General features: G+C 38.0%; 5 protein-coding genes, 1 long non-coding RNA gene and 1 pseudogene across 9 annotated transcripts; 3 read left to right on the top strand and 4 right to left on the bottom strand.

Moving 5' to 3' along the window:
* Positions 1-5,365: 5,365 nt before the first annotated feature.
* On the top strand, positions 5,366-6,217 carry LOC148696911 (uncharacterized). The gene is made up of 4 exons (XR_015962115.1): positions 5,366-5,534; positions 5,629-5,772; positions 5,873-6,034; positions 6,136-6,217. It is a non-coding gene; the product is annotated as an uncharacterized LOC148696911 (long non-coding RNA).
* Positions 6,218-23,021: 16,804 nt separating this feature from the next.
* On the top strand, positions 23,022-27,763 carry LOC137725714 (pyruvate kinase isozyme A, chloroplastic). Of its 3 annotated transcripts, none has more exons than XM_068464483.2 (8): positions 23,350-24,188; positions 24,274-24,361; positions 24,455-24,645; positions 24,770-24,888; positions 25,144-25,387; positions 25,496-25,730; positions 26,079-26,432; positions 27,363-27,763. In XM_068464483.2, exons 1-7 carry the CDS (start codon positions 23,664-23,666, stop codon positions 26,405-26,407), a joined length of 1,731 nt encoding a protein of 576 aa, XP_068320584.2. In that variant the 5' UTR covers positions 23,350-23,663; the 3' UTR covers positions 26,408-26,432; positions 27,363-27,763. The 3 variants fall into 3 exon arrangements, with proteins under 3 accessions (XP_068320583.2, XP_068320584.2, XP_088550784.1); XM_088694658.1 differs by lacking the exon at positions 27,363-27,763 and adding an exon at positions 26,888-27,213; XM_068464482.2 differs by lacking the exon at positions 27,363-27,763 and having other exon boundaries at positions 23,022-24,188; positions 26,079-27,213.
* A 4,767-nt stretch (positions 27,764-32,530) lies between these two features.
* LOC137724344 (uncharacterized) lies at positions 32,531-34,852 on the top strand. Of its 2 annotated transcripts, none has more exons than XM_068463084.2 (4): positions 32,531-32,967; positions 33,422-33,645; positions 33,924-34,031; positions 34,606-34,852. In XM_068463084.2, exons 1-4 carry the CDS (start codon positions 32,754-32,756, stop codon positions 34,726-34,728), a joined length of 669 nt encoding a protein of 222 aa, XP_068319185.2. In that variant the 5' UTR covers positions 32,531-32,753; the 3' UTR covers positions 34,729-34,852. The 2 variants fall into 2 exon arrangements, with proteins under 2 accessions (XP_068319185.2, XP_088550785.1); XM_088694659.1 differs by having other exon boundaries at positions 32,635-32,967; positions 33,879-34,031.
* Positions 34,853-35,098: 246 nt separating this feature from the next.
* On the bottom strand, positions 35,099-37,705 carry LOC137724343 (tubulin alpha chain). Its single transcript, XM_068463082.2, has 3 exons — positions 37,316-37,705; positions 36,023-36,628; positions 35,099-35,919 (listed from the first exon to the last, which is right to left on the bottom strand). Exons 1-3 carry the CDS (start codon positions 37,406-37,408, stop codon positions 35,266-35,268), a joined length of 1,353 nt encoding a protein of 450 aa, XP_068319183.1. The 5' UTR covers positions 37,409-37,705; the 3' UTR covers positions 35,099-35,265.
* Positions 37,706-41,337: 3,632 nt separating this feature from the next.
* Positions 41,338-43,727, bottom strand: LOC137726260 (uncharacterized). Its single transcript, XM_068465160.2, has 4 exons — positions 43,412-43,727; positions 43,070-43,312; positions 42,887-42,952; positions 41,338-41,699 (listed from the first exon to the last, which is right to left on the bottom strand). The coding sequence occupies exons 1-4, from the start codon at positions 43,583-43,585 to the stop codon at positions 41,544-41,546; spliced, it is 639 nt and encodes a 212-aa protein (XP_068321261.2). The 5' UTR covers positions 43,586-43,727; the 3' UTR covers positions 41,338-41,543.
* Positions 43,728-43,863: 136 nt separating this feature from the next.
* On the bottom strand, positions 43,864-45,348 carry LOC137727071 (UDP-glycosyltransferase 74F2 pseudogene; annotated as a pseudogene).
* Positions 45,349-49,282: 3,934 nt separating this feature from the next.
* On the bottom strand, positions 49,283-50,996 carry LOC137726339 (F-box protein SKIP22). Its single transcript, XM_088694660.1, has one exon. It carries the CDS (start codon positions 50,959-50,961, stop codon positions 49,504-49,506), a length of 1,458 nt encoding a protein of 485 aa, XP_088550786.1. The 5' UTR covers positions 50,962-50,996; the 3' UTR covers positions 49,283-49,503.
* Between the last annotated feature and the right edge of the window lie 19,519 nt (positions 50,997-70,515).

Consider the following 70,515-nt stretch of genomic DNA (forward strand, 5'->3'; position numbering starts at 1 on the left):
TTTGGATTTGGAAAAGAATTGTTTTGCTGACCCACTCAACTTTGTTTTGCGCCCCTCCAGGTTTAAGGAAATGTAAAGGTGTGGCGACTACGAGGAAGTTCAACGGTGTTCTGACAGAATGGACCAAAAATTAGGACTCACCTTTGGGTGTTTTATCTTAGAAATTGTATCTTTAAAGCTTCCGTACTGTGTAAATGGTTACGTCACTCTCACGTGACGGCCAGCATGCCCTCCTTCGGGACGGGGTGTGTCAAGTTGGTATCAGAGCCTAGTTTCAATCTTGGACATCTTGAGAAGTTCTAGTGAATTCTGTCAGAACTACACCGACTCGTAGCAAACCACGTAGTTAAAGGAACTTAGTCTCCCTGATTTTAGCTGTTAGGGGAAACTATTATTTTGGGTGATTCAGTATATCATCTAAGGGGACATTTTAAAAGGGGTTATGAGTTGAATTTGAATCACCTTATGAAATGATGAACCTGAGGGAGCAAAGTGATGGATTAACCAATTGGAAAAGATGTTTTGGATTATGCAAGTCAAAGGAATCTTCCTTTTGACAGAAGGGTTGAGACGACTACCTGGTTTGAGTTATGAACTTGTATCCTGGTGGAAACAGGAGTATAATTCGTTGTCACCGAAGGAAACAGCCGATTGAGAATTGTTTAAGGACTTGTTTAAAGAAAAGAATTATTTCCTTTGGCATCTTACGATGGTAGAAAGCAAGAGTTTGCAAATGTGAGACAAGGAAAGCTGACGATCAATGAGTATTATAGAAAGTTCTCAGACTTGCCTCGTCCCATTCGAATATTGCTGCTATTTTGATTGAAGTGTTATATTGTTTTAGGCTGGGTGGCATAAGGCAGTGGTACTTTGGGTGACCACTATCCATTGTAATTCTTACCAGGAGTATACAAGATGTTGTTGAGCCTTGAGGACGCTGAGAACATGTTCAGCGAGAGTAAAGAAGAATGATAAAAGAATGGGAATCAAAAGAGGACGATAAAGTTAATGATTCGTCATATCAAGAATATAGAAAGATTCAGAGCTTCAAGAGAAGTGAAGCTAGAGCTAATTCTTCCAACTGAGGTTTTAATGCCACTGGTCAAAGTCAAAGTGATAGATTTACTGGAAATTCCAGATTAAGAGTCAAGGTGACTCGAGTAAGAGAAATGTACCTTTGGGCTGTAGGTACAATAATGGACACCTTTAAGAATGTAGGCAAGAAAGCATTGGACGTTTTACAAGTGGATAGATGGGACATAGAACTGCAAATTTTGTCCAAAGCCAACAGAGGCCTTAGCAGTCTTCTTTGCCATAACTGGCGCCGATCCAGCAAGTTCCTGGATCTATTAATTATGGTCAGTTAGGCCGTGGTGTACATGAAAGAAGTATTTACACTAATAGAGGTTGTGGGAGACAACAACAAGCCCAAGGATGTGTTAACCACACATCACTGCAAGATACTCAGAATTATTCGGATTTGATTAGGGGTACGATAATTATTCTTAATGACTTAGCTAAAGTCTATTTGTTGTTAATGTAGAAATTTTACGTTATTATTGTTATTGCCTAGAAAGTAGTATTTAAACGCGGTTGAGACGTGTGTATGTATTTCCTAATGAGTGGCAAAATAGTAATATTACACCATCGAGAGTTGTTGCTTACTTATCGAGACAACGATGATTTATCAGTATTGCGGGCTGCAGACCGTAATATTAATAACTTATTCGTGGATTCGTTAAGCGAGTAAACCGGTAGGTTATCCTATGTTAGTATCGTACTTATTCAGAGTGCTCAGTATTAGTAGAGTATGTATTGTTGCTAGCTACTTTTGTTCTATTAGATTGTAGATTTCGATGTTATTCTAGAGCACATTATGTTATATACAGTGATGAGTTGCAGACCACGCGAAGTGGTACTGAATGTGTGCAAGATATATTACGTATATGAGTATATACTTTATTTCCGGGAAACCAATTATTTTCCATCGGTTTGGATGACTAGAGATTACTTTTGTAAGTATGCAAAGTGAAGAGAGGCAGACCGTTAATTATGCTGTGAGAGCAAAGAGATTATTATCAAAAGGCTGCCAAGGATATTTATATCATGTGGTGCTAAGTGATGTCACTTCTAGTAGCGTGGAAGAAGTGGGAGTAGTCAAACAATTACCTGACGTTTTCCCTGAGAATTTACCTGGATAGCCGCCAGTTAAAGATGTAGAGTTCACTATGGATTTGTCTCCAGGTACAAACCATATATTATAGAATGTTGCCTTTTGAACTAAGAGAATTGGAAATTGGTTGATAAAGGTTTTTATTCAACCTAGTACATTACGTTGGGGGAACCCCAATTTGTTGGTGAGAAAGAAAATGGACGTTAAGGCTGTGCTTTGATTATAAACAGTTGAATCGAGTAACAATTGGAAACCGTTATTCGTAACCTCACATTGATGGTTGTTTGATCAGCTTCTAGGTGGTTGTATATTTTCTAAGTTTGACTTGAGGTCTGGATATTATTAGTTGAAGATTATCGGTGAGGATGCCCTTATGATAACTTTCAGGACTCGTTAAGGTCATTTCAAGTTTTGGTGATGCCATTCGGAGTGACGAATGCATCTACTACTTTATGAATTTGATGAATAAAGTATTCCAATGATATCTAGACCGATTTGTTGTTGTTGCTATTGAAAAGATTGATAAGACTAGAGCAAAGTATGCTAAACATCTTAAATTGGTATTGCAAGGATCGAGGGAACGTCAATTATATGCTAAGTTTAGCAAATGTCAATGTTGGATGAATCAAGTAGCATTTTTGAGATATATTATATCTGTTTCAGGTATTCAAATGAATTCTTAAAAGGTAGCAGAAATTGAGAATTTAGAACAATCACGAATCGTGATTGGGATTCGGAGTTATCCTAGCTTAGCAAGCTATCATGGACGGTTCGTGAAAGATTTTTTGTCATTGCTTTGTCATTAACGAGATTGTTGAGAAAAGAGGTTAAGTTTTGAGTGGGATGATAATTATGAGTAAAGGTTTCAACAACTGAAGTATTTCCTCACTCATGCACGTATTTTAGTATTCCCAGAGAATAGTGGTAATCATAAATTTTAGTGATGTTTCTTGAATGGTATGGGATGCATGTTGATGCAAATGTTAGGGTGATTACATACGTTTCACGACAAAAGGAACCTCATGAAATGAATTACCCTACTGGTGATTTGGAAGTCATGATTACCATTCTTGCTGTGAAGTTATGAAGACATTATATTTGGTAAGAATGCAAGATTTTTACAAATCCAAAAAGTCTCCAATATCCATTACTTGGAAGGATTTTGATATAAGGCAGTGAAGGTGGATTGAATTGTTTAATGAACATGATTGTACGACCAGGGTGATCGTAAAATTGTTCTAGCTGATGCACTTGGTGAAAAGACGGTGGTAAGAGTTGATGTCTGGCACGCTTGCCAAGATTGTCTTCTTGTGGATTGGAAATCAACTGAAGTAAAGTTGAGAATGGAAGTTTGAGAAGAAGTTGTAATTGCTAATTTTCAAGTTAAGTCTTTTTAGTAAGGTCGTACTCAAGACTCAAATGGTTAACGAAGAAAATTAAGAATTAACCAAGGCAAAGAAAGAAGGGAAAAAGAAAGATTGTTGAGTTCGAGAATAGGATGGTTATGATTGAACTTGAAGTGATAGTTGATCAATGTACCAAGTTAGTACATTTACTCCAGTGTTGAGTAACAACCACAGTGCAACAATATTATATGTTTTATGGAGAAGAGATTTGGGTTACGGAACTGCTGAGTTTCTTAAGTATGTTGGTTGCACAGTTTCCAAAGTAACGCCATAAGGACCATGAAATGTGTCGATTTTTGTTGAATTGTGGAAGAAATACTTCTGGATAGAGAAGATTCGATCACGAAAGAGTTTTGGTAGGCCCTGAAACTATGGATGAGTCTTCTCAAAGTATTCAGGTGATTAAGTTTAACCTGAGAGTAGCCAGGAATGGCAAAAGAGATTAATAGTTGAACATGTCACTAATCGAGTGTTTAACGTAGATGATCTTATAATTTTGAAGTTTTCACTTTAGAAAAGTATGATACGGCTTGGAAAGGAAAGCAAAATAAGTCCTAAGTACCTCGGACTTTATGTGATCATCGAAGAGTAGGTGAAGTTGCTTGATTTACTTCCAGAGTTTGTAAGAGCATGATGTGTTTCATGATTCAACATTTTTAGAAATTTCATCACGAAAAGAAATAGTGAGATTTGGAAAGGAGACAAAATAAGTCTTAAACACATCAGACCGTTTTTGACCACTAAAGGAATCGATGAAGTTGCATACAAGTGGTGATGTCTTCAGAATTGGCTAAGGTGCATAATGTATTATATTTCGATGCGTTGTCACTAGGTGGCAGATTCGTCACATGGAGTTCTGGTGCAACTATTGAGAATTAATCCGGATTAGACTGGTTGAGGAACCGGTGACGATCATCGATTGGAAGGACAAGGTTCTGAGGAACAAAACGGTGAACTTAGTTAAAGTTTTGTGGAGGAATCTTTCAGTCGAGGAAGCTACATGGGAGACAGAAGATCGAATGAAGGATTTGTATCCTAGATTGTTCTTCGATCACTAGGGGTTATATGTGGTTGTTTTGAATTTCGGGACGAAATTCTATTAAGTAGGGTAGGTTGTGACATCCCGTCCCGAGATTATAAAAACGTATGTGTGAATTTACCTTTTTACCCCTAGTTCGTTACATTTACGTGTAGTGTTGTGTTGTGTAGTGTTGTAGGACCACACACACACTCACACACTCTCTTTCTCTTCTGTGTTTTCCTCTCCCTCTGTCTCTTTTCTGTCATTTCTCTCTCTCTCTCCCAAGCTCCGTTCTTCCTTCTTCTTTCTTCAAAAACGTACGGACGACACACAAATCACCCAAACCTTGATGGATCGAAGGAACCAAGGGTATTTTTGGACTCGTGAAGCTCGTACGAGTACAACCATACCATTTTCAGGTGAGAAATCCTTCGTTTTCGCGTCGATTCGAGGTAATCCGTTTTGTGGAGGAATCTTTCAGTCGAGGAAGCTACATGGGAGACAGAAGATCGAATGAAGGATTTGTATCCTAGATTGTTCTTCGATCACTAGGGGTTATATGTGGTTGTTTTGAATTTCGGGACGAAATTCTATTAAGGAAGGTAGGTTGTGACATCCCGTCCCGAGATTATAAAAACGTATGTGTGAATTTACCTTTTTACCCCTAGTTCGTTACATTTACGTGTAGTGTTGTGTTGTGTAGTGTTGTAGGACCACACACACACTCACACACTCTCTTTCTCTCCCGTGTTTTCCTCTCCCTCTGTCTCTTTTCTGTCATTTCTCTCTCTCTCTCCCAAGCTCCGTTCTTCCTTCTTCTTTCTTCAAAAACGTACGGACGACACACAAATCACCCAAACCTTGATGGATCGAAGGAACCAAGGGTATTTTTGGACTCGTGAAGCTCGTACGAGTACAACCATACCATTTTCAGGTGAGAAATCCTTCGTTTTCGCGTCGATTCGAGGTAATCCGTTTTGAACACTATTCATGCGAATTTAATCTAGCTTGTTTTTGGGATTTTGAAGCTTATAGATGTCTTAGTGAGGTCCCAAGGAGCCTCGGAGTACTTCGTTGGAGAAGTTTGGACGTCGGGATCATCGTGGTCAAAGTTGGCCGGAGCTTTCGAGGGGTTTTCCGGCGAAACCACGACGAGTTAGGGGTCAAGGCAGGTATGGATCTGTTCGTCTCGTCAATACCTTCATTTTGATATATAGTACGTCGAAAATGGTTAAGAAATGAAGAAGTTATGACACTTTGAAATTTACCCAGAAATTCCGGCAAAACACCACCGCCGGCGGAACCAGTCCGGCGACGCGAGGAAGAAGACGCGCGCGTGGGCAGCGCGTGAACAAGGCGCGTGGGGGCGCGTGAGAGCTCCAAATTGAGTTCTGAAAATTGTCACGCGTTCGTGACGTCGTGTAGATCACCGTGGTATATTCATACACCCAAATTGAGCAACGTATGAGAAAGTTATGGACGAATGTTTGGTGTATGTGCGTTAAATAACGTCAATTTGGTTACTTTTTGTATAGGTGAAAATTATACAGAGGAAGAATGTAACCAAGCTAGGGGAGGTTCAGGGACCTACGAGACGTCGATGTGATCAGTGAGTGGGCAGTTATTTTTCAGTATATATATATATATATGCGTATGCTTGACGTATTTTAAAAGAAATACGAATTGAATATCCTGTCATATATGCATCATATTTTAATATGTGCATTACCATAATTATGCATATTGTTGCATGGTGCTGAGGAGGCCCAGGTAAGCTACGATTGAAATACTATCATCACATGCATTAGTAGTGGCATACATTTATATATGTGTATTTGGTGCTGTGGGCGCACAGGTAAGTGCCAGGTAAGTGGTATTCATGTTTGTATGCAGTAGTAGTTTGAGAGGATTAGAGAGCTCATAATCTGCACCCCCGGTGTTAGTGCTCCCGCCCGAGGCCAGGGCCCAGCCTTCACGTGTATGTTCACCAGCACCGCATGCTCGCCTTGGATCCAAGTTAGGTGCAAGCCTGTCGTACAGACCACATTAGGTGGTTCCGACTTGTAGGTGACCCGCGATTTATCGCCCAGCTTCACGTGATCGTAGCACTAGAGCATATATATATTACACCCAGCCTGTCGTACAGACCACAATAGGTGGTTCCGACTCGTGTGCAGATTCAGATATTGAGTTGAGAGTGGAGCTCTAGGTGCAGCCGTACAGGTCACGTTAGGTGACTCCCGGCTGCCAGATTATATGTTATTGATGTGAATTACGCTTGAGCATTTATATTTGAGTATGAGATTCTGAATGGCATATTCTCAAGCATGAATGGCATATTCTCAAGCATGAATGACATATTCTCAAGCATGAATGACATATTCTCAAGCATGAATGGCATATTTGGAGCATGTTTGGCATATTTGTACATACGTATATATGTTTATTTTCTGAGAAATTATACTTGTTTTACGGCGAGGGGTTACAAAGTTTTGAGAAGTGTTTGGATTTGGAAAAGAATTGTTTTGCTGACCCACTCAACTTTGTTTTGCGCCCCTCCAGGTTTAAGGAAATGTAAAGGTGTGGCGACTACGAGGAAGTTCAACGGTGTTCTGACAGAATGGACCAAAAATTAGGACTCACCTTTGGGTGTTTTATCTTAGAAATTGTATCTTTAAAGCTTCCGTACTGTGTAAATGGTTACGTCATTCTCACGTGACGGCCAGCATGCCCTCCTTCGGGACGGGGTGTGTCAAAAATGATGAAAATGCCCCTACCTTATTTGATGCATTATTTTGGGATGCCTCTAAAGTTTTTTATTTTGGGGGCATTTTTGTCCAATTCTTTTTGTTGAAGCGTGGTGACACCAAAACACTATTCACTTTTTCTTCTCTCTTTATATATAATTAGCCTTCATGCACGCGCTCACGCTCATGCAAAATGCAATTTTTGAATTAAGGCATGCTACGCACGATTTACATGTTTTAAGAATCAATCTCTATAGAATTTACATTAAAAATAGAGAAAATAATATTTAATAAACAATTTATTGAATCACATTATTACTAGTTAATTGTGAAACTAAGCCCACCCCCTCCTCCTTAGTGTAGATAATATTGTTTGTTAAAAGAAAAAAAAACAATCATTTGACAACTAATTTAGTTACATTATTATTCGTGTGCGAAATATCTTTTTTATAATCGGCATTACACTTCTCTGAAGATGTTTTGAATATGTTTAAAAATAGCCTATTGTAAGGTACTAATTATTATATATAAAAAAATAAAAAAAAAAGACAAAAACTATACCAAAAATTTAATTATTAAAAAAACACTATCAAATGACGAAAATACCCATGCCTTATTTGATGCATTAGTTTGGAATGCATTTGAAGTTTTTTGTTTTAGGGGCATTTTTGTCCAATTCTTTTTGTTGAAGCATGATGACACCAAAGCACTATTCACCTTTTCCATTCTCTTCATTTATAACTAGCCTTCTTGCGCGCGCTCACGCGCGTGCAGAAGGTATTTTTTAAATCAAGGCGTGCTATTCGTGATTTATATGTTTTAAATGTATTTATATGCGTAAATTGACAAAAGGAAAGTCAAATATTTGAAGTAAATGAATAATTTTAGATCATGCTAGAAGAAATCTCTCATAAACCAATTAAAGCAGCTAAATTCACATGATAAAATTGGTCTCTATACAATTTACATTAAGAATAGAGAAAATAATATTTAATAAACAATTGATTGAATCATATTATTGTTAGTCTATTGTGAGGCTAAGCCCACCCCCTCCTCCTTAGTGTATATAATATTGTTTATTAAAAACAAATCATTTGACAATTAAATTAATCACATTATTATCCGTGTGCGAAAAATCTTTTTTATAACCGGCATTACACGCCTCTTTAAGATGTTTTAAACGTGTTTTACAAAATAGAGAAAATAATATTTAATAAATAACTTATTGAATCACATTATTGCTAGTTCATTGTGAGGTTAAGCTGTCACATCCCGGCCCAGGGCGGATCACTTCCCGGGCCCGCTCCACCACCGTAGCACGATATTGTCCGCTTTAGGCTTACCATTCCCTCATGGTTTTGTTTTTGGGAACTCACGAGCAACTTCCCAGTGGGTCACCCATCATGGGATTGCTCTAGCCCCCTTCTCGCTTAACTTCGGAGTTCCTACGGAACCCGAAGCCAGTGAGCTCCCAAAAGGCCTCTGCTAGGTAGGGATGGGAATATACATATAAGGATCACTTCCCTGGGTGATGTGGGATGTCACAATCCACCCCCCTTAGGGGCCCGACGTCCTCGTCGGCACACCACGGCCAGGGTTAGGCTCTGATACCAATTTATCACATCCCGGCCCAGGGCGAATCACTTCCCGGGCCCGCTCCACCACTGTGGCATGATATTGTCCGCTTTGGGCTTACCATTCCCTCACGGTTTTGTTTTTGGGAACTCAGGACTTCCTAGTGGGTCATCCATCATGGGATTGCTCTCGCGCGCTACTCGCTTAACTTCGAAGTTCCCACGGAACCTGAAGCCAGTGAGCTCCCAAAAGGCCTCGTGCTAGGTAGGGATGAGAATATACATTTAAGGATCACTTCCCTGGGCGATGTGGGATGTTACAGTGGTCGGGGCCCAAAACGGACAATATCGTGCTACGGTGGTGGAGCGGGCCCGGGAAGTGGTCCGTCCCGGGCCGGGATGTGACATTTGGTATCAGAGCCTAACCCTGGCCACGGATGTGCCGACGAGGACGTCGAGCCCCTAAGGGGGGTGGATTGTGACATCCCACATCGCCCAGGGAAGTGATCCTTAAATGTATATTCTCATCCCTACCTAGCACGAGGCCTTTTGGGAGCTCACTGGCTTCGGGTTCCATGGGAACTCCGAAGTTAAGCAAGTAGTGCGCGAGAGCACTCTCATGATGGGTGACCCATCGGGAAGTTCTCGTGTGAGTTCCCAGAAACAAAACCGTGAGGGCGTGGTCGGGGCCCAAAACGGATAATATCGTGCTACGGTGGTGAAGCAGGCCCGGGAAATGGTCCGTCCCGGATCGGGATGTGACATAATTATATAATTATTATAGATAGTTAATATGTTGGGGCTATAATTATTATAGTATATATAATTATTATAGACTTTATAGTTAATTTAATATATATATATATATATATTTATTTATTTATTATATTTTTTAGGGGTATAAAATTGTTAAATTAATGTATATAATTATTACAGTATTTTTTTAGGGTTATAAAATTATAAAAATAATATTCTGCTTATCGTGTATCGTGTTACCCACGTGTATACCCGAATCAACCCGTTATCTTAACAGGTGCTTATCGGGTTACCCGATAACAACCCGATTCGTTATCATGTCGACCCGAACACCTGTTAATTTCGTGTCGGGTTATTGGGTCGTGTCAGGAATTGCCAAGCCTACTTGATCTACAGATCTTTAGCTTGAGCATGTAGCTGGCGCTGGAGCTGTTGAGCCGAAGCTCGCGCTAAGCCAAACACAAGGGTCTCAAACAACTTGTCGTTCATGTCGTCTTCTCCGTCCACCTCATCACCTTTGTGCGATTTTCCGTTGAGATATTTGATCTCCGACAACATAGATGACATGCAGTCGCTTCCAGGTAAGACCCACGATTTTCTGATGACATGAAGTCCTCACAGTGGTGAAAATTGACAACTAGATTCGTCCAATCCGCTCCCTGAGATTAAGGCTTCAAGTTTTCCTTCGAAATTTCTACAAATTTCGAGATTTCTCACTCCTTGGATGTTTAGAACCCGTCCCCATTGAAACCCCGTTCGATTTTGCTTGGAACTCTCTACCGCCTACAGCGCCATGCCTGGTTTCATCAATGGCAGCACACCTAGGTTTTGCTAGGGTGTCCGTAATCCGACTTGAGGACTTAGGCCCTCTCGGTGCTCAGCCCAGTTGCCCAGCCCACTGTCTTGGGCTTAAATAGATTGACCTTTAGTTTTTGGGCCTCTATTTTATTTCAAAAAATAAAAAAAAATAAAAAACAACAACAACAACAAATGTCCTCAGCCCCAGTTTTGGGCTTAGGACTTCGCGTCCCTTTTTGATTTTTTTTAGACCTGCTGCATCAACAACCTGCCTAGCAGCTCATTCTAGGTTTGTGCTCATGGCAGCATAGAGAATGAAAGTTTACCAAATTCTCGAATGAGATTACTATCACACTTGTGAGAGAAAGGTATCCCAGCAATTTGGCTGAGAGGTACCAAACGGTATTGACCCAATTTCAACTGGAGTCTATCGAATGGTGGTGCCCTGCTTTGGCAAGGATGCACCAATATGCATGCTCTACTTCGACAGAGATGCACTAAAAGGCATGCTTTGCTTCAGCAGAAGTGCACCAAACGGTATTACTCTGCTTCGGCAAAGATGCACTGAAAGGCATGCTCTGCTTCGGCAAAGATGCACTGAATGGCATGCTATGATTTTCATCTTTAAATCGCTCAATTTTGTTGAGTATTGAAGAAGTTATGAACGTTTAAAGTTTACCCAGTTTCCGACTAGTTTTTCAGTTTTCCCACGGACCAGTCACCTTTCAGGCTATTTTCCGTCCAGCTCCAACAACCATTGGGCTTCCAAATAGGTATAATCTTGTTCTATACTTTCCTATCTTCATTTTGATATATTATGGGTCGAATTTGGTTTAGAAACGATTGAGTTACGAAGCTTTGAAAATTGCCTAAACTTCCTGCCAAGAGCTTCAGGACACTTAATGGAGTTTTTAACGGAAGAACCAAGATAATGGATGGTGAACAATATCAAGGACCATTTCTATTGATTTTCAATCTCATGGACCAAAGTGATGTGTTATGCAAATCTCAGAGATTATTTTGTCTAAAAAGCCAAGTTTAATCAGTAATATGTTCATCTTCCTTGATTGAAAAGAAGAAAAAAGTAGGATAATTGCATCAGTCAACTCAACATTAATTATAATAAATGATTAAACTAATTAAAAATTAATAAAATACATTTAATAATTAATAATAAAAAAAAAAACATTTGAAGTTGTTGTCAAATTTAATAGCAACCTATTTTGCTGCCAATTCATGTCATCGCCACATAGGATTTGACACTTCTGTTGGAGAATATTAGTGTGGTTTTTTTTTTTTTTTTACTGTTATAGCTGATGTGTACATTTTAGCATCTCCTTTGAAGATGCACTTAGGCTTCAATCAATGAAATAGAAAAATGAGAGATAAAAACTTAATTTCTTTTATATATTATGGTCTTTATATAAAACAAGTAAAGAAATTTTATATATATATATATATATATATATATATATATATATAATGGTCCTTGAGATTTGCATGATCGATAGAAATGATCTTTATATAGGGTTATTATACAAAATGGTCCCTGAGATTTGCATGATCAATAGAAATGGTCCCTGAGATTGAAAATCAATAGAAATGTTCCCTGAGATTGTGTACCATCCATGATTTTGGTCCTTCCGTTAAAAACGATTTTGGACAATTTTCGAAGCTTTGTAACTCAATTGTTTCTTAACCAAATTCGACCCATAATATATCAAAATGAAGATAGGAAAGTGTGGAATACTATTATACCTATTTAGAAGCCTAATGGTTGTTGGAGATGGCCAGAAAATAGCCTGAAACATGATTGGTCCACGGGAAAACCAGAAAACTCGCCGGAAACTGGGTAAATTTTAAACGTTCATAACTTCTTCAATTCTCAACGAAATCAAGTGATTCAAAAACAAAAATAATACTTCTTGACGAGACAAAGAGAATGGTACCATTTTTCGAAGGCTAACTCGCCATGGTTTGGTCGGACAACGGCTCGAAAGTAACTAATCATTTTCGAGTTAGCCACTTTCGAGCAGTTTTCCGGCCAAAACACGGCGAGCTAGCAGTAAATAAAGATACCACTCTCTTTTTATCATTGAGAAGTATGATTTTTGTTTTTGAATCACTTGATTTTGTTGAGTATTGAAGAAGTTATGAACGTTTAAAGTTCACCCAGTTTCCAGCGAGTTTTCCAGTTTTCCCGCGGACCAATCACTTTTCAGACTATTTTCCAACCATCTTCGGCAATCATTAGGCTTCCAAATGGTATAATCTTGTTCTACACTTTCTTATCTTCATTTTGATATATTATGGGTCGAATTTGGTTAAGAATCGATTGAGTTATGAAGTTTTGAAAATTGCCCAAAGAGTTTTTAATGGAATGACCAAAATCATGGATGGTGAACAATTTCAGGGACCATTTCTATTGATCATGCAAATCTTAGGGACCATTTTGTATAATAACCCATATATATTTATATATCTATCTATTATATATTATATATTATATATAAAGAAAATGGAAAGGGTGAATAGTGATTTGGTGTCACCATGCTTCAACAAAAATATTTGGACAAAAATACCTCCAAAACAAAAAACTTCAAAGGTATTCCAAAATAATACATCAAATAAGGTAGGGGCATATTTGTAATTTTAATAGTATTTCTTTAATAATTTACTTTTTGGTGCTTTTTTTTTAATTAGTAGCTCACAATAAGCTAGTAATAATGTGATTCATTTTTTTTTATTTTTAAACACGTTCAAAACATCTTAAGAGGTGTGTAATGCTGGTTATAAAAAAGGTTTTTCGCACACGGATAACAATGTGATTAAATAAGTTATCAAATGATTTTTTTTTATCATCTACACTAAAAGGGAGGAGTGGGCTTATATCACATCCCGGCCCGGGGCGAATCACTTCCCTAGCCCGCTCCACCACCGTGGCACGATATTGTCCGTTTTGGGCTTACCATTCCCTCACGGTTTTGTTTTTGGGAATTCAGGAGCAACTTCCCAGTGGGTCACCCATCATGGGATTGCTCTCGCGCGCTACTCGCTTAACTTCGAAGTTCCCACGGAACCTGAAGCCAGTGAGCTCCCAAAAGGCCTCGTGCTAGGTAGGGATGAGAATATACATTTAAGGATCACTTCCCTGGGCGATGTGGGATGTTACAACCACGCCCTCATGGTTTTGTTTCTGATAACTCACACGAGAACTTCCTGATGGGTCACCCATCCTGGGAGTGCTCTCGCTCATTACTCGCTTAACTTCGGAGTTCCCATGGAACCCGAAGCCAGTGAGCTCCCAAAAGGCCTCGTGCTAGGTAGGGATGGGAATATACATTTAAGGATCACTTCCCTGGGCGATGTGGGATGTCACAATTATATATATATATATATATATATATATATTAAATTTTGAATTAAATTTTATAAAAACTATAATAATTATTAATTAATATGCATGATGCATCCATTGATTTGATTCCATTCCATTCCTGCCGCCCTTTTTGAAGAAAAATGGAGAGAAAATGAAAATGATAAGAAAAGTTGAAAATGAAACAAAAAAGTGAGGGAATTAGGGAAAGATGCTGGAGGGAAAAGTGAAAATTATAAGAAAAGTTGAAAAGGAAACAAAAAAGAGAGGGAAAAATGAAAATTAATAGAAGTGGTGAGATTTATTTATTTTTTTTTATTTTTTTTTTTTTAAGTTATTAACTTTTTATCACACATATGACATATCTCACTATTTTTATAATGACACACGGGATGTACTACTCCGTGTACCAGTCAATTATACGTACAAAATAAATATATTTAAATCTACTTAATAAATAAATATATATATATATATATGTGTATGTGTATATATATACACCATTGGAACTTGATGGGATACGAATTCTTCGAAACTAATTTGAACGATCCTAACCGTCAAACTTGTTTGTATATGCCTTGAGATCACATCACCAAAAAATCGCAAAAAACAAATATTCAGAGATCAAGTAACGTGACAAAGCTTTTTGACAGTTATAAATGAAAAATCACGATTTAACGGTTATTTTAACTTCGATTTTGATGATTTTTTATAGCTACACTCCTTGACCCTATATGAATACAATGAATGAATTCGATCTTCAATTTAAAATATTTACACAAGTGGATACTACAAAATCTTATGTTATACTTGATGAAAGTATAAATAAACTCTAAGTGTTAGTTAATCTATTGTTTTTATGGGATACGAATTCTCTTAAACTAATTTCAACGATCCCAACCGTCAAACTTGTTTGTATATGCTTTGAGATCACATCAGCAAAAAATCACAAAAAACAAACATTCAGAGATCAAGTAACAGGACAAAGCTTTTCGACGGTTATAAACGAAAAATCACGATCTAACGGTTATTTTAACTCCGATTTTGATGATTTTTTACAGCTACACTCCTTGATCCTATATGAATACAATGAATGAATTCGATCTTCAATTTAAAATATTTACACAAGTGGATACCACAAAATCTTATGTTATACTTAATGAAAATATAAATAAACTCTAAGTGTTAGTCAATCTATCGTTTTGATGGGATACGAATTCTCCAAAACTAATTTCAACGATCCAAACCGTCAAACTTGTTTGTATATGCTTGGAGATCACATCAGCAAAAAATCACAAAAAACAAACATTTAGAGATCAAGTAACGGGACAAAGCTTTTCGATGGTTATAAACAAAAAAATCACGATTTAACGGTTATTTTAACTCTGATTTTGATGATTTTTTACAACTACACTCCTTGACCCTATATGAATACAATGAATGAATTCGATCTTAAATTTAAAATATTTACACAAGTGGATACCACAGAATCTTATGTTATACTTAATGAAAGTATAAATAAACTCCAAGTGTTAGTCAATCTATCGTTTTGTTGGGATACGAATTCTCCAAAACTAATTTCAACGATCCAAACCGTCAAACTTGTTTGTATATGCTTGGAGATCACATCAACAAAAAATCACAAAAAACAAATATTTAGAGATCAAGTAACGGGACAAAGCTTTTCGACGGTTATATACGAAAAATCACGATTTAACGGTTATTTTAATATATTTTTATATGGTATAGTATTATTATTTTATTTCTTTTCATAAATATTTTGGTAAACTTCTCATAATTTGAATGATTTTTAATGTTTGGTTTTTCTATACTGAGTTTATGCGGAAGAGAGTTCTGACGTGGAAAACCTTACTGAAAACATCTTCAACATAACTCTTCAAGGCAATAGATCAAGCCAAAGTTTCAATACAATTTCATGATGATCGATGTAAATTGAAGATTTTGTAGATAGAGGTGTAAACTTTTGAGAAAGGCTTACAATCTTGAAAACAAAAACTCTTTCATTTTGCATATCCTTGCACATTTAATATTTGTAATAGATTAGTAGTGTATGTATTATTTTTTTATTAGGCTCTTATTATCGAGTTTAATATTTGTAATAGATTAGTAGTGTATGTATTATTTTTTTATTAGGCTCTTATTTTCGAGTATAGATATAGTACTTAAATGACAAATGTTTTAATGTTTTGAAGTAATATTTATGTGGCAATGTGTGGTATGTGCAAATTTAAAAAAAAAATATTTTTTTCTTAATGGGTCATAACGGGTCGGGTCACTTTACCCGTTGGGTAAAGTGACCCAACCTGTTAAGGACCCGTTAAGATAACGGGTGTGACATGACACGACCCGTTAAGATAACAGTTGTTACACGAAAACGACACAAACACGACAGACACGATCTGTTTGCCAGGCCTAAGATCATGCACAGTCTAAAGCAGACACTAGGGCATCTAAGCCTATTACAAGTTCTAGGGTTTCAACATCCCTTTTTTTCTTCTTTTTCTTTTTTTCTTTATTCACACATATTTAATTCACATAATAGCAATATTATGATTATAAAGCATACACAATTTATGTAGAATCTAAAATTTGTAAAATGTAAAGTTAGGTCATGCATTATGATGAATGTTCATACAATCAAGGCTGAAAAAAATATCGAGATAAATATCGTTGTTTTAGAAGAACCTATGTTGCGTGATGAATATTGTGAACGGGTTTGTAGGAGTTATTTCTTTGGGTTTCAGCTTTCCATCTTCAAAACTTGTATCACGTTCAACACAAAAAATTTAAAATTGAAACAATAGAGTACATGAATTCAATTTAATCAATTAAGAATAATTGAAATGTAATACTTTCCTGATTGAAGAATAACCACATCATATTCCTTAGTGCAGCGAATGAAGGTATTGATAACGTGTTGTTGACTATATTTAACTGATGAGTGCAACAAAGGTAAGGAGAGAGATGGAGAATAGGCTTGAGGAATTGTGTATTAATTCTCCTATCTTTGTGCCTTTATTTATAATAATAAGAATGAGAAAAATTTGCTCTCTAAATAATATAAAGTCTATAAGAAAAGATCTTCTAGATCCCAAAAGATTCCTAATCTATCTCTACTTAAAATTTAAACAATCATAATATGTATTAAAACATATGTCACAACAAATAAAGTTATATTTCTAACAAATCTATAAAAAAAAAAAAAAAAAAAAATAGATATATATATATATAAAAAAAAATAATTCAAACCATAAACAAATAAACCCGATCAACAATTAAGAATGAAGTAGTCAAAACTTACTGATTGATGAGAGAAATCAGACAATTCATTTCATTTTCGGCCCTCTACTTTGGTGGGCTCTGAATCCGCGGCAACAAGGAAATGGATTTAGATTTCCAAAACCAAAATCCAAGAAGCCAGCTGGCAAAGTCACTTTGCCATCAAAATCTAACCCGCGTCACATGCTAAATACCTATTCGTAAGTTGGCAAAAAAATTTAATCCATTATAAGCATATGCTGAACTAGTAACGCTATTAAAATTAGAAGTTTTTTAAATGGGTTTAATTTTATATGTCTCTTTTGAATAAAATCTATTAGTATTACATCCTCATAGGTGGGGTTTAGTAAGTAAACGTCAACAACTAAAATGTCCATAATTTTAAAATAAATTACGTCAATTGCCAATGTAGGTTTTAACATAACTCATTCGAAAATTAAAGTGAATTAGATTTGGGAAAATTAATTTATTACTATGTACCATCGTTGGGGAGAAGGGTCTGGCGAATGGGTTTGTTAATTTGCTGCGGTCATCCCTTTTTATTTCTTTTTTGTATTTGGGCTTTGGGAGAGGAAATGGGGTTTATAATACCTCTCGGTCAGAAGCTTCCATCGTTATACGCGTGTGGTAATTGCATTTTTATATATTTTTTATTTAAATAATTAATTTACATATTTAAAAAAAAAAAATTAGAAAGAAATGAATTAAAGACGTGAAACCACCCACTAACATGAGAGGTTTTGTTTTTGTTTTGTTTTCTCTATAATTTTAAATATTAAATTCATTCAAAATAAAAATATGGTTAAATAATTTAGCTTCTTTTGGTTCAATTGTAATTTATGAAATTCTTAAAGGGCAATTTATGGTATTTTGAATGTTTCACCATTTTAGGGTGCTCACTTTATATATACTAGCCTCTCTGCACGCACTAACGTGTGTGCGAGAGGCATTTTTGCATCACAAGCGCTTTGCGCCCCAAAAATGTGTTGTTTTAGATATTCTTATATTTCTTAAGTGATTATTTTATAAATTGTGTTTGTGTCCATCACAACAATTTCTTATTATTTTCAATTTTTTATTATGTTCAATCATCTACCTTAGTCTTTTTGCACCTGCCCATAGTACCCAAAAAATGAAATTTAAGAATTGCACACTAACCATTCCACCTTTATTTTTTATTTTATTTTTTTTTTTGTTTGGCTGATAGAATTTGATTTCACGAAATGAGCTATGCTTGATCATTATTATGACTTTGGTAATTAAGTTACTCAGTGTAGTTAGAATTCTGTTATCTTCATCAGTACCATTTTACCCTTATATATTGTACAGAAGAAGATCAAGAGTTAGGTTCCTTAAACTCTCATATAAAAAATAAAAAAAAATGCTTAATTATTTAATGTTGTATAGAAAATATGAACTGATCAATATATTTTGTAACATGAGGATTAGTGGCTGTATTAAAAGGGTGCACAACAACATTTTTTTATTATGGTGGACAAAAAGGTATTATGGGCAATATTTGGTGTCATTCGAGCAGGTGGCAGATCATTTGTTCAATGGTTGTGTGAATGGGATAGTTGATACGGTTAGAGGAGTGAGTACATAATTATGGGTGTGCCATTTTGGGTTGGGACTGAGATGTTCAACATTAGAGCATGGGCCAGGCTATGTAGTTCCAATTGCTTGAGTTGAAGAAATGTTGATGAGATAATGGTGTTACCGTACAATCATCCCATCATTCCAAAGTGATAATGGTGTTATCGCATGCCATATTGCCATGTTTGTTGAAGAATTTAGGAGCATATATTCCATCCAATTTGCACATATGTGAGTAATCTCTCATACATTTTTTACTATTTTTCCTTTAAAACAACAACGAAGATAAAATGGGAAAACATATACTATTTATAAATAAAAAAATATGAAAATATGACATGTAATTTCATTTCTAAATACATATTGACAACACTTAATGTCCTTAAATCAAAATGTTTCAGATTCATAAGTTTTCTGTCACATCCCTGCCCGGGCGGGACCACTTCCCGAGCCCGACTCCACCGTAGCACGATATTGTCCGCTTTGGACCTCGACCACGCCCTCACGGTTTGTTTTTTGGGAACTCACACGAGAACTTCCTAATGGGTCACCCATCCTGGGAATGCTCTCGCGCGCTACTCGCTTAACTTTGGAGTTCCCATGGAACCCGAAGCTAGTGAGCTCCCAAAAAGCCTCGGGATGGGAATATACATATAAGGATCACTCCCTTGGGCGATGTGGGATGTCACAATCCACCCCCCTTAGGGGCCCGACGTCCTCGTTGGCACACCACGGCTAGGGTTAGGCTTTGATACCAAATTGTCACAACCCGGCCCTAGCGGGACTAATTCCTGGGCCCGACTCCACCATAGCACGATATTGTCCGTTTTGGGCCCCGACCACGCCCTCACGGTTTTGTTTTTAGGAACTCACATGAGAACTTCCCCAATGGGTCATCCATCCTGGGAATGCTCTCGCGCGCTACTCGCTTAACTTCGGAGTTTCCATGGAACCCGAAGCCAGTGAGCTCCCAAAAGGCCTCGTGCTAGGTAGGGATGGGAATATACATATAAGGATCACTCCCCTGGCCGATGTGGGATGTCACATTTTCAGTCAAAGTTATAGGCTAACTAGGGATGAACTCCTAATATATGAAGCAAAGCAAAATATGGACAACATGTACATATGTAAACATAGCATCAACGTGTGAAATCAAAGCCATGCTTGCCACTCATTTGCTTGCACTTGATGCTTTAGATTTTCATGGTTAATCTGCAAGCAATGATGATAAAATAAGAAGTCTAACTATAATGCACAATCCCAACTATAAAGATTGTAAGCAACTTAACCTAAATACCTTTAAGTTTGACACTTTTCTCATGGCAATACTTTTACTCCAGTTACTTGTAGAATACTGAAAGATAAATATATTTGTCAAGTTTGAGTTAACAAACTGTAACCATATTTACAAAATTAAATAATAAGAAATATTACCTTAATCTTGTACTTCAACCTTTGTACTTTGAGATGGGTGTGATGCTTGTAAAACTGACAAAAAAATACAATTTTATTTATATTTGAAAATTGAATGCAATTTGAATTTATAGTATTAGAAAAGTTGTTTGGCCACTGTTAATCTTTTTCCTGCACCCATAAATTGCTTTATTTTATTTTATTTTATTTTATAATTTGAGATAATTAATTTGTAAATGATATAGAGAATGCAATTAAAAATAAATAGGTAAGAAATGGTGTTGTACCTAATTTGTTGGACTTTATTCCAAATACGTATGATCTGAGGAGTTGTTGAAGGTTTTAATTCTTCTACAGCCTTTTTCATGCACCACCTATATATTGAAGGTATATATAATGTTAGATTTCTTGTAACAAATTTAGTATATAATTTAGGATACATACTACTCATGCTTCTTCTTTTTCCACTCTTTGATAATCAGTTGGCTTAGATCATTAGTTTTTACTCCGACAGATATCTCCCAACCAGGTGTAAAAATAGAGACACGTCTGTTTGGGATCTTATCAATAGGTAGTTCCTTCTTCATTTTTTATGGGTATTCTAGTAAATATCCTGAGAATGAAAATAAATAATTTTTAAAATTACCATAGCACACGTATAGCACATTAAGATGATTAAAATTGAAACTCATAATCTGACCGAAATTTTAAAAAACGCACAATGAAGATAACAAAGGAAGAAGTTAAAAGAACCCATATGAAGCTAAACCTGGGAATTCGTACAATTACATATTATGCTTACATGAAAATGTGTAAAATGAGTACAACCATGCAAGAAAAAGAAGTGAAAAAAAGAAGCTTACACCCAGATTAATTTCCTTTTTACGCCTGGGGAGAGGGAGTGGGAGAAGAATGGCAAAGCAAAAAAGCGAAAAAATTGAAATAAAGAAGAATGATGACTCGGGTGTTGCTTAATACCTGTTTTATCCCACGTTGGAGTGTGAGAGTCTGTAAAACCAAGCAACAACTGTTGATAGCAGTTGCATAACTGAGGGGAAAATTAACGTTTGAATTTGGATATGGGAAAATGAGTAGGAAAGGAAAAAATGGGATTATACGAACTGGGAAGTTAGCGCTTGTAGTGGGCGAGCTTCACGGTTCCACGTTGGTTTCGTTTTTTTATTTATTTATTTTTTTAATCTATATATCATTTTATAAGATATTAGTACCTCCTCCTAAAATGGATAGAAATTTGTTGGAGACATCCTAATCTGTCTAAATTAGTTGGACCATATGCATATGTTAGTATAATGTATTAGATACTTTTTTAATATAGATATTAATATTTTCTCCTAAAATGGAGGAGAAGTTATTCCGTTCTTGTTTTTTTTTTTTTTTCCAATATAACAAATTTTAATTTTTCTGTTTAATATCTCTCTCCTAAAATGGAGAGCAGTTATTCACCATGTGGCCTTTTTTTCACTTTATTTTTTAATATTTCTCTCCTAAAATGGTGTTCTCCACTTTATTTTTTAATTGATTTGTTTTTATTAAAGTGTTGATTTTTGTTTTTAATTAAAATGTTGTTATTTATTGTCTTAAAAGAAAATGAGAAACTAGACGTACTTTTTTCTTTGTTTTACTGTCTAAACTGCAATACTGCTAAATTTTAGAGGATAATTATAATGCTTTTTTTTTCTTTCTGAAATTTATTCTTTTCCAATACAGTTTTTTTGTTCGGTTATGGTTTTTTTTTTTACCAATTTGTCCTAGTTTTTTGAACTTTTAAAGATTTGATTGTGAAAGAAACAAATGGGCATTTTTAGCATTCTGGAAAGCTTCACCAAACTGGTCTTCTCCCTTTATATATATAGATATAGATATATATAGATAGATATAGATTATGCTAATTTGTTGGGTTTTAAACTTATCTTCTTGTTAAAGTTAATGTTTGTCTTCCTGAATTGGTGGAAATTCTAGTCTAAAATTTGCTTGAATTTTACCGTTCTTTCCGTGGAAATTATTATTGATTGAGCATCTATTATTTAGGTATTTCAAATAATGAACTTGTACGTAAAGAAGAGGAGGAAAACGATGAGGATTGAAGAAAGAGGAAGAAGATCAACGTGCATATGGTTTAATAAGATGAAATTGAAGAGAATAATCATTTATTTTTTCATGAAATTAAAGGATTATTATAAACTTATCATTTATAACTAATGATAAGATTAAGCGTAACTTCAAAATGATAAAAAATGATGTAAAAAAAAAAAAAAAAAAGGAATGACAATACAGATGTGGAATTACAATCATTGGATCTAAATAAAAAATAATATGCTTTAAATCCGCTTTTAATGATAATTGAACTTAAAACCTCTCACTTACTAGTAAAGTACATTATTTTTTCCCAAAAAAGATTAATATGTTGAGTAACTAACTATTTTAGGCGCATACAAAAAATTTTTTTTTCTCTAAAGACTGAACGTGAGATTCCTACTCTGGACATCTCTCGTGCTTTAGGACCACCTATGACCTAAACACAGCTGTTCTCTCATGTCTGCAAAATCCGTACACATTCAAAACTCACGTGCCCCCTGTTCCGCTGCCCCATCCGGAAAGGGAAGTCGACCGTTAAAATTCGGACCTAGTAGTGATTCGCTACCTCCTTTCCATTTGGTCCCCACTGTTCAAATATTCAATGCTTCAAAATTCAAACCTAAAATTATACAAATAAATTTAAATTGTAGACAAAAGAGAAAATTTATAAATTCGCATGCGTTAAATATAGTGTTAGGTTTTACCTTTGACCTGCATACTAAGTTAGAAGTTAATTGTTAGGAGAAAAGATAGTTGTTCGGATCGAACATGTATCAAGATGTAAAAATTTAAATGTTTTTCATCACTGTAGTAAAGAACTATATGCAAATATAATGTTAGGTTTTGAATTTAAGATTATTTATCCTTTGTCCAAAATTTAATTGTATTATTACACTTATGTATCAGACTGTTTTTGATATACTAAATTTTTTTTTCCACCACCACATACCGTGGTGGCGACGGCAGCACCAATAGTAGTGGGGCCACAACTACTAGAATATTTTCTTCCGACTATCGCCACTGCTACTACCACGACTGGCACATTTTCTAACGACTATCAGTTATTAAATTTTCTCATCCTTTTAACTCTTTATTGTTTACATGTTATGAGACTTAAAAAAAAAACTCTATTTTCTTTTCATTCTCCTCTTTGTCGACGTATATTCTTACACGCTGTGTGAAGCACTGAAGCCTAACTCCTCTGCCTCCTCCTATTCTTGTAATCTCCGAACAAAGTCCAATCCTCGACGGAGTTTTCGATCCAACAAACCCCAATATTCATCTACAAAACTTAATTCTCTGAATACCCTTTATTCCATTACTCACAAAAAATCAGTCTTTCTCCTTATCTTGTTCTTTCTTTCTGGTATTTGATCAAGAAAGTTCACTTCAAATTCGTCGAATCCATGGCGGTCGCGGACCATTCGATCCATACGTGTTTTGGTGTCAAAGCCAATAACCCAAGTGCCAATTTACAGAAAACTGTTTTTGGAGTGCCCGTTTTGCACCATGGGGTGTCCTGTGTTGGTAAAGAATTGAAAAGGAAAATTGGTGGTGGTGGAGTGCAGGCGGTGCAAGTGGGTTTGGCGGCGGCAGAGAGTTTGAAAAGTTTGAAGAGTTTGGATCTTGATGTGGTGTCGGAGAGGGAGTTGAGGGAGAAGGGGTTTTTGGGGTTGAGGAAGACCAAGCTTGTGTGCACAATTGGGCCGGCGTGTTCTTCTGTGGAGGATTTGGAGAAGTTGGTTTTGGGAGGGATGAATGTGGCAAGGCTGAATATGTGTCACAACACGCGGGAGTGGCACCGCGACGTCATTAGGAAGATCAAAAGGTTGAATGAGGAGAAGGGGTTTTCTGTTTCTGTTATGATCGATACCGAAGGTACTCAGATTCATGTTGTTGATCATGGAGCTCCATCCTCTCTTAAAGTTCAGGTTAGGAGAGTTGCCCATTCATAAATTTTATCCGAAGGAAAAAATATGTTAATTTGATTGAATTGTATTTTTGTTGGATTATCAGGAGGATTCAATCTGGCTATTTACCACTGAAAATTTTGAAGGTTCCCTTCCATTCACAGTACAAGCAAATTATGAAGGTTTTTCTGATGGTAAGTGACGAAATTGCAATGTATTTTTGGCAGTTTTATTGGAGTGGAAGGTGCATTTTGCATTGATGATTTCCATGTAATTTTTTTTGGCAGGTATCAAAGAGGGTGATGAACTTGTTATTGATGGAGGAATGGCACGCTTTGAAGTCATTGAAAAATTAGGAAGCGACCTGCGTTGTAAGTGCACAGACCCCGGTCTATTCCTGCCTCGAGCCAAATTCAGCTTTTGGAGAGATGGGAAGCTTGTGGAGAGGAACTATGACCTCCCAACTCTGTCTACTAGGGTCAATATCTGTACAATGTTCTTACATTTTCTTTTTCGAATTGTCTGGCTTGTCTTAGTGAAAGTAAATTTTGCTTTTAAGTTCGTCTATACATTTTGATGCTCATGTTCATTTTGTTTTGCAGGATTGGTCTGACATTGAATTCGGAATCTCTGAAGGTATCGATTTTATTGCAATGTCATTTGTAAACAACGCTGAATCTGTGAAGCATTTGAAGAATTACCTCATCACCAAATCAGCCAAGTAAGGCAGTAGACAGTTATGGTTCAACATTTTATATTTCATTGGAAATTTTATTCCTTGCATAATGTGACGGATTCTTTTAACAATATGATATTTGGCATCAGATTCTCAAGCATTTACGATTTGAGTCAAGCAGTCTTTCAATCAGATATAAATCCTTACCGTGTTTTTTAGAAGCCACTAATTATATCCGCACCTCTTGCGATTATCCTTTGGAACTCCAAATATGAAAACTACTGAGGTCTCCCCTTGCAGATCCACAAGAGTTTTGGCAAAGATTGAGAGTTTGGAAGCCCTTCAGAATTTGGAAGAAATTATAAAGGCTTCTGATGGAATCATGATTGCGCGAGTTGACCTTGGAGTTGAGATTCCACTTGAACAGATTCCAACAGTCCAAGAGGAAATAACCAATGTCTGCAGGCAGCTAAACAAGCCGGTAATTGTAGCTTCTCAGTTTCTTGAGTCAATGATCGAATACCCAACTCCAACGCGTGCTGAGGTACGATTAGGGTCTCCTAGAACTGTTGTAATTATGATGATTATTGCTGTTGCATGGGGAGCAGCAAGAGAGAAAATTAATCACATTATGATGGCTACTTCTCAAAAGGTTGCAGATGTTTCCGAAGCTGTTCGACAATATGCAGATGCATTGATGTTGGCCGGGGAATCAGCAATTGGATTATTTGGAGAGAAGGCTCTTTCTGTTCTTCAAACGACCAGCAGTAGAATGGAAACATGGAGTCGTGTGGAAAACCAGCAAGGTTCTCTCCTCCAGCGCCAACTAGGAGTCTCGTTGCCTGACCGCATTGCTGAGCAGATATGCAATTCAGCTGTTGAAATGGGTACTTTCACTTTTCCCACATCCTCTTTTTTTCTCAATTTAAGTCTCTTTTGAAAATCGGCTAATGAGTGACTTAAGTTTATGATAAATTAATAGTCCTGCTGAAGAACATTGGAAGATTTTATGCTATGCTGGTTTACCTTGTTAAAAACTTCATACGAACTTGTCAGAATTGTATCTGTAATTGATTGAGAGAAATAATAAGGGCAGGATCCCGGAAAAAAATACCAATGATGTTCGCTTCTGTGAATCTATGAAAGTAGAAACCAATCAAAGAAAATTTTCAGAGTCTAAATGGTATGTATTGTTCCCGTAAGTTACAACTAACCAACTTTTTCTGCATGTGCAGCTAACAACCTTGCTGTGGATGCAATCTTTGTTTACACCAAGCATGGGCACATGGCATCGCTCTTGTCACGAAACAGACCAAACCCTCCCATATTTGCTTTCACAAACGATGAAAGCACCCGTATGGCTCTGAATTTGCAGTGGGGAGTGATCCCTCTTCTTGTTGATCTATCGGATGATACGGAGTCTAACATCTCAAGCACCATCCATCTCATAAAATCAAAGGGATTGGTGAAACAAGGAGATTGGGTCTTGGTGGTCTCGGATGTCACTCCTTCCCGTGCTACTCCGATGGCGTTCCAATCAATCCAGGTGAAGACCATTGTTTAGGAGGAGAACTGTTTCTTTGTTTAAGGTAATGCACAATCATAGACAATGTCCATAAGTACTGAACAAAACATAGTATCGGAATCTTAGGGTCTGTGGAAGTAGTATAAGGGAACGTTTGATGCATGGAATTGAAGCGATTGGCTTGGGTTCGGTTGGTTCTATTTAGGCCCCTCATTTTGTATGGCCTAAAACAAGCCCGCATAGGAAAGTTGTAATCCTAGCTTATCCCCTTCTTAATGAACTCCATGTTTGGTTCATACCGAGGTTGGTGTTAAATAGCCCAATCCAGTCCTAGTTTATCAATCAAGCGCCCCTAGATGTATCCGTGTTTCACTAACAGCTTAGGTTTTGTTTCGAGTATCTGAATTCCGTATCAAGTTAGGGAAAGAAAAATTCCACCTTCACTTTCATTCCCCTCTCCTCCCTTTCCCGCCACGCCTCCTCCCGCCTAATGAAAAATGCTCGGCTCCTTACACGCAGTTATTCCTTCCCACACCCTGGTCAGGTCTTCACAAAGGTGGTTGGTAGCTCTGTGTCCGTTAAGAAGCTTGACAAGGAGCCTAACCTCTCGAAGGAGGATCGCTGGATCCCTGGACTGCTGAAATGTTTGCCGAATTTTTAGTGTGGTTTTGTTTCCAAGGTATTTGGGCCATCGCATCCCATTTGCTTCAAGGATAGTGCGGAGGAAGCAATGTGTTATGAAATGTACTCGTTTATTTCGTCTTTTGTTGCTGTACAGCAGGCTTTAAGTCTGTATTTTTCGTCACTCAGTATAACGGTCTAATAGTATTCTTCTTTACTCGAAAGTGAAAGGTCTTAGGTTCGAATCTTGTAGATGGCGAATTCGATACCAAATTAGGTTGTCCATTGTGCACGTCTTAGTGCAGAATATCCATGTTAATGTTCCCTGTATCGTTCTGTGTATTTCATTTTCCTTTTATTACATCGATCTCAGGTTACCAACATGAACCAACTTGGCCAGATCAAAAATAAAAAGGCCCCGTTTCGTGACCGCCAAGCCTCCCGCCTTGCTGCTAAGCGTGTCGAGCTCTTCAAGAAGATCATTTACGTACTGCCTGGTGGGAAGAAGCTTGAGAAAAAGCTGAAAATCTTCGAGAATGGCGGTTCAAGCGAATTTATTTTGATGGGTTTTGTGTATATTTGTGGGTCACTTTTGAATGTTATCCTAGCCCGGGGTTAGCATTCGGTTCCAAGGATAGTGAAGGAACTGCGCAGACAAAAGTCATCTGAAAGTTTATACAAAGCCTATCATTTTGCAGATTTCCCACATGGTGATAATAAATTATCTGTTGTTGTCCAACGGTCTGATAATATAAGATATTTATGTTATTGAGATACCAACGAAACCGTCGGAATGAAGAAAAACTTGCCTACACCAAGTTAGAGAGAATAGAAGAATGGGGTATACATCCCGTTTCATGGAAGTCGCTCTTCTCTGAATGATTACAACGTAAGTTAGCTTAATTTGGCTACAGGAAAGAAGTGGCACCATTTTGTTTTTGTAAGAGACTCCTAACGTATACGCAAGGACTTATGTTTCCTCCCACTGACAATATATTATACTTGTTTCTAACTGCAGACAGCTCTCGAGGGTCATGTGCTATAAAATAAGCACATCGATTGATGGAGAAATACTTACTTACACTTGTTTTAGGTCTTTCGCGTAAACTTAGGTGCTATAATAATTTTGAGGCTTGTTTAGTATGCGGGGATTGGATTGAAAATGATAACTCTCAATTACAAGGTCTTTTGAGGTGTGAGAAATGAAAAAATTATGACTAACTAGAGGGTAGATGATGAATTACACTCGAAGAAAACTCCTCCATTCCGATCCTCTCCAAAAGGTAAAAGTTTTCTTTCATGTTTAATCCTCTTCCAATCCCCCTCAAATGAAAAGTCATTCCTTTTGTATTCAATATACATTAAGGGCGCGTTTACGTAACCGTAATGAAAATAATAGAATTGAATTGAGGAGGAGTTGGAATGAGGAGAAGTCAAAATTGGATTCCTATTGAAACTGTTTACTTAAATGTTCTAGAATCAGAATAGAATTCCATAAAGCTGTTTACTAATTTAGCAGAATCGGAATATAAACAAGTATGATTACTAAAATGCCCTTATCCCAAATCAAATATGTATTAATGCTAGCCAAGATAGCATAAACCACCATGATTTGCATATATTGTTTATAACCTGCTCTTTGTGCTCGATGTTACTTGAGCTATGCTTAGGCGTGATCATTTTGTTCTTAGGATTGTGTATGTCATGAACAGTTTGAAATTCCATATGGTGGAATGATACAGTTTTATAAATGTGTTAGACAACATAACAACTATTTAGCTTGTGTTTTCAAGAGTGAATTGATGAAAATTTTCCACGGAAGGTGGAAAAGAACGAGAAAAGAAGTTCCTTCACATGGAAGGTGGAGAACTTCTCTTTTAAGCAAATAATGGAGACTCGAAAAATCTTTAGCCAATTCTTCCAAGCTGGTGGATGTGCTCTTTGAATTGGTAAGCAGCAATCACACATGAAAGGCATGCGGCTAAGAGAAGAGAGAAAGGAGTTGCGTGAAAAGGAAAATGCAGTTTAGGGTTAAAAGGATAATCTTGAAAATAATGAAAGTAAGTGAGGGCATAAAAGGAAAAAAATTAGCATTCTAATTGCCCATGCAATTCGGAATCCAAATACCTTTTCTATGTTGGGAATCCAAATCAGCCAAATATTGGAATTGGATTCCAAAATTTGTGTAGGACCCACTAAATTTTGATTCCTCCAGATTTGGTAAACACCGGAGTATATCGTAATCGGAATTCAATTTCGTTTCTTAATTCAGATTACCCTTACGTAAACGCGCCCTAAAATTATGGAGTTATCCATCCCAACCCAATTCTGCATGTCAAACGATAATGCGTGCGGTCATATACCTTGGAATTTGATTGCTGGAGCTGAGATTAAAATATTAAATCACATCTATCTACTCTTCAATCATAATATCCAATTCAAAGTAAATGTGAAAGATTCGTGTCATGAAACGGGAAAGAAAGGATACTCTCTGCATGATATAGCAAATATGAAAGATTTGAAGCACCAATTTACAATTGTGACATTGACAAATGACAATACATTAGGGTTATATATATATATATAGCACCTGAATGATTGAGTGGCTTCAAAGCAGAATTTAGATTCGGACCCGATTTGTCATTTCATAGAAAATAAAAGAATTGTTGGACCACGAAATGTTTAACAAAAACCATGGCATATATGGCGTGTAAGGTCATATCACGTGACTATATAAACTTCCAAAAGAAATGATACCATTAATTCTCACCTGTTGGCTTTTATTCCATCTAGTTTTTTAAATTATTATTATTAATCAGAGAGGGAGAATTCGAAACTAGTAATGTAATTTAGGAGAGATGTGAGTTTTAAATCTATGACGTATGGATGGAAATCCAATACATCACGTCGTAGCAATTTTGTCTTTCACCATTGTTATATTTGAATTTCCAACTTCCGGTGCATCTCCATATTCAACGCTACATTTATATCAAATTTCTGGCATTAGATTTCATCCTTCACCATTGTTAGATCTGGATTTCTTCTATCTTTATCATTTGTCGAATCTATAGTAATGTCCAAGTATTAATTAGTAAGATGTTACTTTGTTAATCATGTTAAAAGATAATGTGACATATAAGGAAGATGTAGATATTGTGTTGATACATGAGTGATGCGTTGTGTATATAGTTTGTTAACGGTGTTAATACAGCATCGAAGCATTGATGTTTCTTTGGATATTGTGATATAATGTTGATATTGCATAAATAATGTAGTTGTTATATATAGTTTTCCAATATGAGTTAGATATTGTATCTAGATATCTAGATAATTGTGATACCATGTCATTACAATGTGATCCACTGACGTGGACATGTTTGATTGAAGATGATTATTCCCATTTTTTTATAAAGACAAAATTGCGAACCATCTTAAGCAACATAATCCAATCAAAATCAAACGAGCAATATGAACGAAAATATAATCAACTAGCTCTTAGTGTAATTGTACATGTTAAAGAAAGGTCCTAAAACCTTTCTACTAATGTATGTCCCTCTTTAGTTATAGCTTTGATACAAGATACTTCCCCTCATGTCTCCCGTATTAGACGTGATACGATTCGTTTTTCCATGCAAAGATCATTTTTCTTTTATCAACGAGCAAAGAGGATTCAAATGGTAGTCATCCTCCAAATTCGAGAAGAGAAAAACCGCTAGCACAAGAACTGATGATCATATCAAAATCATATACCTCTAGTATTCTCTATCTAAGAAAACGAGGTGATAGGACTAGTGCCAAATTGCCTAATAGTTTTGTGAGAGTTATTGTGCGTAATAAGACTCCTGCAAACATAGAAATCATCAAATCAGGGATTAAACTAAACAAACTAAATTGTCATTAACACAACAATTTAGTAATACTTTTTCTTCAATGATTAGTATGTGGTTTAAATATATAGTTGTATTTCAAAACCAAACAAGAAATAAACAAATTAAATTAAGATTTTATACGAAAAAGAAAATTAGAATCACACTTAAAACGTCATTGCTTTTGTTTTTACTAGGAAGTAACAAATATATTAAGACAAATTAACAGAGAAAATATCATTATATTTTTTCCAATTACGTGAATAAATAAATACTCCAATTCTCAAAAAAAAAAAAACAAAGAAAAATGGTGATGAAATTTGTACTTTGCTATCCTTAATTTTATAGGAAAATTAATGAAAAATACTTGAAAACTTCGAATTTTAATCAAAAGGACAAAAATGTGTTGTAAGTGAATAGTACCATGAGTGACTTTTTAGAGTAAAAATGTCATTTTCGTTAAAAGTAAACAGTACCGAGAGTGTTTCGTTAAAACTCCCTAATTTTTTTCGTCTCAATTTATATCTAAATTTTGATTTTTGTGATACTTTAATACTTCATTAAGGCTTTCCGTCAAGTTCTTTATTAAGTAACTAGCATTTGCCTACACACTTTGTTTGTATGAACATATTTTTTTAGAAAATGAGAAGGAGAGAGGGAGAGACCGAGAGAGAGAGAGAACATGGGGGAGTGGGAGGTTTTTGTTTTTGGTTTTTTATTTTTTATTTTAATATTGGAGGTCTTTTAACATCACATGCAGGTGAGGTTTCAATAAAAAATAGTAAAATTTGGACCTGTGAAATTACATTATTGCCCATCATTTTTTTTGGGTTATAGAAGATTAATTTGTCTTTTCATCATCTTTTGATTGACAAAGAAGGTTTCATTAATTAGTAAATAGGACATGTCATAACTTTTTTTTATTTGAACAACGATATTATCTACATTAAAGGGGAGGGGGTGGGCTTAGCCTCACAATAGACTAGAAATAATGTGGTTCAAATTCACCTTTGGCGAGAATCGAACCTAAGACCTCTCACTTACAAGTGAAAATGAATATCACTAGATCATAGTAATAAGTGACATAACTTTGACCCACTATATTCGTTATGTATATGAGAGATTCACTTGTAAATCTAAGCCACTGTGTCTAGTGCTAATTCTTGACACATGTGGTGGCCAAAGTTATGCATGTCATTACTTAACAGAGAACTTAACGAAAAGTCCTATGAAAATTTTAAAGTAGCAGACAAATCAAAATTTATGTTGAAATTGAGACAAAAAAACTGAGTTTGCAAAGTGTGTATTTCATAATACTTAAAAAGTAGTAAAGGGGCAAAAAAATGTGAAAATAATAACGTCCTCTCTAAGTAAGATTCTTTCCCTTTCAAATTCTCATCATTCCCTTCCGCCTCTCTTTCATTTTACTTTTTTTCTCTCTGTAAAAGAAAGTCACACAAGATGTGTACATAGCTTAATCGTAATCATTTTAATAAGAATGGATTGGAGGGGAGGAGAGATACACAGATTGATACATCACATGTCATTATATAAATAATAAAGTACTTGTGTTAAAAAATTAACAACTTAAAAATATTGATCAACTTATATAATGACATATGATGAACTCGTGTTCTAGACATAAAAAAATTCCAGAATCTTACTCCGCCTCTCTGACCGCAACTTTCAGCCACACGAAGCAGACCACGCCATCTCCCGCGCAAGATAGCCGCCAACACCTCTCTGCCGCTAAAATACACCCATACACCTTGTCGCCACTTGCTTCTTCACCTCTGATTCTCTGAACAAAGCCTTCGCTCTCAGAAAAAAAAAAAATCTCTTATTTTCCTCTTTCTTTTAGCTATCGGCAGCGAAATGAGATTATTTTTCCATTGAGAATGGCGTCTGTTCAAATGTTGAAGTGCTCCCTCTCTCCAATCCCGGTTTCCCAGTCGAATTTTCCCGGAAAATCCAGCTGGGTTTTCCCGGAATTTCAGTCCAGGAAAAGTTTAATCAGGTTGTCAGGATACAGAGGGTACGGATATCACTTGAGAAATAGGAGGCGGTTTGGGGTCTGCTGCAAAGCTCAAGAATCTGACAGCAAAAGCAATGGTGAGCTCTTCAAAATTCTCTCTCTCTCTCTCTCTCTTGCTTTTCGTAATTATTTTCTGGTTCTAAAATAGCAAGTAAAAGTTGGGGTTAATCAGTTGTTTTGTTGAGATTTTGGGAAGTTGTTTTGATACGAGCGATATTCTACTTTAAATTAATCTAAACTCCAAGGAGGGGGATTCGAAATCGGTTGCATGCAAAGAGTTGTTTTGAAATATCGGTTTGTGTGATGAAATTTATATTGTCTATATATTTGGTCAGTTTAATTTTACTTAGAAAAAAGGTTTGTTAATTACTGGGTGGTTAAATCTGAAAGAATAATTCTTTTTGTAAATTGAGCACAAAGATTGAATTTTAATAGTATTTGTGGGATTTAGTGGGTCACTTGATCTAAATTAAAGGATGTCAAGGGAATGGTAGAATCTGTATGTTCCTGAGTTGAAAGTTTATGTTTCAGGTGAAGAACCTCCGGAGTCGTTGTTTATGAAGGAATTAAGGAGGAGGGGTATGAATCCCACTTCTTTGCTTGAGGGAAAAGAGAGGACCGAGTATGGAATGAATGACGAGATGAGAAACGAAGATAGAGGTTTCTCGGCTAGAAATGCTGTCTCAACCGAAATTGAGAAAAGCCTAGCAAATCAAAGGGAGCGGTCCATGCAGTTGAACAGCGAAGGCCTTGAGGTTGAATCACGTTTATTTCGTTATTGGTTTTGTTGTGCTAGATGATTGTAAAATCAATCTAATATGAGCTTTTGGCGCACCATATCCTACGTTTGCAGTAACCGTTAGTTAATAGTTTTCATGAAATTAGTAGTACGAGTAACGTTTTATTCTTTCAAAACTATATATTTAGCTTCAGCACAATTCACTGCCCTATTTACTTGAATGGTGTTGCTTTGTACATGTGGCAATAGACTTGCAGAAGCTCAAGGAATGTTCATAACTTCATTTGTTTACAGGGGTTAATCCCTCGGGCCAGACTCTTGCTGACAATCGGAGGGACATTCTTCTTGGGGTTTTGGCCATTGATCCTCATAACTGTAGCACTCTTCTCTGCTCTCTACTTGGTAAACTCTCATCCTTGGCCTTAAGTTTGTTCATGATTTTAATCTTGCTTGCCGTCCAGACACGTTGGTCTGTGTATTATGACAAGTGTCAATTCCTTCAGCTGTTGTTTGCAGTTTGCTTCGTTATTATTAAGTTTTTGTTAGTGTATTATCCCCTAAAACTTAAGTTGTTAGGATGTGAGGGAGCCTGTCCTTATCACTGAGCTCAACTCCGTTTTGATATTACGTTAAAGTTTTCATAATTTACCACTATTCTCAAAAGTTTAACCTGTAAAGATGTAGGACAACAATTATTGTTATTCACCCGTCGTTTGTTACTGGTTGGGATATAGTCAGGAACTGCTCTTATAATGATGGTAAGGTTTCTTCAAGGTAGATGCACGTTCGGTGAAATCATTACTATTTTGTAAATAGGAGAGCGTATTTCAATGATGTATATAAATTGATTGGATTAGGAGAGTTAATGAGAGAAATTTTGTGATTGTTTGACCTTTAGGCAGTAGAGAGAGAGAGGTTAGTGACTGTTTTCATTGTATTAAGTATAAGACACTGATCCTTCAATCTTGTTGGGCAGTACTTTGGATCGACTTTTGTCCATGACGGAAGCAGTTTGCCGATGTCACCACCCCAATACATTGATCCGTATGAACTTCTGGAAGACGAAAGGATTTCTCAAATAGCACCACGTGTAAAGTGAAGCGCAAGTCCTTGTCATAACTTAGAATCCAAATACAGGTTCCGGCCAACTATTGTCTAGGCTCTTTTTTATTCCTTCAAACTGTATAAATCTCAAACTTATCAATAACTTTGTTTTCTTTTTATTTCTGTCTCCAATCTTATGCTCAAATGCAATGCGACGCTGTTCAGGCTAGTGCCCTTGAACAATGTCGAGTTAAATTTTTACGATTTATAATAAAAACCAACTTGATGGATGAAGTTCCATTATGCACGTTTCGTGGACAAATTCAGTGCTGTTGTGCTATTGAGAGCTCCATTCAAGACTAAGAAAACAAGCGGGGAAAGGCCCCAAAACAGGTACCAAACAGGTTCAGTTTCGGTCTCTTTCATTGTCAAATGGAAATGCGGAATATCATATATAACATTGCAATCGCAACAACTCCACAAGTTCACAAACACACAACCACCAGATGACACACTAGGCATCATCATACGCATATCATATTATTACTCAAATAGCAAAACAACACGCGATAGAAACTTCAGTTCAAGGCTCTTAGTACTCGTCCTCTCCATCATCCTCGCCCTCAGCAGACTCTGCGCCCACTTCTTCATAATCTTTCTCAAGGGCAGCAAGATCCTCACGGGCTTCGGAGAACTCTCCTTCCTCCATACCCTCACCCACATACCAGTGCACAAAGGCACGCTTGGCATACATGAGATCAAACTTGTGGTCAATTCTGGAGAACACCTCAGCAACACTGGTCGAGTTAGAGATCATGCACACAGCCCTCTGGACCTTGGCAAGGTCTCCTCCTGGAACGACAGTGGGTGGCTGGTAGTTGATACCGCACTTGAATCCGGTGGGGCACCAGTCCACAAACTGAATGGTGCGCTTGGTTTTGATGGTGGCAACAGCAGCATTTACATCCTTGGGCACAACATCACCACGGTACATCAGACAGCAGGCCATGTATTTGCCATGACGGGGGTCACACTTTGCCATCATGGATGAGGGCTCGAAGGCACTGTTGGTGATTTCAGCCACTGAGAGTTGCTCATGGTACGCCTTCTCCGCAGAGATGACAGGTGCATATGAGGAAAGCATAAAGTGGATTCTGGGGTATGGAACCAAGTTGGTCTGGAATTCAGTCACATCCACATTAAGGGCACCATCGAACCTCAGAGAAGCAGTCAAGGAGGAAATGACCTGAAAACCAAATAGAAACAAAATTTAGTAACAATCACTTCGTAAAAAAGCAATGTGATCTAAATTCTGTACTCGAAATTATAAACCAGATAGTTTTCTGTACCTGAGACACAAGACGGTTGAGGTTGGTGTAGGTGGGTCGCTCAATGTCGAGAGAGCGCCTGCAGATATCATAGATAGCCTCATTGTCAAGGAGCACTGCAACATCGGTGTGTTCCAGGAGGGAGTGGGTTGAGAGGACACTGTTGTAGGGCTCAACCACAGATGTAGAGACCTGTGGAGATGGATACACAGTGAACCCAAGCTTTGACTTCTTTCCATAGTCAACAGACAGACGTTCCAAAAGAAGCGAACCAAGACCAGAGCCAGTTCCTCCACCAACAGCATTGAAAACAAGGAAACCTTGAAGCCCAGTGCAGTTGTCAGCAAGTTTCCGAATGCGGTCCAAGCAGAGATCAACAATCTCCTTGCCAATGGTGTAGTGACCACGGGCAAAGTTGTTGGCAGCATCTTCCTTGCCGCTAATGAGTTGCTCGGGGTGGAAGAGCTGGCGGTAGGTACCAGTCCTCACTTCATCAATCACAGTGGGCTCAAGATCAACAAACACAGCACGAGGCACATGCTTGCCAGCTCCAGTTTCACTGAAGAATGTGTTGAAGGCATCATCACCTCCGCCAACAGTCTTGTCACCGGGCATTTGGCCATCAGGCTGTAAAATAACACAGAGAATTAGCAACTAATCCACCAATCCAATTAAAAAAAAATAAATAAATAAAATGGAAAACACTACAAATTTACGTATATACAAACGCCAATGAATTACAAGGTTTCAAACTATAATCATATACATAAGGGTGGAGGAAGGATAAAAGCAGCACAAGCCCTCAAGCCCGGCAAAAGGCGAAAGTCGCAAATGTTCTTGAGAAACAAGCCTTTAATCTATTGTCATTGACGATTTCATCATCACATTCCATAGGAAAACAAAATGTACCGAATAACATCACAAATAATCGAAGAACAAAATCCGTTGAATTAACGAATAATTACAATCCAAATTTGAAATTTACTGAGAATATAATTTGACTGTCAATAACAATAACATCATAGATCCAAGGAAAATCGAATGATTTGAAAACAATAGTAATGTTAATTTTGATTAATTTTAGAATACAAATCAAAATTAACATTCTATGTGTATCTGATTCTCAAAAAACACGGATCTGATTGATAACCGAGCCAAATGCAGATAAAATCACAGATCCATACAAATCACGACGAATCGGTGCGCAAAAGCCACAGATCTAAAAGAAACCGAACAAAATCACGGATACAAAACGCAAATGTGCATACGAACAAAATCAATAGAGAAATGTAGGTAGTGAGATTGAGAGGATACCTGAAGGCCATGCTCAAGGCAGTAAAGCTCCCAGCAGGCATTGCCGACCTGGATACCGGCCTGACCGATGTGGACCGAAATACACTCCCTCATCTTTCCCGGTTGAAAACGCAAAACGAAACGAAAGAGATGGAAGAACGAGAGGCTCGGACGAACAGGGAGACGAAGAGTCGAAGGCGTTTATTAAGACGCCCTCTGTGAAATCCTCTTTGTTTTCTGATGAGATCGGATTCGGGGGTGGTATGGGGAGGTATTTATAGGTGGAAATGCGGGAGAGGGTTTAACCAGAGGTGGGGTTAGGGTTTGGTTAAAGATTGGGAGGGAACGGACGGCAAGGATTGAGTGGTGGGCTGTCTCTGATGCGATGTTGGCCTGGCGTAACCACCCTCTTTTAACCGCGGTTGTCCTTTCTCTCTCTTATATTTTAATTTTTGAAAATTAAATTTTGCCGCCCGAAGGGAGTTTGTCGTTGAAATATGACTCCCAAGGCCCAAGGCCCATTAATTTTCAAAGGGTAAAATCCTCTCTATTCTTTCCTCTTCTATTTAATTTATTGTTTTAATTTTAAATGGGAATTATTATTGGCATTTTAAAATCTCATTTGGCACTCTAAATTTTTTATAATTAGTAAGAAAAATACATTTATGAGAAGTGTCACATCCCAGCCTGGGACGGATCACTTCCCGGGCCTGCTCCACCACCGTAGCACGATATTATTCGCTTTGGGCTTACCATTCCTTCATGGTTTTGTTTTTTGGAACTCACGAGCAACTTCCCAGTGGGTCACCCATCATGGGATTGCTCTGGCTTCTTTCTCGCTTAACTTCGGAGTTCCTACGGAACCCGAAGCAAGTGAGCTCCCAAAAGGCCTCGTACTAGGTAGGGATGAGAATATACATTTAAGGATTACTCCCATGCGCGACGTGGGATGTTACAATCCACCCCCTTAGGGGCCCGACGTCCTCGTCGGCACACCACGACCAGGGTTAGGCTCTTATACCAAATTATCACATCCCCGCCGGGGGCGGATCACTTCCCATGCCTACTCCACCATTGTAGCACGATATTGTCCGCTTTAGGCTTACCATTCCCTCACAGTTTTGTTTTTGGGAACTCACGAGCAACTTCCCAGTGGGTCACCCATCATGGGATTGCTCTAGACCCCTTCTCACTTAACTTCGGAGTTCCTACGGAACCCGAAGCTAGTGAGCTCTCAAAAGGCCTCGTGCTAGGTAGAGATGGGAATATACATATAAGGCTCACTCCTCTGGGTGATGTGGGATGTCACAATCCACCCCCCTTTGGAGCCTGACGTCCTCGTCAGCACACCACGGCCAGGGTTAGGCTCTGATACCAATTGTCGCATCCCGGCCCGGGACGAATCACTTCCCCAACCCGCTCCACCACCGTAACACGATATTGTCCGCTTTGGGCTTACCATTCCCTCACGATTTTGTTTTTGGGAACTCACGAGCAACTTCCCAGCGGGTCACCCATCATGGGATTGCTCAAGCCCCCTTTTATGCTTAACTTCGGAGTTCCTACGGAACCCGAAGCCAGTGAGCTCCCAAAAGGCCTTGTGCTCAGTAAGGATGAGAATATACATATAAGGCTCACTCCCCTGTGTGATGTGGGATGTCACAAGGAGTGTAATGATAAGATTTTTGGAATGCTAATATCAATTTTCCCTTTTGAATTCATAAATGGATTTAACAGTGAGAACTCACATGGTTAAAAGTATTTACCTCTACATTTGAGGCCTTATATTGGATTTGCCATCGTCCAATGGTTGCTTGTGTAAAAGAAATGAGTAATGATACACTTTGACATATTTTTAAAATCTCTAATAGAAATAGGGCCCACCAACATATGTGAGTCTCATCCCTACAATACAAATATGTGGTAAAAGTAGATTTTATTTTATTTTATTTTTCCGAAAAGAAATACTAGGGTAAAACATTGATGGGTTCAACCAAACTTCGCTTGTACATAACTTAATTTTCAATCTTTTCATGGATGGGACTAGAAAACATTATGATTTGAGCTCGATTCAATCAATTTAGGCAATCTCATCAACCATCGTGAAAAAAGATTGAGTTTTGATTAGCCTCTTAATTTGCCTAACTGCTACACTTAGACTATCTCCAACCCTTGGCGTAAAACCTAAAATTTTTAGCCCAAAAAATTTAGGTTTTAGCTTATAAACAGCTTTTCTACTCCAATCCTTATGGCCTAAAATTTTAGCCATAGATTATTAAAAAATGAATTTAGGCTATTTTTTTTCTTAAATTAACTTTTGTAAAAATTAAAAAAAAAAATTATGTAGACTATCGTGAATTAATTTTATGAACATTTTAATCTAAAAATATTTAAATTTTAATAATTGAAAAATCACTAAACCAATACATGAAACACTATGGAAGAATACGAAATTAAAATAAAGGACAATTAATAATTTTTTTAAATTATTTTAGTTGTTGGATTTAAATTTGGGCCGTTAGATTTTTTTTCTTTTTACCGTTAGATTTGATTATATTCGATCTAAGCTGTTGGATTAAATGTATTTTAAAATATATTATTTATAAATAAAAAATAAAATTTGAATTTGGACTGTTGCTACCTGACGGTGGGCCCCCCCATGTCGAGCGCTGAAGGCCTCAACCTGCGCATGGAAAGCGGGGCGAGTGGGTGGGCTGCAACGGGCTGAAGATCAGGCGAGTCCACGCGTATTGGTGGGCTCCATCAGTGCTTTTGGGCTATTTTCTGGTTGGTATTTGGCTTCCATTTGAGTTTTAGGTTTTGGGCCATATTTTAGCATTGGATTGGGTTAGGTTTGGGAGGGAATAGAAGTGGAAATTAAGTTTTAACCCAGGATTAGAGAAGGTCCTAGAACCCTAACTATTAAGATTAAATTAAATATCAAATACGCGTAATCATTCATAAATCAATTTTTTCAAACAAATTGAGTTTTTATACTTTCATCAAAGTAAAATTGTTTGAATTACAAATTAGTTTTTACATAACTTAGTTTTTATATTTTCACCAAAGTGATTAAAAATGTATCTGAAATTGGAAAATTGAGATGGCCTTGGCCCTATACATTGGATGTGACACAAAAACAAGGACGGTGAATGATGATTAGAAAAGTGCGGGAAGGACAAATGGCGTTGCCATATTTCATGTGCATACTAAAGCAATCCCGGGACCCGATCCAACCACCCAGATACAAGTCTCCCTCACTGACAACTAGTGAACACCTTTTCCCTTGGGATTGATAAATAATTTTCCCACGTCATTTTCCTTTCTTTTTACATATCACTGTTATATTTTTCCTTCCTGCCACTACTGAAAATTATGGGTGTGCAATGAAAGAAAATGAGATTTTTGCTACCAATCAGTGTAAACTAGTCAAATGTAAATGCATAAAAATCAACATATAATTATTTGGTCCAACAACACCCAATCTCCAATTTGTTAGAGGAAATCCCAACTAGGGGTGGGCATAAAGTTTCGAGAATCGAAACCGAACCCGGACCGAACTGGAAAAATTCGGTCGGTTCGGTTTTTTCGACCTATTGGGTATAGTACAAGATAGGCTTGGTTTTGTGATTGTTTTGTTTCGGTTCCAAAGTTGGTATCGAAACGAACTGAATCGATTTTTTTTATTTTATTAAAATCGTCACCATGTAACCTGGTTCATTGGTGTTTATCCGAGTTCACATGGACTCGGTCAACTTGATGTAGTCCCCCCTCAGGCCTCGACTCTCCCCACTCGATCTCTGTCTCTCAAACTCACTCATCTTTCTCACTTCAACGAACCCTCTCCCTCTCCCTCTCCAATCTCTTTCACCACCGTTCCCTCCCAATCTCCACCACCATCGTTCTCTTTTCCAGTCTTCTCACTTCTCAGTCTCAAAGCCGAAGTTGATCGGAAGTTCTCCCAACTCCTAAGTTCAAATCTCATTGACGAAAATGAAAGAAGGCTCCCAATGAAAATTTTGAATTTTGACAGAATACCTGTGTACAATAACAAACCTTTGTTTATCTATTAAGGCAGGAAGTTACAAAATATTTAAAACTCCTTGAAGGCCAGAAAAAAGATTATGGTCAAACACATTTTAATGCTATCTTCCCGTCATCCTTGATTTCTCAAGTGTTCCTCCTTTATTGTATACTCCTATCTGGTGTGAAATTATAATTCAGCAGATCTCTCCTCTGAATGGTAGTATCAGGTTGCGGGCTGTGCGCCCGCCCATGGACGGTTGTCGTCTTCAAAATTGCGGGGTTTCTGATTGCGGTTATATTGATAATAGGCTACTCCAGTCCATATCCCACGAATGAGTAAGATGCTTACGAACACTAGACTTCCAAGGGTGCAAACAACCTGGATTTAACACGAGCACAAAGAAAGTTCAAGATTTTATTAGGAAATCCTTCAGGTAGCGCATAAAAATCATCACTAAACACAAATATACTCATCGCCAATGCAAACACTAATATAAGAATTTGATTGCTGTTTTTTTTTTATGTAATTTTAAGTATGACATCTCAAGTGAGAGCCCTCAATAAGAACACCATCTATAACAACAGGATGATTCGAAAAGCATATACTTAAACAACTATCGAAATCCTAAATTTTCTCTCTATCTTGACAGTTTAATAACTGTATAGTTTTCAATCTGTTGAAGGCCTTCTAAACATAGAAAATTCAGTGCCTCACCAAAAGATCAAGCTTTTGAATAAGGCATTGTTCTAGAGCTTATTATCAGAAAACGCTGCATAAGAAACTGCAGTCTGCAGCTCGAGCCACTTTGAGTAAGTGTGAATGTTGGTATGCCCATGAATTGTGGGCCACTTTCCCTATGACACCTTACCTACTGAGTTTTCCTTTCAGATGAATCAGTATTGATAAAGAGTCAATCTTCGCATCTGAAACTGAGCTTTCTACAACGGTCCTACATCACCTATGCTGTTCGATCAGTATCATGTGTGTTGCAAAAGTACCATCCAATGAACTGTATCCTGAAGACGACGACTTATTTATATCCTTTTTTCTTTTGTCCCTTACTAGTATGAATTTGATTTGATTTATTTGAGATTTATTCGTAGTTGGAAAGAAACATGACCTGTGCATGTCAAGTAACTCCACAAACTTGTGCTCATTCATACTAAGAAACAAGGCCACTTTTTCTGAAACCGGTGTTGAGGAAACACCACACAGGCAACATATGATTCTGAGGTTTTCCAGTTTTGATACTTCATTTCCTTAAACTAACAGACCGCACGTTTGATAAACTTTTTGACAAAAACAAAAAAAAGACCACATTTTTACGTACTGCCCCCAACCCTTAATGTAGAATGATGATTAAATTTACTCACTTCATACTCTGGACTTGCAAACCTAAACGTCCTGTGAAACCGCTAAAACAACCCGTAACACTACTCTAGAGCGTGCAATTGATCTTCAACAACTCAAAAAAGGAAATTAAGACCAACAAGAACATATTGATAAGCAAATAGACGGAAGTCTGTGATACATGAATGTAAAATTACAATATGTATACATATTACCTCAAGAAATGCCTTCAAGACCCACAAGAATGCTAGCATTAGCACCCCATTAACAGAAAATCCGACCTATATATATGAAAGCCAAACCAACAACGAAAAGCAATTTAACAATTCAACATTAAAAATCCAATCTTTCTTAACGAATATAAGGTAATGGAGCCAAATTTATGATCAAATGATTACCAACTTGGTGGGAATTGAGACGGGGAGAACTGATCGGACGGCCCTCCTCGCACGCCTGGACACCTTTTTGAACACATTCTGAACAAACCTCACCAACAAATCCAAACTCCGGTCTTCTTCGTCGTCCTCGTCATCTTCATCGTCTTCGTCGTCGTCCTCAAAATCGTAGCGCCGATCGACCTCGGAATTGATCGAACGGCCCCAACTGCGGGGCTCGTCGGCGAGATTATCGGCACCGCCGCCCTGTGAAATGAAGTCCGAAGGGTTAATTGATTAGAATTGCACAGAGAGAGAGAGAGAGAGAGAGAGAGAGAGAGAGGGAGGGAGGGAGGGAGGTAGGACCTGAGGGAAATTAGGGGATCGTCTTGAGGCTCGGGGGGATTGAAATTGAAGGGTGAGTGTTTTGGGTTTGAGATGGGGATGGAGAGCGTGAAGGAGATGGTGTTGTGGTTGGTGGTGTTGTGTTTGGGGGAAGTAATAGAGAGAGGGAGGAGAGAGAGTGGCCGACAACGGCATGGCGTAGAGAGGAGGAGGAGGAGGAGGAGATGCAGTGACTTGTTAGTTAGAGATTGGGTTTGCTGAAGGGGGGACACTACTCTTACCCAGCTTAAAGCTCGTTACACGTCTCACATTGTTGCATACTCTGAAGTCCAATTACCCTCCAATAGTAGGTGAGACCGAGAGTCTTTAGATTCGACTTTTTTTTGGACGACGACTTCGATATTACAGTATTATGGTTGATTGATTTATTGTGTGGTTTGTATGTCAAAAAAAAAAAAAAAAAAAAAAAAGAATGTTTGAAATATTATCTTTTTATATTATATTTGTAAATTATGTGATTTATCACTTGTAAGAAATAAGATAATTTGCTAAGCATTCCCCTTAATAAAATATCCTAAACCTCACTACCGCTTTCATTTGTTACTTGCTAGTCTCCCATTTTACAACCAACCTAAACCTCTAGCTTAGTCGCAGTTCCTTCTTCTTTGCTACTCATTCCCAAACTCCTCGGCATACTTTTTCTTCAACACCGCATCATTATTAGCAAGATTTAGCAGCTCCTTACAAACACAAATATTCGATTCAGTTCGATTTTGTTGGACTTGAGCACTAGCTTTGGACCTCCAGTTTTGCAATGAACTCGTCAATGTTTTTGTTAGAGCTTCCGCCTTCAGCCACCGCCTTTCTGGCCAATTCTCTCCATTTTGCAGCGCTCTTCTGTATTTCTTCCCCTCTCTTTCCCTCCATTACTTCATTTATGCAATGTTCTATTACTTCTTGTCTCACAACCCCTTTCTCTTCAGTTGGAGCTGTAACCCCTATTTTCCAAACATCCACAATCTACTTGGCATTCGTACGTTGTGTAGGAGTTTTGAGACTCCTACGGTCCTACGGTCCTCAATCTCCAAAGCTTAGCCATCCAATCCACCACCTGAGCAGAAAATTAGTATGCAATTAGTTTAATATACTGAGAGAGAGAGAGAGAGAGAGAGGGACTCGTTCTTCCAACTCATAAAATGTGTTTCATAGGACCCAATCAGCTTTGTCAACATTGCACAACTGTCCCACAACCAGTTCATAGAAAGCCGGGTAAGACCCCAAGTCGTAAACAAACGATGGGAAGTCCAAAGGATCAAGTGGTGGCAACCCAGGAAGAGAAATTTGAGACTGATCATCTGCAAGAGGAAGCTTCAAAAGCCCTTCGTGGACATGGTAGTAGATGCTGCCAACGGCACAATACTGAGTGAAGAAAACCGCCCCAGCTATTCCGAACTTCTTGGCGACATCAAAAGACCAAGGAATGAATGAAACATAAATAACACAATCAGCCGGGGACGCTGAGCTCAAAAGCTTCTCAAGAAGCTCACCAAAAGTTCTCGACCCCACTATCCAGAAGCTTTCCACATAGGCATCTACGGTTCGTGCTTCGCGCATCCCACCTTCATTGAAGCCATCGGAGATGGTCGTGTAGATGTAGCGAGTCGTCACCAGTGTGACTTCCACTCCGTGGTCTAAAAGCTTGGCAAATTGGAGCACGGGATTAATGTGGCCTTGGATTGGATAGGGTAAAATCAAGCAGTGAGCTCTGTAGGTTCTCTGTCCTTTCACCATTTCGCTCTCTGCACTAAACTTAGAAGCTTGCTCTCAATTGTATAAAATATTTTGTATAATTAGGAGAAAATGTCAGAGCCAATTTTATAGAAGAATGAGTGCGATTTTCTTGTATGCCCTGGTAACTATACTCTGGAATTTTTGGCCGTTAAATCGTTGGTCAAAGATCAATGACAAGATATAACGATTAAAAAGGACGGAATATAAGATACATCGGAATATAATAGAATTTTGAGAATGCAGATGAAATGCAAGTCATCTTTACACGTTGGGATCACGTGGAGTATACCATTTTAGAACAAAGTAACTTCGATACGTCTCATTATTGCATGCTCTGAAAAGAGAAATGGTTCTTGGAAACTTATACAAATCTAGGAAATTAAAAATTTTGTACTTCTTACTCTAAATAATTAAATTAAAAAACCCTCTGTTTTAACGTGGACTTGGGTTTGGGTATGCTGCTATATAGTCTCTGTTTTACTTGATCTGTTTGGGGGGTGCGTATCTTTGTGAAGATTTTTAGTTATCTTATGTTGGTTTCGGGCGCTAGCATTCATGAAATTCTTGGGTCCGCTCAGAGAAAAACGTCATCCGTACGCCCATGAAATACAATTAAACAAGAACCGGAATGATGTAGTCCTCCGGGACATAAGAATTTCTCCTAGCACCCAATTCGCCCAAAGAATGTCTTGTTGAAGAAGAATAGATACCAAACAAGTTGGTAGTTCACGAGAACCGCAAAGTCGATCCTATGAAATTAGGATTGTCCCTGACGAAATGCGTCGGGGAGACCGATACAATTGAGATTTCAATAGGAAGTCCGAATAAAATTGAAGATGAGTTCATCTCCATGTAAAGGAGTTGGTTCTTGCATTGCATGAACCACATGGATTGTCTTGTACATTGAATGAAATATGCAAGCGATGATCGGTTTTTGCAGTCTTTAATCTTTTTACTAAGGTTTCGAGATACTACAACAACAACAACAACAAAGTCATTTCCCATTAAGTGGGATCGGCTATGTGAATCCTAAAACGCCATTGCACTCGGTTTTGTGTCACGTCTTCCGTTAAATCCAAGTACTCTTAAGTTTTTTCTTAGAATATCTTCCAAAGCCTTCTTAGGTCTTCCTTTACGCCTTCGACCCTGAACCTTTCTCCCGTAATCGTATCTTCTAACTGAAGCGTTAGTAGGCCTTCATTTCACATGTCCAAATCACCGTAACTGATTTTCTCTCATTTTTCCTTCAATTTCGGATACTCCTACTTTACCTCGGATATCCTCATTCCAAATCTTATCATTTCTCGTGTGCCCACACATCCAACGAAACATTCTATATCTCCTACACTCATTTTATGTACGTGTTGATGCTTCACCGTCCAACATTCTGTGCCATAATGACACGCCCGACCCTAATATTCTCCAAACACCAGGGTAGGCATGTGCTAGGCGACACTCAAATGTGACGAAGCCATATTAGGATGCATGAGAACTAGAAACAATTAACTGACATAACTAAAACTTGTAAATTTAATTATAATGAATATGCATTTATGGAACGTATTCACAGCATACAACTAATCTGAGACAAAAAAAAAAAAAAAAATAATAATATAAAATTGAATGAACAAAGAGATGGGTCCTACACCGAAAGGACTCGAAGATGTCGATGCAGGAGTGCCTCGACGCAAGGATTGTACGCCTCAAATCTAAGTCTTGAGGGGCCGCAAAACAAAACATGAGTGGACCAAGTTTATATATAAGTAATACTAAAACAATTATTCATCAACGTACTAACCCCCAAAGTTTAGGAAAACTCAATAGTATAATATGTAATAGGTTTCCGAAAAACTCTAGCATGCCATAAAACCTTTGCGTAAAACATATATCGTATATAATATGCTTAGTAGTGTTATCATAATCAGAGCTCAGTAACTAAAACGTCATAACGTAAAACCACGTTCATAAGTAGGTATATAGTCATCAATCATATATACCACAAAGAACGTAAAGTCGATAAAACATGATAATATAACATAAAGTGTAAATCCAATTTACTCATCAACGTTTCATAAAACGTAACCATTAAATCATGTTTTTCATGTATGCATTTCTAATAGTAAAATATGCATTTTAGAAGGGGTCCACTCATAGATACTTTGCCGTCGAAGAGCCATGTAAACAAGAAAGGATGAAAACGCCATACACAATTGCACCTAAGCACATAAAGGTACCAATTAATAAAATTATACTAAAACAGTTGAATTTCAGGAAACGAACGTCATAAACGGATTTAGGACGTCAAAAAACATAAGGGGGGACCTTGGGTACCCCTATGCGCCAATTTGGGTCGCCGGAAAGTTGGCCGGAAAAGTCGCCGGCGCCATCGTGAACGGTGGCGGAGCACAATACCTCTGGTGGAGGCGTGTGTGCTCCACGTGCCGGCCAAGACAAACGCCCACGTGCGCCACGTGCAAGCCCATGCACAGACTGGGTTCTGGGTTTAGGTTGGTTCAGTTATGGGTTTTTAGCTTGGGTTATTTAGGTTTGGGCTGGGTTCCATGGCATAAATGCTTGGTTTGAGTTTTAGGGTTAATGGGTTTGGGCTTTGGGTTACCAGGTCGAGTCAACCCGGTTTCCAGACTGATTCTCACAGAGACGAAAGCCGGAGCTTCCCAAGCTTCTGTCAACCTCGATTCTCTACCATAACCTATGATCTACGCACGAAATTGAAGACAAACAAGAATAGATTAGGATTATACCCTTGGTTTCCTAAGTAGTGGCCGGAGTTGGCTAGAGAAGGATCTGGAATTCATGGCATTCTCGCCGGAAATTTGGGGAAGTCTCCCCAAGTAGTTTTCTATCACAAACGTCCCCAAAAAAACTCAAAATCGTCCCAAACTCGCATAAAAACACTATCCAAGAGATTCTAGTGGCAACACCACGGTGCCATGAGACACGGGAAGGTTTCAGTGTTCTTCCCTTGCTCCAGGGTTCGTGGAGCTCACAGGGCTAAAGGGTAAAGGTGGTGAGTGGTGCACGAGGGAAGGAAATGATGTAGCGATGGAGAGAGAGAGGTCCGAGAGGGAGAGAGACATAAATGGAACATAGAGAGAGAGAGAGGAGATATATTTTTTTTTGGGGGGTGGGGGGGGGGGGGGAAGGGTTGTGCCATGAGTGGGCCCCACCTGGCTCACCATTTAAGACCTAAAAGCAAACCCATTTCAAAATAAATATCCCAATCTTAGTGAAGTTACAAAAATGCCCTTTCATTCCGTAAATTCCGCAACAAGTTGTTACACATAAAGCATTGCTGGCCTTATAGCCGTCCTATAAAATTTTCCCTAGAGTTTCAGTGGCATCGATCACACAACATGCCGGATGCACTCTTTCACTTCATCCATCCAACTTGTATTCTATGGTTGAGATCTCTTTTGCAGGATAGATCCTAGGTAGCAAAAGCAGTCGATTTTTGGTACTTCCTGATCTCCAATCCTCACCCCTAACTCATTTGAGCCTCTGTTTGCACTGAACTTGCACTCCATATACTGTCTTTGACCGACTTAGGCGAAGACATTGAGATACTAAGGAGAGAATTTTTGATTTTCAGTTTCTTGTGTGTTTCTTCACTCTCTTTGTCAAATATAAAGCTCCTTTGGTGTTTAAGGGTTCCTAGCAAGAAATAAATAGTTAGAGCTCTTTCCTCCTTACACAGCTCAAGTTCGCGGTTTGAAGTTAGGGTAGAGGAGATGAGGAATTTTTTCAATCTTAAAGGGTACCGAGACTCGAATTTATGCATTTGTTAAGAGCTTATTCCTTGAGAACAACAGACTATAGCACTTAAGACTAAAGCAACACTAGGGGAATGTTCAACTTGTCCCTTGAATTTGATTTGTGGATGTCCTTATAACGATTATTCAAAACTGTGGTTCAATTCAGTCTAAACAGAATGTAACCTAGAAGTTTATAACCAAGCAAATTTAACTAAACAAGAAGCTGCCCGTGTGCACTCAGCACCGGCAGAAATAAATAAAAATTCGGAAAATAATGCCGCAGAGCAGCTTATATGCACATCAAAAGCAGAGAGACCAACACCAAAACTACAAAACTTAACTTCAAATTATATCCAAAATCCAACTGTAATCAACATAAGAAACAACGATGTACACATCAACAAGAAGAAAAAAAATAAAACAGCCAAAATTTACGATAACTTGGTCTTAATACTAGCTGGAGATTAAACAAGATGCTTATTATATATATACTACACATACGAAACATGAACCTGCAGCTTCAGTTCCAGCAACTTCCAAGCGACCAGATCAGATATTGAACCCTCCCAGATCGCAATTGGGTGAAAAATTACGCCGCATACCAGATCTTCGGGGTTGTTGTAGAAGAGGGTGTGCTTGTCCAGTAGGATCAATTGCACCAAAGAGTGGAAAGCGGTCATAATCTCCACCAACCATTCCACCAATCCTTGGAGGTACAAATGGGTTAGGGTCCCTCCTGATACGGTTGAAATAAGGCCTCTCAAATGATCTCCACCTCACTACTGCTTTCATTTGTTGCTTCCTAGTCTCCCAATTTCCAACAAATCTAAACTTCCAGTTAGTCACTGTTCCTTCACCTCCAGTTCCTTCTCCTCCGCTACCATTACCGAACTCCTCAGCGTACTTCTGCTTCCACAACTCATCATTATTACCAAGATTTTGCAGCTCCTTACAAACACAACCCACCTTGGCAATGTCAACACCAGCCAGTGGCTCTAGAATCTTCATTTTGAGCTCCGGTGGAAGGCACATAAGGCTCGGTGGTGCAGGCAAACCAGCCTTTGCGCAAAGATCAATCAGCAATGGGAATGTGATCCCATCTTTCACAATCTTCCATAACTCTAAAACGAACCCATCTCTGTCATTGACATTTTGGGTTTCATAAACAAATTTAATCGTTGGGGCAAATCTGTTTTTGTCCAAACATACCTGATAGGGCGAAGAACCGTCATTTGCCAAAGACCCATAAACATTCACAAAATGCCCCAAATTCTGAAACTTCAACACAACCCTTTCAACCTCTCTACCAGTATTGCCCCAATTTCGCAATATCTCAGGCAGAGTATACGAAAGCGAAATCGTTGAACCCGTCCTTTGATTGGCCATCATACCCGAAAACGAATCGAAGCCAACGAAACCAGACTCTAAGAGCACAGCTTGTACAGCAATCACCAATAGCCTGCGATTGCTACGGTCGTCTCCCAACTCCTCCCTCAGTACCCTCTTCAAGAAAAATGAAACAGGGTACTTCTTCAACCCTAGCCCATCAGACGGGTCATCAATATCCATATATTCGGCACCAGAAACCACTACGGTTTCCGAATTCGAACCTCCAGACCTCTGTTTTTCAGTAATTAAATCGGCCATAACAGCCCCTTCGTCAATTAGGGTTTCGGAGTTTAGGAAATTCGAACACTGGGGCTCAGTTCGATTTGGGGATTCTGCGGACGAATGCCAAATTGGATGGAAAGGCGAAGCTAGGGCTTGGGAGGAGGGGTCGAGAGTGTAGAAGACAAGGTCGCCGGAGGTGATGCCGTGGGAGTGGAGGGGGTCGTGAGGGGATGGCGCGTGTAGCGCGTCGCGGCGGTTGAGGGAGAGGAGGAGGGAGGAAGGGGCGGCAGAGATTAGTTGGGAGACGGTTTGTCTGAGGTGGTGGAAAGAGCAGAGATCGGGGACGTCCACTCGGATGGTCTCTTTGGTTTCTATCAATCGCAATCTCAGTTTCATTCTTTCTTTCTCGTTTTTGATTTTTTTTTTTTTTTGGGTTTTGAACTTTAATCCTTCAAGAATATTAAAATTTCATAAAAATTTGATGTTAGATTGAATATTAATTTTAGTTTTTAATGTGTACTTAATTTAAATTCATATTATATTTTTGTTTTTATATTTAATAGATAACTTGTTTAATGTTATTATATTAAATTTTAAATTTATCATTATACATATTATAATTCATTAATTTTATTTAATTTTCTCTAACTAGTGTACCTAAACATCTGTATCATAATATATTTGACTAAATTAGTATATCGAAATGCCTGTACCTAAATATATTGTAGTGAATTAATGACACATAAGAAAATATCTAAAAACATAAGTGTATTGAAAATTCTGTACCTAACTATATCATACTAAACTAGTGTTCCAAAATGTCGGTACCTATATATATTATACTAAACTAGTATACTAAAATGTCTATACCTAAGCATGTTATACTAATTCAGTGTATCGAAATGTTCGTATCTAAATATATTGTAATGATCTAGTGATAGATAAGAAAATATGCAAAAACACAAGAGCACCGAAAAATCTCTACAAAAATATTTTCTTATATAAGATGCTTACTATAATGAGAATTAAAATTTATAATATTTTCATAAAATTTAAATTCACTAAATTATAAATAAATAAATAAAGACATTGAATGCATTTATTGGCATTAAATAGAGTCTATGGACTAAAATCAATTTTTAATCTTTAATAAGACATTTTTCTAAACTTCATTTTATTTAAGAATTAAAATATACTTTTCTATTTTTTTTGGGTAAACGTGAAATGCAAGTGTTGGATTTTATATACGTAGAAATTCTATTGACTATTGAGGTAATTTTATTTAAATCACCACAATTCCAATCCAACTCTAACTACTTTCAATTTTCAACCCAACAAAAAAAAAAAAAAAAAAAAAAAAAAAACTTTCTGTCTAGAGCTTTTAATTTTTGGTTTTTTTTTTCTCAATATTTTTTTTTTAAAATTGAAAACTAAATAGTAATCAAACGGTTCTTAATTAAACAAAATTTAGACACATGACAACTACAAACTACATATAAGTAGGGGTGGAAAAAATTCCCAAAAATCCCGAACCAAACCGAAAAAATCCCGATCCCAAACCAAAAATTTCCCAAACCGAAATTTCCAAAATTTTCGGGATGCTATCCCGAACCAATCCCAAAATTTCGGTATGGGATTTGGGATTGGCTTCTCGATATTTCGGGAATCCCATACCGAACCGAAAATATATAATATTAATTATTATATATATTATTCTTTTATAATTGATGCTAGTAGTTTCTAATTCATGCTCTGCAACCTGGAATGCCCTACACCTTGCTTATTTTTCATGTTTTGTTTGATATTCATGTGGATTTTATTATTGCTGTTGCCATGGCTGATGATTTTAGAAGGCTTGATTCTTTTGTCTCTCAACATATTGCCAAAAGGGTTTAATTAATTTGAATTTTGACTATGATAAAAACAATCAGACATGCCAGTGTTCAATTAAATGGTAGTGTGAATGAAATGAAATTCCTAGTTCATGAATGTGTTCTTGAATTATATATTTGAAGAACAATTCATAATTTTATATTTCAATTTGGGATTCCCGATTTGTCCCAAAATCCCGAAAATATTTCGGGATTCCCGAAATTTGGGATTCCCGAAAATTTGGTTTGGGATTGGTCTTCAAATTCCCGTCCCGAAAAATTTTGGTTTGGGATTCGGGATACTAGTTTCGGTATGGTATCCCATACCGAACCACCCCTACATATAAGTGAATCATTGATTGCAGTGTTGAATCCCAAACATTTTTCCTGAAAGCAGGATGAAAAGGCTCTCAAAGTTAATATAAGATTTTATGAACTTAATCTTCATGACAAAATGGGATCACTAAATAGAGTATTACCAAGAAGTTTATGGACAAAATTTCTAAGGTTAGATATGTATGCTAGCCAAATAAAGGAATCAAAACACAGTGGACAACCCTGTCTACCTGAATTCTAAAATCTTCATATATGAAACCATAATCTTTTTTTTTATTTTTTTATTTTTTTATTTTATGAAAAGCATTTATTTTGAAGTTGAAAGTGTTACACCACTACAAATAAGCTAGGATCCAATTTACTTTGCGAAACTTTATGTAGTCACTGAATGAAATGAACCAGTTAACCGAACCGGTATTGCAAAGTCACGTGATTGTATTCTGAAAAACAAAGAGGAGAATCAGAGTCACCTTAAGTTTTAGGGTTTCTACAGCAGCTTTGGCAATGGTTGGCTTTACGGCACTCCAAAGATGAGCTCATTCCATCTGGTGTGACCATGAGCAGCTTCGTGGACGACAAATCTTAGACCAAAGGTGTGTTGCCTTTAGAAGTTAATATTGCTGGTCGAAATCATATGACCATGATAAGCTCATATATATATATATATTTTAGATTTAGTTCACTTGTCTTTTCTTAGTTAGTTCCTTATATTTTTGAGCTATTTACTTTGTTTTTGTATTTTGTAGGATTTTTCAAGCAAAGAAGAGAAAAATAGCACAAGTGAGATTTGAAGTAACAAATTCGTAAAAACTGCATGTGCAGATCAGCTGACTTTGGAAACGAGTTGCAAGCGGCTTAGAATGAATTAGAGAATGAGCCTTATATGCTTGAAAAGCTACAGATGTCTATTTTCTAGAGCATTTTAGTATCATTTTTCTAGAAGAAGTTATGCTCATTTTAACAGTAAGAGGTTTTGAAAAGGTTAAGCAGTTTGTAACTGACAAGAAAGCAATGAAAGCAATGAAAGCAATAAACCCAATAAATCCCATTAGCCAAAACTGTTGCAGCCAAGAAAACCACAAGCCAACCGACACCTATTCAAATATCAAAGAAAATGGAATTAAAGATTAGAATTAAGTGGGAGTAATTGGCATAAAGGCCACCCAAGAATTACAATTGTTTTACCATTTCCTCTCACTTATTGTCATCACTAAATGGCTACTTAGTTGGTGAGTTATGGAGAAGAAAACGATGCAGCAAGGATGTGGTTTAAAGGAAGCAGCAAGAAGGCTGCAGTGTGCAACGGCAAGGAAGAAAAAGAGGAAAAAAGAGGCAGCATCATTGGGAGAGAAAGGAAAGAGGAAGAAGAAAATCTTAGCATTCTCTTTTTTTGGTTTTATATTCTTAAGCTCATGTCTTACCATGTCTTACTTTTAGTTTAATTTGAGTATTATGTGTAACAAATTTCCAGAAGTTAGGGGCTTTTTTGAAGGCCCGAATATGGATTGCAAGTTTGTTATGACATTTTGTTTCAATTTCTTTTATGAAAGATGAAAATTGATTCACTACTTATGTCGGTGATGAATTCTTTATATATTTTTTATGGATGCATACTTAGTAAGCATATCTTGGATTCTAATGCTATGAATATGTGTGTGCCTGCCCTTATCGAATGAGGATTGTTAAATCTATGAACACACGATTCTAGATTGCATGCTACGGACTAAGTTAAGTTGAAAACGCCATTCTCTTAACATACAACATAAGAAAGAGTAATATGTATATTCTAACATGGAACCAACTTGAGCATCTTCATTTGGAAATAAAAGAAACTTGAATGAAACATAACATATTTGCATGATTATTTGTGTGCTACTTTGAATCCTATCAAACCACATTTTTCATAGTCTAGTACAATGCGCTGGTCAGTTGCGATTGGATTCACCAGACTGGTTGCAACCCCTCCACGCTGTATCAGGTTCTTATTTCCTAGGATGACATGTCAGCTATAGTCCAACTGGCCGACAAGCAGCCGTTCGAAACCAACATGATCCAAGCCCACTACTATGATGACCAAGTCGGCTACATCACCCTTCAAGGCTTCAATGAAGAAGGAAGGCCGACTAGGATCTCTGTCCAGAAAGCCATCGAAGTTGGCACCGAAATCGTTCAACAGGATTTGGTGAGGCTCTGCTTGGCTAACTTCGCTGACTATCCTGATGCCTGATACAACACGACATGACGTACAAAAAGCCACAGTTTCATTTATTACGGAATGACTGCTAGCTCATTGGTACACAATCTCCAAACAACCGAATTCTGGTGTAAACTTGGTGGAGTTCGTCATCGAAGGGAATAACGGATCAGTACTTTCACTTGATAAAGTCTAAGCAGCATCGCCCGAACTTGAAGATAATTGGCCTGAAGTCAAAGATCCTCTAAAAGAAATCAATGTAGGAACAACCGATGAACCTTGGCTTTTATTTATTAGTTCTTTATTGGCTTGGCTTATGAAGGTCGAGCTTTGTAAATTACTTAAGGAATTCAAGGATTATTTTGACACACGCCAACTAGGAATGTCTACTTGGACTCTGAATTGAGTTGTGCTGGCCGACACTTGGAAGGTGACGAAGCCATAAAGTGTAGTGTAGTGGAAAAAAGACGTGAATTAATTTAAACCTAAAAGTGCCTAATTAAAAGAGTGCACGTGTGAGCAAGATTAAACCCATTTCACATGTGATGTCAGAGAATAAGACATTATAGAAATAGGATGATGGTTATACCACTCAAGATAACCATCTCCTGAGGTTTGCCAGAATCCTCGTTTACACGTAAGCACCACTACTAAACCGGGAGGGGCGAAAAACAAAGTTAAGTGGGTCAGCAAAACAACGTTTGTAAGAAAACCTTTATTTTCAAACATAGTAACCCCTCGCTGTAAAACAAATATAGTTTCTGTAAAACATACTATGTAAGTATGTAAACAAAAGTACAACATCAATATAACTAGAAATATGCCAAATCATGATATATCAAATGCCGCACTAATATAATAATGTGATAACCAAGTATAACTAAGTGCTCATCCACCTAAGCTAACACACGAGTTCGTACATATAATTTTTGACACGAACAGGAATGGGTGTAATCAATATGCTCTAGTACTATGATCACGTGAAGGCTGGTGCCGAAGCATGGTCACATACGAGTCAGAATTACCTAATGTAATCTGTACGACATGACTGGCACCTAACTCAGATCCAATGCGAGCGAACGGTGCAAATGTGAACATACACGTGAAGGACTGGTCCTAGCTCTGGGGCGAAGTACTAACATCGGAGTGTAGCAAGATGAGCATGTACAAATATGTATGAATGTCATGACAGTAATATCCCAACCATGTAACAGCATTTATCACATTTTTATCACAATAACGATACTTGGCAATATAAGCGTAAAAATGAAGTAAATATGCATTCATGGAAACTATAATTATATATAGGTATAAAAACAAACTACTCACTTACAGATACGCAATTGAAATGAAGCCTCTGAGCCTTGCTTGACCCCGTACATCCTCAGGATATGTTTCCCCTATATGTAAAATTAATTAATAACACTTATATGGAAACTTAAATAAAACCTCCGTAGATTGCTCTAACATAAGGTTTAAATATAAGAAAACAATCTACTCGACGTCACGGACCCACACACGTCGACCACACATTGGCCGGAGGCTGAACGCTCCATCACCTGCCTCCACAAGTGGTTGCACAAGCAGCCACGCGCCCACGCTCCGAGCATAAGGGAGCTATCCATGTACACCTACGCACCGCGAGTACAAACGTACTTGCCTTTCTCGCGAGTTCCTACAATTTTTGCAGGTTTTTTATCCAACTTCCTGAGCTCATATTGAGCTCAATTCTCAACCAAATTCAATGATACAAAAACCAATTTGAAGCTAGGAATGTATTGAACTAATCTACACCTATTGAGAGCTCATTTGTGGTCCGTGTTGTTCAGAAATTGGGTTTGAAAGTGGCCATTTTAAGATTCCACATCGGTAGGGTGAGGGTTGGTTCCTGGCCTTATATGTACATACCCATCACTTCTTAGCATGACGCATTTTGGGTGGAAGCCCAAGAACAAATCCATGAGGGTGAGGCCCAAAGTGGACAATATCTTGCTCTGGCAGATGCGGGATGGGACAGTTTGGTACCAGAGCCAGACTCACCGTCCGTTCGGATGTGTCGACGAGGACGTCGGTCTCCCTAAGGGGGTAGATTGTAAGATCCCACATTGGTGGGGTGAGGGTTAGTTCTTGTGTTACATCCCACATCGGCGAGGTGAGGGTTGAGCCTGGGCCTTATATGTGTATGCTCAGCTCTAACTCTCGCGAGGCCTTTTGTGGGTCGAAATTGCAGACACGTAAGCCCACAAGAACAAAACCGTGAGGGCCCTTGGGCCCAGAGCGGACAATATCGCGAGAGGTGGAGGCTGGGGTGCCATAATTTGGTATCAGAGCCGGACTCACGCTCGTTTGGTGTGCCGACGAGGGCGTCGGGCTCCCTAAGGGGGGTGGATTGTTAATCCCATATCGGCGAGGTGAGGGTTGAGCCTGGGCCTTATATATGTATGCTCAGCTCTAACTCTCGCGAGGCATTTTGTGGGTCGAAACTGCAGACACGTAAGCCCACAAGAACAAAACCGTGAGGGCCCTTGGGCCCAGAGCGGACAATATCGCGAGAGGTGGAGGCTGGGGTGCCATATCTTGGCCTTACATGTATATGCCTATCTCTTCCTAACATGACACGTTTTGGGTGGAAGCCCAAGAATAAATCTGTGAGGGTGTGGTCCAAAGCAGACAATATCTTGCTACGACGGAGGTGAGATATGACATGTTTTACTTGGAGTTACCATGAGATGTCCAGCCTTGACAGGTCCCTAGTCAAGCACAAGCTACTCATGAAATCTGGCTGCAAACCGTTTAGCCAACTTCCATGCCGATTCTCAACCGAAGTTCAGCTCGGCATTAAGGGCAAACTTGTTTAAAAGCCGGCTTTATTCAGACGACTCTGTATGTTGATTGGTTGGCAAACATTGTACGAGTTTTAAAGAAAAGTGATGCCTTGTGAATGTGCATTGATTTCCGTAATTTGAATTTGGCAACTCCTAAAGATGAATATCTAATGCCAATTTTAGATTTACTAGTCGATGGCAAACCGCAAGATCTTATCTTTCATGGATGGCCACACCAGCTACAATCAATTTTTCATTGCCGAGGTTGATGTCATAAGACAACATTTCGGTGCCCTGGGGCATTAGGAACCTATGAGTGGGTCGTCATTGCTTTTGGTCTTAAGATTGTCGGCACCACGTATCAACGAGCCATGAATATTATTTGTCATGATTTAATTGGCACCATCGTCGAGGTGTACATTGACGATGTCGAGATCAAATCTAATCATCACCAAACACATATGGAAGATCTTCGACAGACTTTTGTCCGCATACGCCAACATCAACTCAAAATGATTCCAGTTAAGTGTGCCTTTGGCATATTTGCAGGAAATTTTTTGGGTTTCCTTATGCATCACCGTGGCATAGAGGTTGATAAAAACAAGGCTTGCATAATTATCGACACTTCATCACCAACAATAAAGAAGCAATTGCAATAATTGCTCGGTAAAGTCAACTTCCTATGCCGATTTATTTCTAATTCGACGAGAAAGATGAAGGCTTTTTCCATGCTCCTAAAGCTGAAGTACTCGGACTGTTTCGAATGGTGAGGTGAACACCAAAACACCTTTACCCAAATTAAGGTATCTCTTACTAGTCCTTTAGTCTTAATGCCCCCACAACATGGAAAACCTCTCAAACTTTATATCTCGGTTGCCGAAGAATCCATTGGTTGTCTTTTGCACAAGATAATGACAATAGCTGAGAACATGACATCTTTTACCTCAGCTGAAATCTTAACTCGACTAAGATAAATTATTCAGTTGTTGAAAAGCTTTGCCTTGCTCTATTCTTTGGAGCGTTCAAACTTAAACATTACATGTTTCCCTTGGTCACTCAGGTCATTGCTCAAATAGATGTCATATGCTATATGGTTACTCAGCCAATTGTCAAAGGCCAAATTGAAAAATGGATTATGTCTTTATCTGAGTTTAGTTTACAATATGTACCTCATAAAGTTGTCAAAGGCCAAGCTTTAATCGACTTCCTCGCCCAACATCATTCTCCATACGTATTTGGGGGCAATGATGTCAAAATCAGCAAGGTACAAACATGTAATAATTATTGGACAATGTAATTTGATGGGCCCAACACCATGACCTCACCTAGTGTTGGCATTGTCATCCAATCACCTGACCACCACCGTTGGTTCTTTGCTTTACTACACCAACAACCAGTCCGAGTATAAAGCCCTTGTCATCGATCTTAGCATTCTCCATGAATTAAAGGCCACTTAAGTTCTTGTCCTTGGCGATTCGAAGCTTGTGATTAACCAAATCAATAGGACTTTCTGTTGCATAAGTTGCACTTTGGCGCTATATCATATAGTCGCCATCTATTTGGCTGAATCATTTGCAGGCATCACAATCAAGCAAAATACTGATGTCGACGAATTAGCTGAAATAGCCTCTGGTGCATAACTCATGGAGGGCGAGGTAGGCGGGTCATATTGGTCGACAAACATTTATACCCGGTTTTGGTCAATCAACAAGCTATCAAGATGGAAGATGTAATTCAAACTCGAGTTATGTTTTTGCCTTCGTTATTAAAATGGAAGATCTATATAGACATCTGTATAGTCGAAGTGTTGCCAGATGATTAGAGAAAACCAATTATACAATATCTAGACAATCCTTACGGTAAACACGACGATAAAATGAAGGTACACACTACAAATTATGTGGTATATCAAAATGAATTATATCGAAAAGGCGAGGACGGCTTATTGTTGCTATATCTAGGTCCAGATGAGGCCGTCCAAGCTATTACAGAAGTCCATGAGGGAATATGCAATGCTCATCAATCCACCCAAAAAATGCATTGGTTGCTTCGATGACCTGGATATTTCTGGCCAAGTAATTTGAAAGATTGCATAAAATACACATGTAATTGCTTACCATGTCAAATCCATGAACCTGTTCAAAGAATCCCCGCCGAATTGCTTCATTCGGTCACCAAACCATGGCCATTTAGAGGATGGGTCATGGACGTGATTGGCAAAATCTCGCCATCATTCGGTTTAGCGAAACTTATGTGGATACTTGTGGCAACATATTACTTTATGAAGTGGGTTGAGGCAAGGTCATACAACGAATTAACATTTAAGGAAGTTTGTGATTTTGTAGAAGAAAACATCGTGACAAGATTCAACGTTCCAAAAATGATCATCACAGATAACAGTACAATTTTCACGATCAACAAATTCAAAGATTACATGGCTAATTTAAAAATTCAGCTCGAACAATCTACGCTGTATTATCCACAGGCCAGCGAGCAGGCTAAAGCTGGCAACAAAGTTTTGAGAAGCATCCTCAAAGATGGTGAAAGATAGGCCTGGTATGTGGCATTTAATTTAAATGAGGCTTTATGGGCATATCAGACTTCCTTTCGATCAGCAATAGGAACAACTCTATATGTTTTAACCTATGGACATGATGTTATCCTTCCAGTCGAGCTAAGTATAAATTCATTATGAATTATTGAGTAAAGTAGTTTACTTAGCGCTAAATATAACCAAGTAATAATGTAGAATTTGGAAGATCTACAGGAAGCTCGACTTGATGCTTATAATTTGTTGGTCACACAGAAGAAGATCGTCGAGCAAGCTTATAATAAACGAGTAAAGCAATAAACATTCGGCGATGGTGACTTGGTCTGGCAAACGGTGTTACCTGTTGGGAAATGGTTGCCAAATTGGGAAGGACCATTTGTTGTGCACAAAGTTCTCGATAAATGGGCATATCATCTTAAGGACCGAATTGGGTCGGTACACAAGCTACCAATTAATGGAAAATTCTTAAAGAAATACTATCCAATTACTTGGAAGATGTGATAATAAAAAATAAAAAAAAGATTTTAATTTTTTTTGAAAATATTACAAAAAGGGTGTTAGAGCTCAATTGGGCCATAAGTTGGCACCGAGATCTAGTCTACGAGGTGAGGGAAGAAAAGCTTCGAGTGAAGCTTTAACCTCTAGACACTTTACTTTGCCCATGGTGGTCTAGGCCTGCCGAGTCCTTTTGTCAGCTTTTAGTGCCTGTATTTGCTTCGCACTTGCAACATACTCTGCCAACTAAGGTTTGACTACCTTGAAATCCTTTTCAAACTCATAAGCAATGGCAGATCTTTGGGATTGAAGCTCGGTAACCTGACGGTTAAAATATGCCATTTTCTCTTTCTTATTTTTAATCGCTTCTAGAGTCGGCGAGATGGTTTCCTAGGCGGCCGTTGCAACTTTCAGGTCCTTGTCAGCTTAAAGAGCTTTCTCAAAAATACCGAAGTATAGTCGAATTCTCTCTAGGATGGTCGTTAAGTGAATGACATTTTCATTACTAACTAGTTCATCAGCTACAAGGCTATTTAGGCATTCACCAACAGAATTGAGGCTTTTTTATTGAAGAGCTTGCAAGGTCGAAAGGGATAAAAGATACTGCAATTTCGTCAAAGCATTGGGCTCGGTTAGGGCTACAGAAAGACCGGCTGCGCTGATGTGCTGGCCAAAAAGGTGTCAAGCTCGACTTTCCATAAAGGCTGCACAAGAAAGAGTATTAGATAAATAAAATTAGAGGAATAACAACAAGGAAGAGATGTTTTAAACTTGTCAAGAGTTGACTTCAGCCATTTCTTCTGGGGTGTTGGTTGAACCTAGAGAGTTTAATGGCCAAGCCTAGTGTTTAATACCGCTCTTCAATTCACACTGCAGATGAAGGTTATCTACGTTTGAAGGCTACCTAGGCAACCATGAAATATAGATAACGTCTTTCGGCGCATAGAAATTTTTTGTAAAATGAACGACCAGGCACCTGACAGTTATGATTTTTTTTTGGTTAAGTATTTTAAACAAAAGTCAAAATGAAACAAGTGTGAGACTTACGAAGACCGAAGTAATAGCTTACTCGAGGATGCTAATGTCCTGGTCTTAGGGATGAACTAGTGATTCTGCAGTCGCCTTGTGACCAGTAATAACAGTTGAATTGGCCACTGATGTTTCTACGGTCGCCTTAGGATCATCATTAGCAGCCATTTCAACCATTGGATTGTCCATCTCTTAGTCTAGGCCAGACATCGAGGACATGATCGCTTTGCCTTTTTCCAAAGGCAAATGAATCGTGCTATATCGCTCGATTGGTTGAGGATGCCTCACCAGGGGGCTTGGCTTGCCATCATCCTCCTGAAAAAAAAGGAAAGTTGTAATTCAATTGAGGAGTATAGAATAAATGCTAGTAGAGTATTCATACCTCTTCATCTAGAATTAGCGGCACATGGATAATCTTTGGATTGGGAAAGGGAGCCATTATGGCCGAATTGGCTATTGTTTGTTTAGGAATGATGTTGGGCTCTAGGTCGACAATGTCAGCGCTAATTGGTGGGATGACTGAGGGTTGGATTAAGGTTCCTCGGTTGTTCAACCAAGATGGCGGGTTGTGCAACGATCGTTTGATTAGCGGTTAGGGCCGAGGAATTCGATAACGTCCCTATTTGGGCCTCAATGCTTTGAGAGGGATGAATGGCCTCAGGAGTTGACGTCTTTGTTTATTAGTTAGAGATCATGTGAATCTCACGATGTCTCTTGCTAGCCTTTTGCTTCAACTGTTTAGCTTGTGGGGGTTGCTGTAGCCACTTTCGGTGAAGAAGAACGAGTTTTTTTTTTTCCTTAGGTGGTGGATTGGCAACATTGTTTTTAGAAAGTATGGCTGAAGTGGTTTTGGGAGCAAAGGCGGGGGCACATTTCTTCTTCTTAAGAGGAGGGGCACTTTTCTTTTTAAAGGCCGCCATTGCTAACACCTTGGTGCGTTTAATCGCACGACCGGCTGAATAAACTGATAAAATGTTAGTGCAAGGGGAAATTATAATCTTAGAAGTATGGATAACATAGAGTTTAAACCTTGAGTCATCTCATTGGGTTTTAGAGCAGCATCTTTAGCTCATAGGTTGAATAGACCTTAGGTATAAGTTTCCTACCAGTCGGCAAAAGTATTAACATCTTGGGTCTCATGGGAGTGCGGCCGAAGGTGAAATTTGCTGCCTTGCTCGACGAAGTCCTTTTTTCTCCTCTTCACGTTCACGTTCAGATGAATCGACGAGGCATAAAAAGGGGTATGGGTCATCCTTGGAGGTATCCAAGTTGCCAAGATAGGAAGTGTGAGTGATACACTTCTTAGCTTGCTCGTCGAGCGTCACAACTGAAAGGAAGGTCACGTGTCAGTAGAAATGACCCCCAAATTTTCCCGAAGGTCGACATCCTCCATTTCTTTCCACACAGATGTGGGAAGTTTAACACTAGAATGGTAGATTATTCGATGACAAATTAATAACTCGTCATCTTTTAAGTCCTCTAGGCCGAAGACGTATCGAAAAATTTCTTTGGTCGGGTGATTAAGGATAGGAAGTGAGGCCACATGAAGGCCTATTGCTTCAGAGAAGCCAAAGTCGTGGCACTCTGGTCTCAAGGTTGTGAAGTAGATTTGTAGCTAGAGTTAGAAAACCTAAAGAAGGCCATTATGGTACTGGTTAAGCTTCTTGACCGTGGCCTCAGCGAGGCAGCGAGTAAGGTTGGCAAGAATAGTTGAGCTGAGGACTAAGTGGTGATCACTTGCTAAGGCCTTGGCTATTGGCATGTTCTCAACGAGACACTTGTTTGACTTGGTCTAAAAGATGAATTTATTGTACCAGTAAAACAAGAAGGCCTCGTATTCGCCCTTCTTGAGTTCTTCTTTTTCATGGTCAGCGAAGTAGGTGATGAGGGTGCACTGCTTGAACACTTCGTCTTTTGGTACCTCTTCATGTCTTTCTTTTTTACCACCTTGCAAGCTCACTCATCGAAGAAAGTTTTGAGGTCGATGATGCATTGGTACCCAGACAAGGCGACGTTGACCGAGAGAGCGTGAGGAAAGGTGCCTAGAATGGCAGTCATGTTTAGGATGGTGGGGGCAATTAAATTGAGGGGGATGACCATTGTGTTCGTTGTTGAGCACTAGAAACTTAAGGTGGCGAGTAGTAGCTCTTGAACCATAACTAGTTCAATGTTTGAGAGTTTGATGGCATCGAAAAGGTCGAGATTGGCCCACACTCCACGAAAATGAGGTTCCATAAGGTCGACCTAAGAAGCCCAGGCCAAGGGACTGGAAGGCTATACACCTTGAGGTTTCACAACTTCCCACTTCGGCCAGTCATGAGCTTTAAAGAGGGTTTCAAGGTAGTGAGCTTTCATCATCTCAGTAATGGTGGTTGAGACATCTTCTTTGAACAAGGGACCCAGGATCTCGTGGGGTTTGGTTTTATCTTTTTCAAAATAGAGGGTTTTGATCTTATTCTGATCAGTAATGTCTTGGCATTTAGTGAACTCCTCAGTAAGTTTGGTGATGAAGGTGTTATCATACATGGTTGCTAGTTAAAATGATTTGGAATCGTAATTTAGAACGAAGCTTAAGTCTGGCTTTTTTAGGAAAACATAATAGAAGATCGACGGTCTCAGATTCAAAATTAGGAGGGCAAATTCGACCAAAATCCTCCATAATCATTGCAAAATTTAGAAACCCAGGTGAAAAGTTTGATATTCACGTAAATCGAGGTTGCACGATTGAGTGTATCAACAGACTTTAATGCATGATCATTATGGGGGTGATGTTTTAGTGACTACGCGCCTTAGGCATGAGGCACGTGTGTTGCCAAAGATAAGCAGACACAACATGAAGTTGCCACATGTCAGAATTTCACGGCGATTAGGGACTGCCATGCAGAGTGGGGTTTGTGCCTAATAAACACATTTGAGTGGATGAATGGAGAATATTTGCTTCTTCAATTTCGTTGCTTGGCCAAGTGTTGTAGGTTGAGGACCTCAAAAGTGAGGGGGCACTGTTTGGGCCCAAAATGACATTTTTGGATCGAGTCCATAATCATTCTCGACCCAATGAATAGGGGACCAGGAATCTTAGAATATTCTCAAGAAAAGCCTAGCCCAATAGAGTTCCAGCAAGTCCTATCAGGAAATGGTTTCATCTGGATAAATGGGACGATCGAGTCCTAGTATAATCAGGAATCTTCATAGGTTAGTTATGGTTTGAATAAGAAAAGATGCCAAGAATCAAGGGTTGAATCTAGGTAATAATGGGGTTGGATTCAGAATTATACATGAATTAGGACTGGTTAAAGCCTATTCGAATTTGATCAAGGAATTGGAATCCAAATGGAACTCAACTTCCGTTATGAGGACTTGTTACTATAAATAAAGAGAGGAATGTTTCATTCAAGGTCTCTTAAAATCAATACACAAATCTACCTTGCGCAAACTCTCACTCTATGCGAAACCTCTAAAACACCTTGAGATATTTTTATTTTACCTTTTTTTTGCCAACACATCTTTAGTTGGTAACCAACAACATCTTCGGTTTGGATAAACAACACTGGAGCAAAGAATCATTCGATCAAAGAGCACTGTCAGTTTGGATAAATAGCACTACTTCAAGACCAACTGTTATATATCCTAGTCTCTGTCAGCAAGGATTTTCTGAGTCCTTGTTGGAAAAGGTCATCTCATCAGCCTTTTCAAGTAAAGTGAGGTGTAACCAGGTTGCAACATTCGGCACACTGAAAACCGAATTTGATATTGAACTTTGCAGAACTAGTAACTTGTCGTCAGGCTCTAGAACCCAAAGGGCAAGATGTTGGAAATGTGCCCTAAAGCCAATCATATGATGATACTTTACGACATTTCACATGTTAAACTAATCTAGTTTAATATAAAGGGCAAAGATTATTATTTAAAGCCGTCTCATATAAATGTTATATGCTTAAACGATAAGTCCAAGGAATATGTAATCGGGAGAATGTGATCTAAAGAAGTTAGATTCATGAGACCATTCTCTTTCGTATGCATATGTTAAATGTTCTTGATCATAGGATTACCAATTAGGCATTGACAGACCATTAAGATTAGTAAGTGCTATGTCTTCCCTTAGAAAGAGTGATTGGTCTTGAGTCATTGGTGTGACTGACACTAAGACAAGCATGTATGTGTTTAATAGAGAATGAGTCTACTGAACACAATCAACGAGGAGTTCTTATACTCATGTCACATGAGAACTCATGGTTGGGATAATGCAAAGTAGTCCTTTAACTTGAGGCATCATAGTTGTCTTATGGTTACGTCCTTGATCTTTGACTATATCAAAGTCACTCTGTCAAAGGGTGTCCATAGCATAGTTAGGGTTAAGCCACTTAGCTATGGAGGCAAGTGAATGCACAACAAGGGATCTCTAACTTTAAACCGTTTGAGGGAAAATACTTTATGATATGATTAAAAATCTCTGGCTAGAGTATGAATGAGATTTAGGAAGTCGTTCCAAATCACATTCAAGGTAATCATATAAGTAATAGAATCACATTGGATAGTAGACATGAATAAACTATCAAACCAAACAATGTGGTTAAGATTGTATTAGAGAAAGGCCGTATTGCATTGTAATCCTAAACTGAATAGGTTCTCCACCTCTTCTGATTAGCTTGGGTAGCCATGACATACTGTTAGGTGTCACTCATAGTTTGTGGAAGCCCTAAAGGTGTATAATCACTAAAGGGAGAATCGAAAATAAGTTTCAATTCACAATCGATTTAAAGAGTTCTAATTGCCCACTGCCTCGCTAAAAGGAACCTAATGGATCGTACATCGAGTAATGTAGAGATTGAAGAAACAACGGAGATGAGTAAGGATAATTAAATGGTTTAATTATTTATGGCTAGGATTAATTAATATGTTAATTAATCAAATGAATATGTTTGTTATAGATCTCGGGTTAATTTAGGGCCTCAAGGCCCAATGGGATTTGAATGTCAAGTCCAATAACTCAAGTTGTATGGCAACTTGAAAACACAAAGGGCTTCAAAGTCCAAATAACCTACAATAGCCAGCCATATAGAGAGGGGTAGTGAACTTTCCTTAATTGCAAGTTTGCCACTCCATTGTGAGGTGGTATAAAGGCAACTTTATAGCCATTTCATCCTTAGGGTTTTTCTTAGGAGAAAAGATGAGAACACAAAGCTCTCTTGAGAATCTAGGAGGCCGGCCACCTTGGAGAAAATTACTAGCATCTATTTCCTCCAAGGTCACTCATCTCTTCATCAATGCTCTCCTTGGTGTAAAGACTTAGAGGTTCTTTATTTTGGGAACTTGGAGAATCCATTCCTTCATCCATCCAAGAAGTCATGGAGCCAAGAAGCAAAGTTCCTCCATCCATATCCATGGAGCCAAGAAGCAAGGAGACTAAGGAAAGAAGGCTTTCACATGGGTGAATATCCATTGCTAAGCAAATAGGTGCTTCAAAGGTATAAAAGTTTCTTAACTCTTTTCTTTAAGATTTGAGTTGAGTCTTGGTTCACCACAACTACTAGGCTTAGAATTTCATGGGTAAAGTTTTGTTTTTGAGTGCATACAAGCATGATTCTACCTTTTAATTGTTAATAGCATGCATAGATGTTGCTCAAATGAACTAATTTTCACAAATATCTCCTTCACGAGACGTGTTACTTCCTCGGCTGCAGACCCAAGATTTAGAAGTCATCAGCAAGTCCAACATCACATCAACATTCATTCACTCCCCGGCCGAGCTTAGCCAACGAGTTGGCGCATCCTGCATTCAACCGAAAGGCGTAGTTAGCTTATTAGCTATTCGATCTGCGCGCTGTGTATGTTTAGTAGTTTTTAGGGTCAACAATATAATACTACAATTAGGCTAATATTTGGAATTTTCATGTTTTTATAGGTTTTTGGACCCATAACAAGTGGTGACTATCCACACACCATGTGATCAATTATTGGAAAAAGATTGCCAAAATTCACAAAAGAACAATCCAAGTTGCTAAACGGATTATTTAATTTTCTTGTTACAAATTATTATACTGCTTGATATCAACTAGTACACCAAAGAACAATTCACTACGGACAAGCTACGTAACAGATCCCCAAGCTGATCTTACAAGTGAGTGCAAAACGAAACTTTGAATAGCTTAGGGCTTGTTTGGTATCCTATTTGAATTTTTTTTTATAATTTCTCAAAACATTTCTTAAGAATTTTTCTTTAAAACAATTTTCTTTAAGACTCAAAAACTTCTTTGGTATGCGATTTAAAAATTTTAAATCTTATAACTTAAATTGGACAAAGAGATCCAAAAATAGGGGGTTGAGAGAGAAAGAGGAGAGAGGAGGAAAGAAAGTAAGAGATGATTGGAGGAAAGAGAAAGAAGTGAGAGGATCGGAGGAGATAGAGAGGAAGAGGAGTGAGAGAAAGAACTGAGAGAATGAAGAGAGCGGATTGGAGGAGAGACGAAAAAGGTAAAAAAAAAAAAAAAAAAAAAAAAAAAAAAAAAAAAAAAGAGAAGGGGGAGAGAGAGAAGAAAAGAGAGGGGAGGACGGAGAGAAAAGAAAGGAGTGAGTTTAAATTTAAAAACTCTAAAAACTCACTTTTTGGTATTACAGACTGCTTCAGATTGGTTATGTATATATCCATAAAGAATTCACGATCTTGTGCTCTACACAAAGGAAAAATATAATGATCCACTCATTTATATTACTGAAAATGATATCTAATACTTACTTTTAAGCCTTGATTAATTGCAAAACTTTCACATATTTATAGTGGTGTAAAATGAAACTACACGTGTTCTTTCATTTATAGGGGAAAAAACTAAATTTAATTTTTTGTGCAATAATATGTACGTAGGTGTATCTGTAACATCCCACATTGCCCAAGGGTGTGGATCTTGTAAGTCTTATATGGATATTCTCATCTCTACCTAGCACGAGGCCTTTTGGGAGCTCACTGGCTTCGGGTTCCGTAGGAACTCCGAAGTTAAGCGAGTTAGCACGAGAGCAATTCTAGGATGGGTGACCCACTGGAAAGTTCTTGTGTGAGTTCCCAGAAACAAAACCGTGAGGGTGTGGTAGGGGCCCAAAGCAGACAATATCATGCTACGGTGGAGTTAAGCCTGAGATGTCGTGGCGGCCCGGGCCGGGATGTGACAATTTGGTATCAGAGCCAATCCCAGGTCGGATGTGTGCCGACGAGGACGTTGGACCCCTAAAGGGGGTGGATTGTAACATCCCACATCACTCAGGGGTGTGGATCCTGTAAGCCTTATATGTATATTCCCATCTCTACCTAGCACAAGGCCTTTTAGGAGCTCACTGGCTTTGGGTTCTGTAGGAACTCCAAAGTTAAGCAAGTTTCCGCGAGAGCAATCCCAGGATGGGTGACCCACTGGGAAGTTCTCGTGTGAGTTCCCAGAAACAAAACTGTGAGGGTGTGGTAGGGGCCCAAAGCGGACAATATCATGTTACGGTGAAGTCGAGCTCGAGATGTGGTGGGGGCCCAGGGCGGGATGTGACAGTATCAGAGTTGAATAATTCATAACTACCACTTGAACAGGCCCTTCATGATACTAGTAGAATTGACTACTACAATCGTCACCTATGTTACCTTCTAGCGACGATAAAGTAGTTATTAACAAAATAAGTAAGGCTATAAATGGTGCCAAATCGAAGGTATACTTTCCATGGAAATGTTTAGATGACTTTGAATGGGATTCTGGATACTCCATCCAATTTGGTTTAAACTACGTGGATTATAATGATGGGTTGAAAAGACACTTAAAACTCACAGCACACTGGTTCAAAAATTTGCTTAAGAAGAAATTGAAGAAATTCAAAGAAGTACTGTTCATTATAAACATTTAAATGGATAATTTTCCTTTTTATGTATTTGTATTTCAATTCCTTATGCATTTGTGTTTCCTTGCAATAATGTAATATTCTTTGGGATTCAATAATTCAATAAAAAGCTATAGGAGCTGTCAATGCTACAGTAAAACCTCTCTCTATAAAAGAATAACTTATTTATAGTCATAAAAAGTTTGGGTCCCAATTTTGGTCCAGAAATAAATTCCACTTTGTAATAAGTTATCATTTTTCTGGGTCATGTTGTAAGGAAACTCGCATCGACATAGTAGTAATTGTTAATAAGTACAATAATAAGCAAGGCCACAAATAAAAGTTTAAAATGGACTAAAATATTTCTCTAATGTTGTTTGGGATGATATATTTTTTTCTTTTTGGAGTTGATGCCATAGGTTTGAGCTTGTGGGTACGTATGTAAAACCTTATCAATATCTTGTTGTTGAAGTCAAAATATTTCTAGCGCCTCAGGATTATCTGCTTCCCCTTTTGCCTAATTGTATTAATTATTCTTTTTTCAATTAAAGCGTACTCAACTTTTTGCACAACTTAAACACAAATGTTTTTAGTTAGCTGATGTTGCATATGACCTTGGGTGATATGACAAATTTGATAGAAGGAAAGAAAAAGTATACACTTGAATTGGTCGAAGATTAGATTGTACATATTTGTCAAATTTAATCAGAAAGAAGAATTAAAGAGTTTAATCTTTGGCTATGTATTACAAACACCTATTTTTTATTCTTTGTTGAACATAAGGATGCTAATAGATTTTAGGAT

This window comes from Pyrus communis, chromosome 5 (genome assembly GCF_041283825.1).
Source record: "Pyrus communis isolate YQ-2024b chromosome 5, ASM4128382v1, whole genome shotgun sequence".
In the NCBI taxonomy this organism is placed as follows: Eukaryota; Viridiplantae; Streptophyta; class Magnoliopsida; order Rosales; family Rosaceae; genus Pyrus; species Pyrus communis.

Coding starts and splice junctions, on each gene's coding strand:
- LOC137725714 (XM_068464482.2), top strand. CDS start 23,664: ATGGCGGTCGCGGACCATTCGATCCATACGTGTTTTGGTGTCAAAGCC. Junction 24,189..24,273: donor CATCCTCTCTTAAAGTTCAG/GTTAGGAGAGTT, acceptor TTGGATTATCAG/GAGGATTCAATCTGGCTATT. Junction 24,889..25,143: donor CTCATCACCAAATCAGCCAA/GTAAGGCAGTAG, acceptor CTCCCCTTGCAG/ATCCACAAGAGTTTTGGCAA.
- LOC137724344 (XM_088694659.1), top strand. CDS start 32,754: ATGGCGTCTGTTCAAATGTTGAAGTGCTCCCTCTCTCCAATCCCGGTT. Junction 32,968..33,421: donor ATCTGACAGCAAAAGCAATG/GTGAGCTCTTCA, acceptor TTTATGTTTCAG/GTGAAGAACCTCCGGAGTCG. Junction 34,032..34,605: donor TCTTCTCTGCTCTCTACTTG/GTAAACTCTCAT, acceptor CTTGTTGGGCAG/TACTTTGGATCGACTTTTGT.
- LOC137724343 (XM_068463082.2), bottom strand. CDS start 37,408: ATGAGGGAGTGTATTTCGGTCCACATCGGTCAGGCCGGTATCCAGGTC. Junction 36,629..37,315: donor GCCTTGAGCATGGCCTTCAG/GTATCCTCTCAA, acceptor GTTATTTTACAG/CCTGATGGCCAAATGCCCGG. Junction 35,920..36,022: donor TCAACCGTCTTGTGTCTCAG/GTACAGAAAACT, acceptor TTTGGTTTTCAG/GTCATTTCCTCCTTGACTGC.
- LOC137726260 (XM_068465160.2), bottom strand. CDS start 43,585: ATGCCGTTGTCGGCCACTCTCTCTCCTCCCTCTCTCTATTACTTCCCC. Junction 43,313..43,411: donor GATCCCCTAATTTCCCTCAG/GTCCTACCTCCC, acceptor TTCATTTCACAG/GGCGGCGGTGCCGATAATCT. Junction 42,953..43,069: donor TCTCAATTCCCACCAAGTTG/GTAATCATTTGA, acceptor TCATATATATAG/GTCGGATTTTCTGTTAATGG.
- LOC137726339 (XM_088694660.1), bottom strand. CDS start 50,961: ATGAAACTGAGATTGCGATTGATAGAAACCAAAGAGACCATCCGAGTG.